This window comes from Pararge aegeria, chromosome 14 (assembly GCF_905163445.1).
Source record: "Pararge aegeria chromosome 14, ilParAegt1.1, whole genome shotgun sequence".
Taxonomy (NCBI): Eukaryota; Metazoa; Arthropoda; class Insecta; order Lepidoptera; family Nymphalidae; genus Pararge; species Pararge aegeria.
In genome coordinates, this window is record NC_053193.1 from 6,103,659 (window position 1) to 6,175,747 (window position 72,089).

Below are 72,089 nucleotides of genomic sequence, written 5' to 3' on the forward strand. Positions count from 1 at the left end.
AAGACCTAGCAAGTTTAGTTTTGACCTGGAAACTAACCTCAAAACCTCGTGATCTTTTGCCGAATACGCCTACTTATTACCTGCCTCGTTAGTATTAAAACATGCCGTAATATCTGTTTATCAATTACGAATAATACTCGTAGACTAGAGAACCAAATTGCAAATTGTAACAGTATTCACAACATGAAATTCTAATTAAACCGCATTCTGTTAATGAGTGCATGTTGAAGCAGCAGAACGCGAACAATAGAGTGAGCTTGTAAAGAACAATATATAAATTTCTACTAGTCAAGGCCTTACATTTATATCCATGAGGTAGTGAAAAAAATGTAACTAGCCAATTTTTGGTGGCGGCCATATTGGATTTAAAATTTGTCATAGTTTGTAGTATTCTACCAGTGAAGCCCTTTCATTGAATATCGTTACCGTCGTTTTTTCGTAGGGGTATAAAAATCACGCAGATCAATGTCGGCAGTAAAAAATATCTTAAAATTATTTTAAAATGTAACATACGCGCGAGATTCTCTTACTTATGGCTAAGAAATGATGAAACGCGTATAAAATGAGAAGACCAGGATAATTGAAAATGGTAACACTCTTCACAACATGAAATCCTAATTAAGCCGCATTCAGATAATGAATGTATCTTTAAGCAATAGAACACGGTCAATAGAGTGAGCTTGTAAAGAAAAAAACGCAGATCAGAGTGTGCAGTAACAATTTACCCTTTAATTTAACCTTCAAATTAATTAATAATATAGACGTACGCGCACGTTTGCCTTGTTACAAAAAAATATGAAACACTTATAATACAAAAAACTAGGGTAATTGCAAATTGCAATACTCTTCACAACATGAAATCCTAACTAAGCCACATTTAGTTAATGAATGCATCTTCAAGCAGTAGAACGCGGACAATAGAGTAAGCTTGTAATGAACAAAATGACGCAGACCATTGTGTGCCGTAATAATTTTAATTAAAAAACTTTCCATTTATTAATTCGAAATGTTCAGGTTGACGTGAGGTTTCCTTCGTTCCTAAGGGCATAAATTACCAGAAAATCATTTTAAACCAGCGGTTTAAATTTTCTTTATTAAAAAAAAAAATGTTAGCTGCCTCTCTGAACAGGCACCAAAGGCATACTAGTTACCACTCTAGCTATTCAGCGTTCCGTTACTATGTCGCATAGAAACCGATAAGGAGTATGTATTAAATATATCTGCAATACCTATTGTTATGGGTATTGCAGTATAGCCCGCTCCCCTCTAAGTCGCAATCGCCGTTCCATCAGGTGAGTCTCCCACAGTGGCGAACACAATGTTTATGAAAATGTCATAAATGGAATAACCAAACGCTTAAACGAGTTTAAAAAAAAAATAGGTTAGGCGGTGCTTTAGTGCATACATTAAGTGCACGCCACTGCGCATTCTCTTATTTATACTGATATCTATATATATATATATAATGAAAATGGTCTTCGTTTGAGGCTCAATCACGCCTAAACCACTGATCGTATCGACATGAAACTACCACCATTCGATGCGAATTTTTTCCTAGATGGTTTATGGCTATCTATTTTTTGAATTCCAACATTCCTTCATTTTTTTATTGCTGTTTTACTTTTATGAACATTTATCCCGCTAATAAAAACAAAAGATAAGCATTTTCTCTTGATTCTTTTGTTTTCATGGATTTCAACAGAGTGTAAACGGATTATGGTTTTTTACATTCAGCTAAGAATCTACTCACGGTAGTGGAGAACGGCTGGACCAATTGGGCTTTTTTTTATCTTCAGAATTGTCAGGAGAAAGTTTTGTATGTAAGAAAATTTTAAAAAAGCCCGATAAAAAGTTAAAAATTTCGATGATAATCGAAGAATTCCCATCTATATAGTCACTCACCACGAAATCTCGGGAACCATAAGACTTAGAAACGTGAAACTGATTAGGAATATTACTTTTGCTATGTAGAGGTCAGCTATGAATAGATTTTAAGAAATTCATTCCCCAAAGGGGATTGCGGGGGCGTTAACAATGAACAATTCCCGTTTTTAAACTATAGCTCCTATAGACTTTGAAATTTGGTAGCAATCTTCTGTAAGAGGTGTAGAAATAGGCTATGAACGAATTTTACGATAGCTCACCCCACAGGGGGTTGCTAGGGTGGGTATTAACAATTAATATTTTTAATTTTCCAGCTAAAGCTCCTACAAGCTCCAAATTTTGTAGGAATTTTCTATAAGTGATGTAAAAATGATTTATGAACAAATTTTACGATATCCCACCCCAAAGAAGATTGCGGGGGCGTTAACAATGAAAATTTTCAATTTCCAAGCTATAGCTCCTATAGACTCCAAATTTAGTGAGAGTGTTCTATATGTAATATAAAAATGATCTTCGAGCGGATTTTACAATGAATCACCTCCAATAAGGTTCGCGGGGGTGGGTGTTAACAATAAAAAAATTCAATTTCGAAATATAGCTTCTAAAAATTCTAAATATGGTAGGAATCTTTTATTATTCACATAAAGAACATCTCAAAATGGATTTCAATAAAGTCTACTTCCGACAGGAATTGCGGGGGTGGGTGTTAAAATCTAAAATTTTTATTTCTAACCTGTAACTTCTACAGACTCCAAATTTGGTGGGGATCTTCGTGTATGTAGGGATATTCGTGTATTTCCTTACAAAATCGTCTTTTTGGCAGCGGAGAAAAAGTAATTGAGAGGTTTCAAAAATTTAACTTTACATGTATCCAATCAACGGACTAAGAATTTTACATTCATTTTACTTTTGCAGACTACATAACCGACGAATTCTTTTATTGCGGGATCGCGGAAATGTAACAGATTAAAATGAATGCATTTTCCAAGCACATGAGATGTGGAAAAGAAATTTAGTTACTTATTCCAATAGAATTCATAAAAAACATGCACAATTAATTTTCTATAAAAAAATTGATGTCACGGAGAAAATTTTAGTTAACAGAAAATTCGGCGCACTTGAACCTAGACAGATTTCAACTTCACATATGAGACTTGCAATGACTTTAACTTAAACTTTCAATGCTCATTTCAAATTTTTTTCTTCATGTCAATTATTATTAATTTTTGGAAGAAAGGCACGGAAATGTTATAATGATTGCACATTGAAAGTTACAATGAATATTAGTGAGAAAAATCACCTGGATGAAAGATACAGGCTAAATCGATGGAATTTGGAATTTGAGTAAGTCTAAACAATATCGATGCTATGATGATGATATGTTCTATCCGCGGGGCCTATTTATGTTCATACAAAAATAAAAAAAAATGAAACATAAAATGTAATTTATTTCCTTTTTCAATTCGCCCAGCGAAGCGGGCTGGAAACGGCTAGTATATTATAAAGAGGTAAAGTTTGTGAGTTTGTGGTACTGTCGGAGGTAATCTCTGGATCTACAGAACCAATTTTGAAAATTCTTTTATAATATAAAGCCACATTATTTGTGATTGCCATAGGCTATATATATTAAGCTGAAAACTGAAAAGAACTTTGCGTAGTAGTCAGATTTGCAAAGTAAGTCGGAGAAAAAACTGTCGAACGAAAACGTTCCTTGCGAACGCCGCCTTAATGATGAGCTGATACGCCTGATAATGGCTACAAAAAATTCCGCGACAGCGTAGGTATAACTTTTATATGTAAGTAACATAGTCGACACAAAAGTCGTTTTTCATATTAAAAAACAATTAAAATCGTTGGGTCATGTTTTGGTATAAATCATATTTGTTAACGATTCAAAGCTGCAACAACTCTTTCTCAACTCTTTTTAAAAGATACATGCAAAATGTTATAGAGTATCAAATAACTCGAGCGCCGATAATACTTGCTAAATCTCTCATCAACCGTCCGATTCTAGTTTAAATTGTGAAGTGGCTTAGCTAAATAGCTTGGTCAAGTGATAATTTTGAAATTCCGGCTCTGTATGTTATTGTAATTAAACACTAATTGGACCATAGACACCACGAGACTTCTATGGTTTAAATGGGCAAATAAATAAATAAATAAAGCCCATCTTTTTGGATTGTCAAAATATCATATTCAAACTTATACTTACACACTTACACACTTACACATATTCAAACCAAACTTCAAAATTACATATTTTTGTGCATGCCGTGTGCATGGACAAAAATGTGTAATTTTGATGTTTTTGTAGTCTAAGAAGGTAGCGGGCTAACCTGTTACAGTCTATTTTTTCTCACTTATTTTTTATTGCAAACAATCTTTTTGTTACTCTTTAGTTTTACTCACAAAAAAATAACAAGTATGAAAAAATTGACATTAGGGTTTGATATAAACCATCTAAATGGTTTCCGCGCGACATCGTGCCGAAACGCTTAATGGCTTAGCGGCACGCCTTTGTCGATAGGGTGACAACTAGCCACGGCCTAAGCCTCCCACCAGACCAGACCAGAGATTCAGATATTATAAATTCCCAAATTGCCTCTGCTGGGGACCGCCACCTTCAGACGTATATATTATAATATGATATGATAACTTTTACTTGATTCCGGAAACAGGATGGCCAGCAGACTACCCAAAAAGATTCGATTTTTCGTCGTTATTCAGAGTCAAAGTCAGAAATATTTTTACTCAAGTAGACCCACAGATGAACTTTTGATGCGTACATTACATGAGAAAAATGTACACGGTAGTGAGATGATGGCGATAACCATATTCATAAACTTAAATATAAAGCTACTACTATTAGGGTTATCACCGAGAACTTAATTCTACGAGTATGTTTTGCTACGATAATAGGCCGCCAATGAGCACTTTAACAGATTGTTACATAGCTTTAAAAAACAAAATTGGTAATTACCAAGCAACTAGTCGAATATCGTTCTAATGACTTACTAGTAATTATTCACTACGACATGATATCATAATTAATTACAAGTCCACAACTCTAATTAGTTCGCGTACATAATTCAAACTATTACATAATAGTTGCGCACATCGAATTAGACATTATTATACCCGTTTTCACTAACGGCGAATAAGGAGATTCTTAGGCATAAATCAACCGTACACCTACAGTTATCACCTAAATCGAATGCCTAATGATATAGGCTGGGTTTAGCTTAGGTTTATTGAAACAGGCATTAGTCATATACCTTTACCTTTATTTGATAGTCGCTCCTACATTTTGACAAGTTGAACTCAAAAGTACCTAAGGTTCTTATAATAAGAATAATATATTGAATCATATAACTATATGCAACAAATTGCAATGTTACTTTTGACTTATAATTCTTCTCTACGTTAATGATAATCACACCACATCATTTACTTTGCCAAAGTCGGGTAGTGGCTATGAATTTTTTATTCAGGAGCCTTTTTGAGATTTTCAGAGTTAGATTCATAGTACAATTGCTTTTTTTTGGCAAAAACAGTCATTACATAGAAGTAACTTAATACATATAAAAACAATCTTATTATAGACTAAACTTTGCGGAAAAAGTACATTAATTTATAAAAGTTGAAATTATATAAGCATTGACCAGAGCAGTAAGGCAGTAAGTGGCAAAAAATAATAAGTAGGTACATAAGTATCAAAAACAGCAAGCAAGAAAAAGAAATTAAGTATAAAGGTATATTATATGTTTTTTAAAAGATGCAGTTTTTTTTAATGAGCTAAAAACAGGCCCACGTCGTATCACGTATTTTTATAGAAAAATGACGATGAAAATCAATTCAGTTTACGATTTGGGCGAATAAAGAGTTTTAATCGGCATTTAATCGAGCGGTAATCCATTGCTTCGGCGCTTATAAAGACTTAAAATAATTATGGTTTTTTGAGGAATTTTCATAGGAGTGATTGTAGTGATTACAACGAAAGTTGTAATAAATGAAATTCTGATAAATGTACGTTGGCCTTTTTCGAATAAAGTACGTGAAAATTGCTTCAAATAACACAACCGAAATATTATATTGAACAAACGAAGGCAAATATATAAAATTTTTAATGTTATTATTTTATTGAATAGTTTGGCGATTAGGTGAATAAATCCTAAATTTCTAAAAGCAAGTTAAAGTTAGTTGATCACCAAGAATTATACCCAAATCACAAACCTGGTTAACACGCTTGCGACTGTTATTACAGAAGTTAAATTTTATGGCATATTTTTTTATAGAAGGGTTTACAGCAACACAAGGTTTTTATATAGGTACACATATACAAAATATAAGGGATTACGTTTTAGTGATAATAACCTGAACCAATAGTTAGACGTGCTTTACGAGGGACGAGAATGACACAATCAATCTAACTCCTGGCTGGTACTGAGAATTTTTGGTAGAAAAAACCAATACTTAGTCATTTTTAGCTCTAACCTGCAATCCAACACGAGACCGCAATCAGTTGTTAAACAAGGCATAGTTGGAGTGTCAAATAACGTTTGGTCCTTATAGAAATGGATAAAATTTACGCTAACATGTATCGTAATTTAAAGAAAAACATTGGCCCGCAGGTTCCCATAACTCGGCTTATACCTCTACATAGATTATCCGATAAACTGAATCCCATGTTAATTTTATAAAGCTTTTTGCATTGGAACTGGTGGATAATAATGTATCCATAGTCGAATCGGGCTTTCGTTAAAATTATGAAAAGCTGTTAATCAATAACCAATAATCCGATGGGATTAATTGAAAACCATTCATGTCCCCTCAACAATTTTAATTGCTTCGCATTCATAATTAAATCACTTAGCTGCGTAGAATTTCCATACTACATAAAGCAGACACGTTCATATACCTATATACCATAGTGAATTATTTATAAGTATATTATATAAGCGGTGATAGCCTAGATGTTAGGACTTCGACTTCACTTTTGGTAGGCCGGGTTCGGATTTCAGAATGCGCCTCTGTTTTTTTTTAGTTTTGTGTTATGCGACTAAATGTCACTTGCTTTAACCACGAAGAATAACATCGTGAGGACACCTGCATGCCTGAGATTTCTATCAATCCGCGCTGGGCCAGCGTACGGTACTACGTCCTTTACCCTTCTCATTATGGCAGGAGACCCGTAACCTGTAGTGGACGATGGTTTGTTAAAATGATTATATATACAAAATATAATAAGTATTCAGGTTTCGTATATCAGTGTTACTTAGGTTGAAATTCTTGCACAACGTTGCATTAGTAATTTTTATATGGGTACCCCACTGAACCTTCCAACAACAACAATCCAAGATCACGCCCAGAAAAACTTTTTTAGTGATTCTTCATTAATTATTATATTTTCATCAACTTTGTTTACATTTGGTAAAATAAATTTCACACACCTAGTTTTATTTTGCATTTAAAAGTAAATTATTGACAGTAAACCAATACAACACTTGCTACATAGCAAAGCTTACTTTGTCAAAGTTTATCATTACCTCTATCATTCTTCAAAACTTTAGATTTATGATTTTTAAATTTATCATTGGTGTGGTAGATCATTTATATACACGAAAAATAGAAAGGGTCTCAAAACTTAACTTAACTTAAACTTAACCCATTGACGAAGATGAGCCCTGCAACTTAATGCCTTTGAATACTGTTAATTTTCTGGAAAACTCAGCAAAGTATGATCCTTTAACATTAACGTAATAAGAGACATAATGGAGTGTGATTCGTATCACTGTACCGAAGCGTGTATGTTGTCAAACTTATATTGTAGACCACACAGCCTTCAGATATAAAAGATTATTCTTGCAAAGAAATAACTAGTTCGCATAAAGTTTTGCACGCATTACGTAAGGGAAGATTGCTTTATGCTGATTTTGTTTTCCTCTTGGTATAGTTTTTGTTATTAAGTTATCCTTCATTCTATATTTCTATACAGATATTTTTTTTTTTGTTGTTTTAGCCAGCGATAAATATGTGGGTTTTTGTAATATTGTTGCAGGAGTTTTACCTATGTTTAAATGATAGTCAAAGTTGATGGAAATATCAGATGACGTATCTGAGTATTCCTACAGAACCTTAAAACAATTGCAAATATTGGTATTTTATATTATAACGTCTCGTCGTCATCTGGCTACTCTTAAATTACTTATATCTCTATAACTATAAATATATTAAATATTAAACCTTATGTCGCTGTAATCTTCATAAGCTAGCTTCTCTATGCTCTTGATTTTCTTATGCTATTATTTTTTTTAAATCATATAGAAGAAAGTAAATTACGATATTTTTAACAAATAAGATATTTTTTTTAAATAGAACGTCATTTTATTTTAAACAAACGGTAAACTACCTAAGAAACTAAAGTTTATGGCAAAAAAACATTACACAGCGCAACCTGCCCGGCAAACTTTTTGCCACTCGATCCCGGGATCTGCCACTTAAATCCATAGCACTATGGTGATCGTCAACAAAAATTCAAAGGGGAAGGTTGTAAGTACCCTTAATTAGCAAAATAAGTCAGTTTAAACCGAGTATCCGCATGAAATCATTGTGAACCCTTTCGGAAACCAACTAACTTACTCACATCTAAGGGTGGCTGGAAGGAATTTTTTTATAGAGATAAGCTTTCCTTTGCTTACCTCATATAATATAAATTGTTGTAATCCAATTTTCTAGTAAATCAATAAAAATTATTAACATAACTATAACTTATAAAGTATATTCTGTAAGTGTACCGATACTGATTTTCCTTAACTAAAACATACATGGTTCGAGAGGATATCAATGCTGGTGATACTGCTGAACTGCGTGACCCTCGGCATGTACCAGCCCTGCGTTGATGACCAGTGTGTCACCAACAGATGTAAGATTTTACAGGTAAGATTATTTATCATCATCCCTATTAATGTCTTACTAATTTTAGGAGGGAGGAGAAAGGTTGGGTTATAAGAATCAGAAAACACAGTACCTAAACAATTGAAAAGGCGTTCCGAAACCTACCTAACTATGTGTTACAGTGAGAATACAAAGAAGCAAATTGCTTGTTGGGAGATTTCGTTGCATAGACTTAGAGATGAAAACCTGTCTGGTATCATGCAACGCGATCGTATAATTCATTACTAAAAAAAGAACAAGATAAAAATATAAACTGGATAGTGTATTAAGTCGCATTTTCCTACACCTATCTCTCTTTAACATTTCAAAGCAGAAATTCAGAAATTTTACCCATAGAAAATGTGAAACAAAAACTAGAAAGAAAGAAAAAAAATATTGAAATCGAGCCAATCCGTTTTTCACACACAACTAACTACGGCTACAATTTTTACGAAAATATTTTAGTACTTTTCACCATTTTCTATATAAAAGTACATTGATAGTTGTCTGAATTCTAACCCCTGGTATGATAAGGTATTGTTTAATAAACTAAGTAACAAATAAGTTAATCTCAAAGAAGTATGATGCTATTTTCGAACTGCAGAAGAAAGAGGGCTGTTCGTGCAATTTACAAAATGGATAAATTTAAAGAAGTTAAACGAAATGACAATGCATAGTCAGTACATATTTGAAAATTTAATTTATGTACATAAAAATATAACACAATTTAAATATAAGTCAAAAAATAAGAAGTCAAAATAAATTTGTTGCGTAGTTTACTAGGCTACATAAAATTTATAATTCTTTCAATGGAAATTGTATATTATTACATAACCAAATACTTAATGAAATATTTGAGATGTCTCTCAACAAGTTTAAAATTTATTATATTTTTTCTATTTATAAAAGCATATCCTCTTATTTGACGATAAATATAGGAATGTATTCTTTAGGGCTTTTAACAGTCATTCACTTCAGAAATTATACCTACAGTGTTTTTCTTTTTTGCTCGAAATTAACATGCAAACCCCTTGAGAGTTCTACCGAAATATTGCCAGGTTTATGAAATTTAATATAAATTTATTTTTTGCGTAGGTATTCGACGACATAATATTTGCATTTTTCACCTTGGAGATGACGATCAAAATGGTCGCCATGGGAATATACGGCCACGGCACCTATCTCGCAGACTCTTGGAATAGACTGGACTTTTTCATTGTCATGGCTGGGTAAGCTTATCTACTTGTTTTGTATATCTTTAAACTTTGAGTTGAACTTAATTTAACCTTTTTAAATTTTTAAGCCAACTTAATACTAATTGACGGAATAAGCTCATTGATTTAATATGTTACTATAACTGAATGAGCTCTTCAGAAGCCCGAAAAAGTGACTTCCCGCCTCTGTTATGCTAAATGAAGATACAGTCTAAGACGGAAGCGTACTACCTTCAAATTTTATGGCAGTTTATAGAACCCTTAACTCTAACCTACGACCATATACTGCTAAACAAGTTCCAACGAACTCCTAACGTTACCTTACAGATTTATGTACCATCATTAAACCTCATAAAATTTTCAGGGCACTAGAATATGCTTTGAACGTGGAAAATATAAATTTATCGGCCATAAGAACGATCCGAGTACTCAGACCCTTGCGGGCTATCAACAGGATACCTAGTAAGTATATTTTATAACGCCTAAAGGTAAATTTAATATTGCATACAATGGACATAAAGCTTCATCGTTCATCAACATCCTATAACAGTCCACTGCCAGTCCGGCAGTGGACTGTTATAGGAGCAGCTGGACTAAAGCCCTCTCCAACGCGATGGTTTACTAATAATCACCACGCTGCTGGGTAGACGGTTTCTTGATCGCAATCGATGGTAGCAGTGGTACAGAGGGTGCAGATACCCGGTGTCCATTATATTCTCTTAATAGCATCGTACGACACCCATGGAAAGAGGAGGGGTGGTAATAACTATATTCGACGGCCGATTCGCGCAGTTTGCAGCGACCCTGCTTTTTGAGTCCAAGGCCGTGGGCTCGATTCCCACAACTGGAAAAGGTTTGTGTGATGACCATGAATGATTTTCAGTGTCTGGGTGTTTATATGTATATTCTAAGTATTTATGTATATTATTCATAAAAAATATTCATCAGTCATCTTAGTACCCATAACACAAGCTACGCTTACTTTTGGGCTAGGTGGCGATGTGTGTATTGTCGTAGTATATTTATTTATTTATAATCTGACCTGCAGTCACCATACGGCAAAAAACATAAAGCTTAATTTACTGTGATCCGCGACATAAAATACCAATGCAAAGGCATAATATTCTAATGCAACACAACACAGATCTTTCGAATTACTCCCTCTACGCACCGTTCTTTTTGATACCGGAGCATTCGCAGAACCTCTTTACTTGACAATGCACAATTATTTTTGTCTTTGCAACGCTTTTGCGGATTATGGCAAATTAAGGACTACGTAATCGATGAAAAACATGGGTGTGAATTAATTCTCTAATCAGGTTGTTCATCAGGCTCTTCGAATAATTTTAAATGACAATGTGAGATGGTGAAACCTAGATGTATGAACAGTCTTAACATATATTTTATATTTATTGATATTAAGGGTGTAAGGGTTTTCTTGGGTGTTATGTTTTGAATGACGATGTTGATGTGGAAATCTGCTTTTACGTGACAAAACTTCTACATTTCTTCGGTATGTTATAACAGTGACAAAAACCCGAATGAAACACGAATGAAGCCTAGATGTATTGACGACTATTTTATAGATACAACTGGCCTTAGCTCAATAGCGTGTAAAGGTTTTGTAGGGTGTCTTTCTGAGAAGGTTATAAATACTAGGGCGAACCTTAATAAATGTTAACAACGTTTAGAAGGATCTCGTTTACAGTGTCAGAATTTCTAACAAAGAGACATTGTTTGTCTTTTATATTAACACCAGGGGTTGTGATCTTACGGGTTGAAGAGTTTATAATCAACTATCGTGATGTTATGGAGTGTCCTTTTTGTACAAAGCAACAAAGTATTTGACAGAAGACATAGGTCAAGCTTTTCTCTATACTTTATATTAAAAGAGGAAATATTTTTTTGTTTATTTGTTTATACCTACTACGTAAGTACTAGACTGATTTTAACCATTTATTCGCCAGAGAAAAGCTAAACTATCACTTAGAAACATGGGCACATTACCACTTAGACTATTAGACTACCTATTTTGTTCTATTTTATTCCAATTTAGAAATAGATTTATGCGATCAAATATGGGCTTGGCCTTAAAAAACGATTATTATTGATACTTATACTGTAACCGTGTACGATTTTTGTACATTTAATATATTTTGAAACTTTATACTGAGTCCAAAACAGATTTTTATTTAATTTTTGTCTGTCTGTCTGCCCGGGCATTACGTGAAAACTACTAAATGGATTTAAATGAAATTCGGTATAGTGGTAGCTGATATTACGGGTCAATATATAGGATACTTTGTATCCCGGTAAACAATAAGTTTCCTATAGGAAATGGAATGAAATTTTTATAATTTGTTTTTCATAGCTCCGTTAAATTTGAACCGATTTTATTAATACATTTTTTATTTGAAAGTATATACTATCAAGCATGTATTGTCTAATTTTTCTGAGGATCTAATAAATATTGTCGGAGGTAAAGGACATAACTCTTCACAGATAACAGCAAGTCGCAAGGCATATGGGACAATGATCAAATGCATGCATACCATCCTACTAATATTATAAATGCGAAAGTTTGTGAGGATGGATGTATGTATGTACGTATCAACTAAAATAATGAAAACTCACTAGCTCAGTTTACCACGTGAAATAATAGTAGGTACAAAGCTAGCCACGATGATTATGATGTTAGCATCAGATCTATTCTAGCTTCTCGATTGACTCATACGCGAACAAAGTCGCGAGGGTCCGCTAGTTATTAAATACTACGAAACAATAAACCAAGCATCGATAAGGTATCGAAAATGATTTTGTTACGAGACTTTTCGTAGCAACACACACCGTTGTCACTGCCAACTAAGAACCGCCACCATTTCGAGGCCCATAAAATGTAATTACCGCTAATCTTCTACTTTGTCTCCGCTATCGGCTCAGTTATTAACTCGACCGTGCCGTGTTTATTAAATTTTAATTCACCAGTATTCTTTCAGTCTCTATATATAACTTAAACATCAATAGCTTCAAGTTTATCAAAAACACATTTATCATTTATCCTATTATAATAATACATTATGCAATAAAATAACTAGTCATTGGAAACGTATTATTGTTAAAATCACATATATTTATCAGTTATTCATCCATTTGAAATAATTCATTTTACTGTTCATATGGCTCTATTCAGATAATCTAAAGGCTTATAACTAACATGATTTATGTTAGTTATACTTAAAATAATAAACATTTATCATTTATCATTTTTCATTTATCGGAAACAATTGAAATTAATGTAACATACATTAATTTCAATTGTTTCCGTATTAGGAATCGTAATTTGAAGAACATATACATAAGTGACATGTATTTAATTTTCTTCATAAAAGTTCAGTTTTGTAGAGATACTTTTTATACTTAATGATATAAAGGATATCCGCACATAATCGCAGATTTTCTGTGGCATTATCTAATAACAAAAGCCATTACTATTCATTCAAAGGCCGAGCGGATCGTCAAACCGCAGCAACGTCACCCAACATCCAATTTCAGCTTTAAAGAAAATCCCCGTCGAAGCACCAACTGAAATTAGCCCTATATTATATCTACTTAGTATGAAATTTACCCTTAGTAGGAATGCACCTGACTATAAAATGTACCCAAACCCTATGATGAGTTAGTGCATAAATCATTACTAAGGGCACTAAACAAAAATCGGGAACAAAGTTTCAATACTCGCAAACATCTCTTCGATTAAGAGAATGCAAATATTTACCAATCGTTTGTCGTAGCCAATCGATTCGCATTATGTGAGTTTAACGTTTAAGAATTAACATTAAGGGCCTCGTAATCCTTGGTCAAACTTGCTATCTAGACCAAAGAGGTACTTAGAAAGAACGTAGAATTTAGAAACGAAAACCAGTAGGTCCAGTTTCCTATATGTACTGGACACCGACCCTACCACCGACCGCCGACACCGACCGACGTTTTGACGGCCGTTTGGCGCAGTGCGCAGCAAGCCTACTTTCTGAGTCCAAGGCTGTGGGTTCTTTTCCGACAGCTGGAAAATGTTTATGTAATAAATATGAATGTTTTTTCACTGACTGGGTATATCTGTATATTATAAGTATTTATGTATATTATTCACACAAGCTACGCTTACTTTGGGGCTAGATTGCGATGTGTGTATTGTCGTAGTAGGTATATTTTAATATTTATTTATTTTATTTTTATTCTATGACGTTATGATGCTTCGATGGTCGCAAACGACTCGTCGATTGCGAGAGTGTAAATCTTTACTAAGGGCACTTGACAAAAATTGTGAGCGTGGGTGGCCGATCGATGAGCAACAAGTGAGCCTCAAACCCTCCACACGGAATATTGGATCGTGGAACCCGTTCTATAGGCGAATTTACATTTTTCCCGTGGGGCACAAAGACGGTAATATTTTTCTTCGGTTAAAATTCTGTTGGTTACGGTATTCTATTACCAAGTTTTAGTGCATCCAACTGGGGACGTATTCTTTTGGAAATTAGATCCAAAATAAATTTGCCGTTGTGGCTACCATGATGATAAGTAATTCCGCTATGAATCATTTTTATTATACCAGCGATATACCAGTACCAGCATTATATATCAGTAGTCTGATCGCAGCGCCACCTACCTAGTCTAATTGTAATCTGAGTCATCGAGGGACCCCAATCAAATACACCGGTTGTTTGTTTAAACCAGCACACGAGAACCCGATCAGCAGGTCCTCTTGCTGGTACCAGGAAGAAGAATAAACGACCAAATCTTCCAGCAGAATAAACGGATTTAATTAAAATTTTGGTATTTAAACGTTTGATCATAAACAATATAGAATAATAGAATTAGGCACTTTTCACACTATCTATTCACAAACATAGTTCACAATATCAGATTAATCGTGCTGCTTTCATTGGCAACACCTTATTTCGAGTTCTTACGAACGAGCAATTGTTTTTTAAAGATAGTAGAAGATAGATGATTTTAATAATACCTGGCTTTAAATAAAACCGACATTTTTACTTCATTGTTGAATTCAGATGGATGTTCCCCTTGATTGCGGAATCCATTTCAAGCAAACAATAGTGCTGTTTAATTAAAAAAAAACATTCGCACAATTACATGAATAAGGTAGAACTTATGGGCGAGATGAGCTGCATTTCTTTTAAATAAGGAAACTCTTGTGATAGTTGGATAGAATGGCAGACAACGTTTTTACAAAAGTGTGTTGATTTATTTTGTTTTGAATTTTGGAATAGATATCACAAAAAGACAACTCTATCTTATTTATATGTGTGTATGATTAATGATGGAAGTCAATGCATCTAAACCTAAAATTTCCGGGTTGCCTGGTAGAGATCGGTTTTACGCGATAAGCCTACCTTTCTAACCTTTTTTTTTTTATTGTTTTTTTTTTATTGTGATTTTTATTTGGTGTACAATAAAGTGTATTTTGATTTGATTTAGATTTAATTTAATAGAGCTATTCTTATCTTAAGGCAAAAGTAAATATAAATAGAACTCCTACTCGTAAATTCAATCCGCGATGGGCATATTTTGGATTAGATTGATTATTAATTTCGAAATGTACTCGGGAATAGAATTAATTATATATCACAAGAGTCAGCACAAAGGTCAGATTCCGCAAAAGGAAAATCAGCGAAATTGTGTAAATCACCACATTTGATATACGTAGGTACTATAGTTTAACTCAAACAAGAGATGCACGCCAAAGTTTCACACGACCCCATCTGGGGCTCACAAACAACGGGGATAGCATGAACTGACCGCAAATTAAATCGTGCCCCCAACTTGGTTAGACATACGTCGGACGTAATTGTTCTAACATTGATTCATTTTCTAGTTTGAGTCTCTGCCACTTATTTATGACCTCTAGCCAACATTGAGGCTTTAAAATAATCTTATGTGGTAATAATCAGCAAGTAAGAAAGCTATTGCGTAATGGTAATGGTAGCGGTGATAGCACAGCGGTTAGACTTCATTTTCTGGAGACCGAGATCGAATCCCAGCACGCAGCTCTAACTTTTCTAAGTTATGTGCGTTTTAAGTAATTAAAATTTCACATGAATGAATGAATGAATACACTTTTATTGTACACCAAAGAAAAAAAAGTAGTTACAAAGATATAAATACATATCAAGAGAGTACAATTTGGTGGCCTTATCGCTACATAGCGATTTCTTCCAGGCAACCAATGGCGTAAAAGGAAAAAACATGAAAAACATGCTTCAATGGTGAAGGAAAACATCGTGAGGAAACCTGCATAACTGAGAGTTCTCGATGTTCTCAAAGGCGTGTGGAGTCCACAAATCTGCAGCGTGGCCAGCGTGGTGGACTATGGCATAAACCCTTCTCATTGTGGGTGCTGGGGATTCCTTAGAACTCGTGCCCTGTAGTAGGCCGGTAATGGGTATGCTGAAGAAAGCTAAAACGCAATACTTATTTTAATTTTAATTAGCTTTTAATAAGAAGAAACCGAGATAACGTAACTCTTTTCAGCCAACCACAACCAAACTAAATTATGGTAATTTTACAATATGTAAATTTTGGGGTTATGTAACCATCTGGCTTCCAAAAGCACAGTACCACCCAAAATGTCAATATATTCTAATTTAATCAGATATATTGCTAACTAATAAATTGTAAATGCAGCAGTGCGGGGTAGTGTAAGGTAAGGAAAGAATACTTACTGACCTCCGTAGTAAGTGTCTAATGCAATTTGATGACACTATACAATGCCGGCATTTAGGCTGAGATCAAAGGTTCTTCTTTATACCGTGGTACTACTTGGGTATTACAATGATTATACATTTAAATTTGCAAAGCCCTGAAATAGGTGAGCATTGTGTCCCTGTAATACTCAAGATTACCAAGTTCCCGTCCAAGTAAGAGCATTACTTGTTCTAATTTTAAGAACGACTTAGTGCTAACGTTGGTCTAACTAGGTCTTTATTTAATTTGAGGTTGGCTAAATTTGCCTCATATGATTTAACTGTAATTTCTTGTGGGACAGAGTCAGAATATCAATACTATATATTTTGAACATGCTCATCAGCCCCGGGTTCCGATCCCGCATATTCTAAAATTAAAAAAAATAAGTATTGTATATTTTCTCTAAGTGTAGGTGAAACTGGTTAAAAAAATATAAAAGCAATGTGCCTCTCATCAAAAGTGATTTATTGAAATATGGACTGAAAGTTATTTGCCTAGAAGAAGATGAAATGTCCAGTAAACTCACCGAGACAATCAAATTGTACAATGACAATGTATTTAAACGTGGCCTGATGGATTTTTGAAACATTTATTGCTTGTTAACTATTATTAAGAACATTACGTTACTAAATTATTTTAATTATAGAAATATATGTATTCTAAATATAAATGGCAGCAGCATCGCTACGTAATTACACTATTTTTTGTAAAGGTACAGGTATATTAAGACAAAGTTTCACGAAGTTCGTCTAAGTTTCACATAACCCCATCGGGCTTGCAAACAACGGGGCAGTACGAAACAACCGCAAATTAGAACAAGCACCATACTGGTTAGACATTTATCTAGTAAGCTGTACTCACCTTGAGGTTTCGCAAACGTTAGATTAAAAAATATATATATAATCTTAGTATAACATATTTTATTAACGAACTAAATTTTAAAATGATTATGAAAAATACTGAAATTATATATATATATATATATATATACCAAACTCTTGACTTTTATGACAAAAGTACCTATATTATATTCTCCGACTACTGTTTGATCTCCCAAAGACCTCAACACAATGCTCAACTAAAACAGATATTCGCAACCGGGGGGCCTAAAATAACCTTCAGCTATTATATTTATGTTTCGCTTCATACAGTGACTGTTAAGGATTCTGCACTCAAAATTATATCTGAGTATTAATATAATAAAACACACTGTAAAGTTATGTAGGTCGAGTTTCCAGAAAGACAAAAGCCACTAAATTTTACTAACATGAGCTAACATGAGTTATTCTCATAATATGTTCCATTTCACCCAGTAAATGTCTAGAAACATGCACTCGAAATTGTAGACGAGTATTTATACCTAGAAAACACAATCGAGCTTGGTAAATCTCCAGAAAGAGTTATCCTTTCGACCTCGAATTCTTTATTTATACAAAAGACTTTATGTTTTAGTGATGACATGTGGCTCGGGTGCATGATGGCTAACTTTGAATCTCATAATAAAGCTTGGAATCACTAAGCGGGTCATAGAAAGAGATGTGCCCGGAAAATCTCAACATGATTAAATCGCAAATGAGGACATCCGTGAAAGAGCAAAAGTTACCGATTTGAAATAGTGTCGAATAAGAAACCAAAGTGGACGGAAATACCTTGCATACATTTTAAAATTTTGGTCTGGTGGGAGGCTTCGGCTGTAGCTATTTACCACCCTACCGACAAAGACGTGACACGATTTAGCGTTCCCGTACGATGTCGTGTAGAAACCGATTAGGAGTATGGTTAAACACAGTCTCTAACAGGTAACCCCACTACCATCTCAAACTGCATCATCATATACCATCAGGTGAGATTGCAGTCAAGGCCTGACTTATAGTGGAATAAAAAAACAAAAGATCTTGTATCTTGAAGTGCTGGAGAGGGAAGTCGTGTCGTGTCTTATTTTATCGCGGAAAACGTTGCCTCGGGATTCAATGAAATAGCTTTTCTTACCTCAATGTCACTGCTAAACCGATCCTGGGGACATTATGCATAGTGAAAGCCTGTATCCAATATGGCTATCATGCCGGCCACAAGACTTCTGTCTCTTCATAATCTTGTCGGTCTCTAAAGAAAAAAATACGAGTAACGGGCACAAATAAATAATTATCACGTGGCGTGCTAGCACCACTGCGGATCGATAAAGGATACTTACTCTTTTTGAGGCAAAACCGCAGAAATTAAAAAAAAACTAAAACTTCTACTAGTACATGTAACAGCTATCAAATATAAGCAAAAATAAAGTAAGAACCCTAAAAGTTTATCAAGACCACGAAGAGTGACATTGCGTGAATAATTCCATATTTATTTATTTATTTAACTCTTTATTGTATACCACAACATTAACATACACAAAAATATTATAAAAACAGAAACATAAAGAAAGAAGTGTATTCTACAAGAGGCGGCCTTATCGCTTAATAGCGATCACTGCCAGGCAATCTCTGAATTAGGAAAAAAGTAGAGGAGAATAGACGGTGGTACCAATTATCCAAAGGCAATGGAATGAAATTATATAAATCACATTACGCTGCCGCACTTGGGCTTGTAAGGATCTAACAAAAGGCGCTCACTAAAGTTTAGCAAAACCTCTCGCAAACAACAAGTCCGTACTACCCATTCACAAATCCTGCCACATGTTGGTTAGACACACGCCCGCTGTAGTTTCTGCAAACACTGATTTATTTATTTGTAATTTAATGTAGGTACGTACGTACATTTTATTGTGATAGTTTGCTGCATTAATATTTAAGAAAGAACTCCGACGACTTTCGACGGCAAACCGATTGTCTGAGGGATTTCGGCCACGATAGTCAATCTCCAGAGGGATATTCAAACTACACGGGAGATATTATAGTGCACAAATGTGTGCGCAAACACACTCTCATAGTCCGATGGAACACAGCTCCGACACGATATACGAGCCGATATCTTAACGTGCTCATCAAGACACGGGTGTAAGTCACCTTCGATTTCAAAACTCCGAGCTTGTACTAAGACTTTCTTGATAGAAAAACCCGTACTGATTGGCCCGACTCGGGTATCAAGCCTCGTGATCTGCATGATCATGATCAACATTCATTGCGATGACGTCACACCAACACCCTCATTTAAAAAAAGAATTAGATGAGGTTTTATCCTACATTCACAGACGTTTATAATTTTCGAAACGATTATTCTGCTATAACGTAAATTATGAAAGTTCCATTATAGTATGAAATCTATTTACATACTTCACGTAACAGCGATCCCTTCTCACGCTTAACTGGGAACAAATTAATTGAACATAATTAGTTTAGTTGAGCTCGATACTAAAACTCGCCCGCAAATACCTAGATCTAATTATAAAACAACAGTGTACCTCGTCAAGTATATAAAAAACCAAGTAAAGGTTTTTAATATTTTTATGCAAAAAAAGTAAAATTGTATAATTGGTGTGCGTATACGGCAGTCTAACCTTGTACCTAGACGTTCGAAGATTTAAATTCAACCATTAAACGTTAAAGGTGGATAAAGAACTCCTCAATCAAAAACCCTCTGATTTATATAACATCATAAACTGAGTGCCTAGTGTAGGATTTTCTACTTATTCGATCAGCTGTAAAATAGTTATTATATTGAAACGAAACAATGCCATCATAATAATAATATATCATCAACTTTGTTTTACTAAGTTAGCTTTGGCAACTAGTTAAGGATGATTGAACTGTTTCCTTGTTTGGTTCAATACTAAATATCTGCGCGTAAGTTTTTGGCCCTTTAAAGTTCTTATATTATTTCTGAACCGTGCCTGCGGTGTGTCATATGTTCATAACACCAACGAATTGCGTGAGGGCTATAGCTTGTAGGCTCATAATAGAAGCCCCTTAAGGTCTTATATTTGCTTCTACTCGTGCCGTGAGATCAAATATCTGCCCTTAGAGCAGGGCTAAGTTTAAGGTATCATAAAACGGTACTACCAAAAAGTAAAATATCTGTACAAGCCTTCAAAATTACATAACCATGAAATTAGACCATTTAACCTTGGACCTACGCAGTAACAACTTTTGCAGACAACAAAACTATACACTATTTCACTTAATCCACGTTCCTACTATGTCGTGAAGATTAATTTATCGTTGGACGAATGTCGTCAGTTCCTTTTCCGTTAAAAAAATTTGGGCGACGCAATGACGACAGTCGTTTTGGTAGTCGTCATTACATCGTCCAATTTTTTGTACCATTGTATCACTATTGTATCTAGCTGTTCCGATTCGTTTTCGATTCGTTGGCACATCAGTTACCTCTATGTTCTTTTAGGTCAGTAGTATGTGTTTGCTCTCCAGTATACTGGATGAAAATGAAATGTTATTTTTGTATTCTTTATAGAGAATTCGCAAAAATTACACCCTATTTGTTTCAAGATTTGGCACTGATGTTCTTGGTATCGTTTACGAGTGTATGTTGCCAATGGCTCACAGCAAAAACTACTAAAACCACTGCCTGTCTACACGACAAAGTAGGAACGTAGCATAAGTCATACACATACAACACTTTAGGTTTGTGGTCTGTAACCTTTGTTAACCGTAGTTTTGAGGTTACGGCGTAGCGGTTAAAAGGTCTAATTTAATGGTAATGTAAAGTTGTAGTATCTATTACACGATTGCAGTAATGTTTGCTAACATAATAATGTTTCGTTCACAGGCATGCGTATCCTCGTGATGCTTCTCCTGGACACTTTACCTATGTTAGGGAACGTCCTGCTGCTGTGTTTCTTTGTCTTCTTCATATTCGGCATCGTTGGAGTTCAGCTTTGGGAAGGTATACTGAGGCAGCGGTGTGAATTGGTCCTACCACCAAACGTTTTACGGCCCAAGTGAGTTAAAGAAACTTTTTGCACGATTTCTTGTTTACTGTTACTAAGCTTCGATGTTAAATTATATCAAAGTTTGTATTAGCTTAAGTTTAGATGAATGATGTCAAGCGTTTGCTTTTGCATTAATGTTGATCAAATATTAATGCGGGAATGTAATACCCCCCATAGTACTACACACCATACGTGTTGCGTCACAAAAAATCATAGTTTGTATCACAAATACTGTACTATTAACGCATTTTGCCTTAGAAAGGCTATATCAAACAGATCTTTTACCAGTCTTGCTCGTGTAGATTAGGTACACTATACTATATTGAAGAGTTATATCTCTTCATTAAAGTATAGGGTAGCATACAGAGCAGAACACATTGCTACTTTTTCACACTGGTAGGTATACCTAAAATAATCCCGAGACATCTATAAAACCATCTGAACTTAGGCTTGCAACCAAATTTTTTATATGAATGTTTAATTGGTTCGATGGAAGATTGCAGGTTAATATTTTTAGTTAGAAATTTATTTCATTTAATAAAAATAAAAAAGAATATTTATTTAATACGGAATAGCAGTATAATATTACAGGTATAGAACATGAATTCCCACAGCCCTTTCGATAAAATAGCAGTCAAATGACTATTTTATTTTGTACCATTTGCTCCGGAACGCTCGTCTTAGAAGCACGTCCCATTGCTAACTTTGACTGCATGCAATATTTAACGCTTACGTCACAAAGAGCACACAGGGCTGCCACGTTATTTAATATTATTTATTGATGAAGCAAAACCTCGCTCACTAACATTATAAATGCGCATGCTCGATACAAGCTTTACTATACACGTTAATATTGCATTCCGTCATACATAAATCGGTCAAACAGTTCGAAAGCATGAAAATTTGATTAAAACTGTACAAAAATTAGATTGATCATGATACATGTAGTTCTAACATCAATTCAAATCGTACATTACATAGTCCACTAACAAATTATATTGATACATAGAACCGAATAAGTTAATTCCTTTATCAGTGATGTGGAGCAACCACAGAACATCATTAAAAGTAGGGTTTCGTATGTGTACTCTGAACTACATTAATAGCGCTTCGTTGCACAAACTACACATTTTTAGGGGGTCTGAAATACGTACCACAAATTAATAATTTATTACGTACCATTTGTATTTAAGTGGACTTTCGAACCCAGCTCTAACAACGCCGTGTCAGTGATGCTTTGTTGACCTTGAGAATTAAATAATCTTTTTAATGTTTCCTGTGGATTTCAATTTTTTATGGATAAGTTGATTAAAATTTTTATTTGATCTTTCATTTCTCTTAATATGATAAGTCCAAGTGATATTTCAAAGTGCAGTGCTTAAGTCAAAGTTATTCATATTATTTTCATCTTCCTCATCATTTTATGCAAATAGCACTTTCATTAAATTCGCACAGAGATAAAGCCAAAAAACTAGTGGTCTGGTACACCGCGTCACTGATGATACGACAGTTCTGTCGGATAACGTTCCCTACATTGGCAAAGTACATTAATCAGCTTCCTTGACGCGGCGCCGTCAAGCTACTTTGAAACGCTTCCTTTGAAAGTCCACCTCTATACTAATTCTCACCTTCCAATATTTTAGTAGGAAGTTGAAGCACCAAGAATATCACATACTCGTAGCATACTTAGGGTACATAACACCCATCAACCTCCTTAATTTATTTTACAGAGACCTGTCCGAATGGTACCGAGTGCGCGTCAGAGTGAACTCGTAAGAATTTGGGATCACAATAAGTGTTATTGAAAATATTGAAATCTGTTGTAACGTGTACCTCTACACATCTGCCGTCCAGATGTGTTTTATCTGCTTTCCTTTACGAACTGGCAGTTTTATAATCAATACTAGGATTTGACTCATTTTCAAACACAATCACTGACTTCATCAACATATCACTAACATACAGAACTGCCAGTTTGTTCGAGCGACTACATATGTGAATAGATCTATAGGTTTTCTCTCAATTTTTTTACGCTATATTTTAGGTCTATATTGTTTTCCTGTTTTTTTTTTGTTTATTTCTTTCTTACATTTAAAGTGCACTGTATATAACACTACATGTATTATATAAAATAATTTCACCACCTATTTACCCACACATTTTTATATATTTTTGACATTTGTTATACCTATCTACTATCTACGTTTTCATATGATTTTTTATTGATACAATTATTACCTATATTGCAATAACTCGGTATCCGTAACACTTTACAGTTGTAATAATATTATACTTCAGTAGCGTTTAAATACAGATATTCAATGGAATTTCGCACAAAAGCTAAAACCACAATAACAGACCTTATGACTGTCATCAAGGGGACAAGTATCGTAACCTAAATGGTTCGGGTTCCCGAAACCGTTGTACCGCTCATGCCGTTAACGGATAATGGCCAAAAGGCTATTGGCATTAATCTTCTCGATCCACTAATGTTCACCTGACTCTCTCAGTATCCCTTTATAGGCTCTTATTCCAACGCTATAGCTAATTATTTTCACCACCTTAACCCCTTCGCTTTCATTGTCTGCATGCGATCTTAAATGTGCCATTAAATGTTTAGTATAATCGCATGAATTATAATAATGACCCAGCATCATTAACTGTCTTGAGTAGAGCTTTACGTAGAACTCATTTATAAAAAAAATACGGTTTAGCTCCATGTAATGACATTTATTAACACAGAATATAAATATGTTTTTCTATTTTCCGATATTTTAATTAGATCAACCACTAAGTATAATTTACTAACCATATTAAATTACAGAGCTCAAATAATGTTTTGCATCATTAGCGGAATCACCGCGAATAAGTTTTATTATACATGAAACTTTATGCAACAGTTATTACACTTTTCAATAATTTAACGGTTGCGATTATTTATAGCCGACTCCATCAAATACTGCAAACATTTTAGCGATTAGAACTGCAACAAACATTTTAGTATTTTTTCATTGCATACAGCATCTCGTTTCACTACGAGTTTTCGAAAGAGCTGGACTACATTTGCACGACGCCTGAAGACAGTGGAATGCACTTGTGTGGAAACTTCCCACCATATCGCTACGGACCTCTGGTGTGCAATGAGACCGCCAAGCCATTTTCATACAACCATCCAACTAACAGTTCATGCGTCAACTGGAATCAGTATTACACGAATTGCACGCAACGGGGTTCCAATCCATTCCAAGGGACGATATCTTTCGATAACATCGGTCTTGCATGGGTTGCAATATTCTTGGTAAGTTTCATATTAAAACAATAACCGTTAAAATCGGAAAGTATTGCCGAGCATTTCTGAAGCTGTATTTTTTTCCAGGTAATATCTTTGGAAGGTTGGACAGACATAATGTATTATGTACAAGATGCGCACAGTTTTTGGGACTGGGTCTACTTTGTTCTTCTCATTGTGGTAACTATTTTTAATTTATCCGATTAAATTCATACGCTCTCAACTTTGCGCTATGTAAGATAACGAAAACTATTAAGATTATCTTATACTGCATCAACTTACCACAAGGTGAGATTGCAGTGAAGGTCTAACTTGTAGTGGAATAAAAAAAAATATTTTCAGCGAAATAAATTTATTATAGTAAGTTTTTGCTACTTCTACACACTATACTAATACGAAGTTAATTAGCTAGCTATTCATACGTCAAAGTACACAACCACTTTTAGACCAACATTTAATAGCAAAATTCGAGTAAGTTTAGAGCGCTGCTTTGTATACAAATCAAATCTTCGCCATATTAAGTGTTTTCTCCTCAGCACAGCTAGCATGGGCAGCAGACAATTATATCCCCAGGGAAAGAATATAAATTTATCTTCTCCCATAGCTTTATCGACACTCAGAGCAATGGCGCACAAGTTCAAAAAATAACCAAATAATATATGTGCAATAATAAACTTCTCCTACTCCATATACGCTTGCTTTAGCAGGTGGACACGTTAATTGTATCCCCTGTCAGGTGATATAATCTGGGGATTTTGTCTCTTGCCCGTGCTAGCCCTGCAGAGGATATTATTATTTATGTTAACTAGAAATAATTTACTTATAGTCTTCCTTTTACCATTCATAAAAGTTCCTATAAGTGTCCGTTTGTCTATAGATTGGATCGTTCTTTATGATCAACCTTTGCCTAGTCGTCATAGCGACTCAATTCAGCGAAACAAAGAAACGCGAAATGGAAAGAATGCGGGTTGAAAGGGCTAGATTTACGTCGACTTCGACACTCGCCTCGTCTACAAACAATAGCGAACCAGCTACCTGTTACGCTGAAATTGTCAAGTATGTCGCACATTTATGGAGAAGATTTAAAAGACGTATGGCTAAGAAAATCAGGTAATTTGTTTTTTATTTTTATTTTTAATAATAAGTGTTTGCTTTTACTTCTATTAATTACATGTGCACACTTTATTTAAAATAGTTCGATTTAGTTGGTAAGCTATTTTAGGAATAAATATGTGAGTATAAGAAGTGGGGTATAAAATTTATTTTTACTTTTATCCTGTGTTAATAAAGATTACTAAAACCATTGCCTTTGGATTTTTTTTTTATTTTTTTAAAATATCACAGTGTACAATTATGAAATCAATATGCTTACAATAAATATCCGATGCCTAGATAAAAACATCACATGCGTGAAACCAACTTGCAAAAAATATATATTTCCAATTGACCTTAGTCAACAGTCTAAATAAGTTACGATATGAACAAGTCAAACTAATGCCCACTTTCACTAAACCTAGGAATAGCCTTAATCGGATGCCTAGTGATTTTGGTGAATCGGAAAAAAAATTTTTACAAACTCTTATGTGATGACTAATGCTAGGCATCTTGTAAAGTTACGACACCCATTCTGCGGATCTTAACTTTAGATGATGCCTAAAGTAATTAGAAGAACAATGAAATATATGATAATACAAACACAAAATACCACACCTTGTGGCAAGAACCATAGACAAGTTAGGTTATATGAGTTTATCATCATCATCAACCCATTACCAGCCACGTTGTCTATTGAAAATTCCTAGATACATTTACCTTTCACCAATCAGTGAAAGGTAAATACCTCGGAATCTGCTTTGATTAGGTTTACTTACTTAGACATTGCCTTGTCCGTCGTTAGTGAAAACGGGCATCAGTGCTCATTGGAGTGTCATCTTGCCATACAAAACTGTCTAACCGAGGCACTGACCTTCATAACTAATAATAAAGGTCAGTGGCAGGAAAATAATGGCATTAAAGTGACTAAGAATTAATTACCTTAATCTAGTTAACGTCCGTGCAACTATTTTTGTAAAATTTTGTTTTATAAGCCACTGCTACTTATTTACTTACAACTTTATGACAATACATATGAAACTGTAAAACAAAATCTTTTTTATAATTCATTAATAAAAAAGATTTTGTTTTACAAAGAGAAATCTTTTTTTATCATATATTTATGATAGAGTTTACAAATATCAACGGGCGGAACTACAATGGCGGACTAGCAGAGAAACTCTTCAACTACCCGCAAATCGCCCAAAACAGCATCACCCTTGTTGTCCCCGAGTTCATCCGCAGGTAACCATATTTATTTCATTAAACATTTTACGTGTATCAAATCATTTGCAACCTAGTAGACTGAGTGAAATCGCTTTTTTACAATATTATATAAACCTTTTCATTTTTCGACAAAAAAACGCTTTGCCATCAATTCGTGACGATGCAGTATACTGCGTCGTCACGAATAGTTAAGCCTGGAAAATTTATGTAAGGCAGCCTGCCTTACATAAAAAATAAAAACAGTTATTAGATGGCTTTCCATGCATACATTGGATTTAATAGTTCAATAATGATCAGAAATACAGAATACAAAATACTGACGTTTTAAATTTAATTTAAACAGGGCAACGGAAAAAGTTTGACAGAGGAAGTGGGGGACGAACCCCTCACTAGGCCGAGCCTAATGCGCGTGCCATCGCTTTCGGCTGCTGATCTCGAGGTAACTATTTATAAGAAACCTCAAATAAGATCATGTAGAAGCACCTATACAGTATTAAAATAATTTTAAAGTCCCATAATAGGTACTCTACTTTTGGATATATCTAACGAACATTGTATTGTAACTTACAACTAATCTTGTGCAACGGTAAGTAGCAACAGCTACGAGTACTTAGTGTTTAAAAATCATTATTATAAACCCTTTAACCTCTTCTCTCCCCTCAGAATGAGTGGTTTACTGCCGTTCTCCAACACGCTTTCCAATGTTATGGAGAACTCTCAGGCATGCAGGTTTCCTCACGATGTTTTCCTTCACCATCAGCGTTATTTTAATTGCTTAAATTAAAAACATAGCATAGCTTATCACAATTAAATTTTGTTGGTTTCTTGTTTATTACTTTATACTATATGGTAACAAGCTCCATATTTCCCAGAACGCATCAAACCTGTCGCTCTTATCACCGCCATCTCTCACCCGGAGACGATCTTCAGTCATGTTCAGCGATACTGTTCTTCTACATGTACCGAATGCACAGCACTTAGCACATCCTCACAACGTGTGCTCTTCTGAGAAGATGACACAAACCGGTATGTTTAAATTTAAATTAATTATTTAATTCGATCATTAAATATATTTACTAGTCATCATGAAATTTTCATTATTTACGCAAAAGTATTTCACGCTTTGCAATCAACCCTTGTGTTAACTATTACGAGGAATTCTTCAAATACTCTATCACTCTACTTCTTAAAGATTAATTGTTTTATAACACATTCAAACTTTATAATAACTAAACAATATTTATAGATTCATTGTGTCAACGTGACTGGCTTAAGTGCCAAAGTGGTGAGTCTAAAGACGTAGGTCTAGACACGCTGTTAGACAGGCATGTGATACCTAAACTACACTTCCCCTTCTATTTTTAGCATTGTTAGGAAAGTGATACTTAGCTGAATTAGACTTAGAAAATAATATTATAACTGATTCAAAATGAATCTGTATAAATCTGCAAACAACCTGCAAGTGTTCCTGAGATATTCGGATACTATTGACAAAAACACTATAGATACTCTTAGCTAACAGACAATGAGCATAATCCTAAATATTGTTGTTGCTTCTCCTTTCATCTGTATATAATATTTCACGCTTTTCTTAACTCTTAAATACATGTTTATGATTTGGCGTGTTTTCTTTAATTTACAGCAAAAGTAGCTTCATTAAATGTATCATTAGAATAATCTATTAACACTTAATGTTTTGTACATGATTTAAATCTAATGATACATTTTGATAATCTTAGAATAAAGATAAACTTTTTCAAATTGCAAATTACTGACACTTATTTGGTCGCATAGAGTTCGACCTGCCTACAGGGGAGACCGCCGAGGAAAGAGCGGCAGCCGGTGGAACCATGTCATGTCAAGAACTCCTGGCTTTATCTGGAGCCTTGTCAGCCGCTTTACCAACTGGCCAAGTTGCTTTGGACTCTTTTTTCGAGGAACTAACTAAGGGAATAAGTAAAAGAGCGGGCGATGAAAAAATGGATACCAAGGTACTTAATAGAAAATTAATATTGGAAAATTCAATTAGGAAGTATACAAATTTTAACGACAGCTTTTAAGATATCTGTTTAATTACAGATTATTGAAATAGATGACTTTTCCTGTTGTGCTGAGTTAATAGCAGCAGAAGCAGCGGCGGCTGAAAAGAAAAAAAGTCGATTTTCAAGTGCTTGCATATTCTTTTGGAGGGAGACATCCAAACTATTTTCACTAATGCGGAAGCACATAAAAATCATTGTTAATCATAAGTACTTTCAACAAGGTACAGTTGGTAAATGGTTTCATCATTATATGTTACTAACGTTTCTTATAAGTTTAACTTTTTTAATTTTTTTTTTTAGGTATTTTACTCGCAATATTGATAAACACTTTATCAATGGGCATTGAATATCATAATCAACCTGAAGAATTAACAGTGATTGTTGAGATAAGCAATGTTGTGTTTTCTGCTATATTTGCTGTGGAAATGATTCTTAAAATAATTTCTGAAGGACCTTTTAAATATATTTCCAATGGATTCAACGTGTTTGACGGCGTGATAGTGATTTTAAGGTATTTATGTTCAAATATTGTTTCTTCAATCAATCAATTTTGATGCAGGCAGCTTATTATTATATAGGAAATAGGTAATTTTTTATTTAATATTATTATATTTCAGTCTGTTAGAGCCTGAATTGGATGCTTGAATTAATAATAATCTTACTCATCATCATGTTATGTATGATGAGCATCGTTTAAAAAACCGTGAACAATAGATTGCAATTCTAATTTAAAATTTATTATTACAGTGCATTTGAATTAACACAAAGTATGGGTAATGAACACGATCTAGCTGGAAGTTCAGGTTTATCGGTTCTGCGGACGTTTCGACTCCTGCGCATTTTGAAACTTGTGCGCTTCATGCCTAATTTGAGACGACAACTCTTTGTTATGTTGAGAACTATGGACAACGTTGCAGTATTTTTTTCTCTTCTTGTACTTTTCATTTTCATATTCAGGTAAATATTCATTTATTTGAAATTTTATACAAGCACTGATACATATCAGGATCAATCATTAAAAGGGTGTTACGATAGAGTAAAAATAGGTATAAAACTATATATTAATGTCATAAAATAAAATGCATGTTATAAAAAATGGGATTTAATTAAATTGCTAAATATTTTATGCGAATAAAGTATGACCTTGTTTAACTGTTTTTATTTAATTTTTTGTTTTCTTTTTATTTGAGACGTTATACTACTTATAAACTGCATATAGTTTTTTTACGGGTTTCTTTTATGTATTAATTAATATCTTAACCCACTTGAATAGGTTTCTATCAGATCATTATATGCGATTCTTACAATATTTCCGCTAAAAAACTATTTCTTGACTACTTCTCTTACTGGACCTTAAATTTTAATTTAATTTATGGATATAATACGATCAAACTTTGTCTACAATCTATGCAAGCTATTTTCGTAAACAGTAAAAGTTTATATTTAACACCTCATACTAAATGAAATATAATCTATTTTCACACCCGCATTCCTTAAACCCAAGCACTATCTAACTGTGAGTGATTTATCCTATTTTCATTTTAGTCTAACCCTTCTTATCTGTTTAATCACTTCTACCTGTAACATTATACCTACACACACTACCACTGTCCACACTATCTACAACTTTTCTCTTCTACTTGATCTTGTTTATAGATTTTCACGCTTCCTGCTTTTTGTTCACTAAGTTAATTGACACATGCACTTTATCACGTTTCATTTTAGATTTAATTTACACCTATGTATTTTATACAGTATATTAATCTATCCTCCTGATATATCGAAAGGACTGTAGTAACCGCACTTTAATCTAATCGTATATTGCGTGGTAACGTTCAGCATCCTCGGTATGAACATCTTCGGGTGCAAATTCTGCAAGAACGATGAAGAGGGCGATCTAGAGTGCGACAGAAAAAACTTTGATACGCTCTTGTGGGCCTTTGTCACGGTGTTTCAGGTATTGAACATTTTAAATTAAAGTTCCTAACAAAAAATCCAAAACAGACAAAACTTGCAACATTACTAAACGCTTACCTACGGGTCCGTTCGCAGTAAACACTCATGACAGAATGACAATTCGTTTAACAAAAGATTGTCCTTATGACGGCTTTACGACTAACCACGCGAGTACACAACTGACTTTTCACTCTGCTGCAAGATATTTATATTTCGATTTGACATTACTTATGTATTGTTCAGCAATTATTTGGACACACTTGCAGTTTAGTGCGTTGTCAATAGGCGTTCAGACGCGTAACCGCTACCCTAGAACCCGCGTAGAAAAGAATAGTACCATTCGTAACAGATTGCTCCAGTGTCATCTAGATTCACGATTCACCTTTGTTGTGTCGTACAGTATTTCATTAAAAATTATCGAAAGCACTTTAGTCTGAGAGCTTGGATAAACTTTAGGGTAGATTGAGGTTGATCGAGCAGAGTCGCGGATTACCCTTTGTTAGTTCCTCTAAGTTCACTGTTACAGCTATATCTACTCAGTAAAACAATTCTCTATCACTTTGCATGCTGCTTCTATTATTTAGGTCTGTATGAAACAAGTCATTTTAATGAATTTTTAGTTGTACTAATTTAGGTTTTCTTCGCTAAAACTTTTTCAGAAATTTTACTTGTTTCGTCAGGTAATCCTGCACTTTTCCTAATTTCAATAATAACCTTGTTTCCAATTCTTCCTTTAATTTAATTTATAAAATATGAAATTCTTAAAGACATAATAACTTTATTCTTATATTTTCTGCATCAAAGCATTTTATGCATCTAAATGAATGAGTTAAAATATTTTTTTATATATTCAATAAAATCCTAAAATATTTGAATGAAATTTTCATTATATTTTAATGCACTTTCGTTCGCCTATTTTTCTCTTTTATTTTATGTTTAATTGCATTTTAATATTCAAAAATAATGAGGCAGTATATAAAGATGAATGCTAACTAAGATAATATTTTTTGGGGAACTTGCACTAAATAACAATTTAAATACAATATTTAATTTCATAATCATAATCCGTTGGTAATGGCGTACCAATGGCGATAACACTGCTTAACTAATTTACTACTTTACGATTTGTTTAATCGTATAATAATGTATAGTAGGAAGTTCAATTTACGTAGATATTTCTTATATTTATATTAAAAAGAGCAACAAACGTAAATTAAACTTCTGTTCGAGGAGTCCGGCTGGATGCAGTGTTAACGTCGCATACGCAACGTTATTTCATCATAACAACTCGGTCGCAGCGTTTGCGCATAGCATTTTGTTTTTCTTTCATTTTCTCATCGGGCCCACAACGTGCAGTATTCTGGGCATGTATCTATTCGGTGGTAAGTTTTGCAAGTTCGTCGAAGATAACGGAACTGAGCGGGACTGCACCTGCCCGGAAATCGTTTCTCACCATCCCAAGTGTGAATGTGACAGGAAACATTTTAATAATATTCTCTGGGCCACGGTTACTGTCTTTCAGGTAAGTCTTCAGACTAATAAAGTATTTCATTGTCGATTTATTTGCGATCCCGTTCGAATTTGCTTTTAGAAGATCGTAGGTGCGTTTCTCGTAATAAGCAACTTAATTCAAAACTGAATATTTCCTTCTGGAGTTGTAAGCCATATTGAAATCTATAATTGGATCGTTAAGCCTGCAAGCGAGAAACTCACTAAGGTAGATTTTATTTATCGAGTGTTAGTTATACGTTATGCACTTATAACGAGCGATCAGTAGCTAGTGCATCTTGCTTATAGTTTAGTGGTAGATAATGCTGGACCCTTTTGCTTGTGTACTCCAACCGCCGTCTGTGTTACTTTGTATTACGATGTTAATAATTGTTGTGTACACTAACACAAAAGCATAAAACTTCTTAACACTAACACTTAATTAACTAAAAATGTTTTGGTTTGGTTTTGTTTCTTAACATTTAACTTACAACTTTTCACAACGTTGAGGCACGACTTCTACACAAAACGACAGCACACCTTGCTTATTATGATTTATTACGGAAATTAATGATACTTCAAAATACATGTTGTGGTAGCAATTATCCGGTGTGTTCAATGCGATCATTTCATAAAACTGATTTGAAATTTTTAGGTTTTAACTCAGGAAGACTGGAATGTTGTACTTTTTAATGGTATGGAGAAAACTAGCCATTGGGCTGCCTTATATTTTGTCGCATTGATGACTTTCGGCAACTATGTATTATTCAACTTACTTGTGGCTATTTTAGTTGAAGGATTCAGTTCAGAGGTTTGTATTTTGCAACAAAATTACTAAAACATTATATTATGAAAAGTCAATATTCAAACACTGCAGACTCTTACTGCAATAGAATTAACCTGTGCTTCTTCTATGTTAAGAAGATATAGATCTAACCTATTTTGTATGCTATAGAGAAATGAAAGAAGGGAGCGAGAGCAACGCGAATTAGCCAAATCAAAACTGTCGAGTGAATGTTTTTCTGACAATAACGAAATGCAATACGATGATTCTAATTCGGGATCACACTCCAGCGACAGTATTTCACAGGTGATTTTTCTTAAATATATTAAACCAATACAACAGTTTAACCATACAGGCAATTTTATTGTTGCGGCATTTAAATCTTAATACTGTTTCCTGTTGTATTTTTTAATTACACAGACAGACAGGCATAGTTTCATAACCAAGACATATCTTACTATCACATAATTACTCCTGTGGTTTATAGCAAAAATCAACTTTTTTTCTAGAACGAAATCAAAAACTTCTGGAAATCAGCGGATGATGTTAGAAAAGCTAAAGATGATGTCAACGGTCAAAAAGATAAAGTTTCACGGTCACGTCGTAAGACAAAGAACTCTTCTCACCATCCTTCACTCTGCAAAGACTGTGCACAATCAAATAAGTGCAATATACAGAAAGTAAGGAACAGTTCCAATTAAATGCTAAACATTATTAACTATATTGTAGTTTTGGTTTTGATTTGTTTCAAGATCCAGCCACTTCTATTTTCAGAATTGTGTAACGACACTTTCTACATAAGTCTTCTACGTACAAACGAAAGAACTATTTGGACTATGAAACTGAAATATACCCATGTTTCATAAAAAATATTAGGTGGAATAAAAATGACCATTAAATTTTATTATTTATATTATTGTAGGAATCAAAAATGCTTGCTGCGGGAACATCGGATAATAATAGTACCATTGTACCGATGATAACACACACAGCAGCTACACCGCAAGACTCACCATCGACAACTTTAGAACCTGGTGCAACATTCAGGGACTTTAATGTAGCATTAACTTTAGAAAGAGCTACAATGCTTTCAAGCTTAGATTCTATCGACCGAACATCTGTATGTATAAAAAGTTAATTATTTTTATTATTTGAAACTTGTCTGAATTGACTAAAATTTTCCTGACTATTTTCAGTGTCCCAATATACCAGGGTTACTTAAACCGCCAAACAGCTACACACTAACACTTCATTCTGCAGCTGCTCAATTAGGTGCTGAAAAAGCACGACTTCCTCCATTGACCCTCGCTCCCCCACCCCTGACCTTGGCTCCACCTCCATCTAGGTCTACAACCCCTGGGTCTACTACACCAACAACTCCTAGGTCACTACCGTCACCAATGTTTCCAGAAAAAAATCTTCAGGTGACGATTGCTAAAGATGAGAACTGTCTTAATGTCAGCGACAAGTCTAGTTTGCTCAGTTCGCTAAAGTAAGTTAATAATTTTGTTAAAATGCATAATTCGTGTAAGTTATTCATAAAATGAATTTATAACACAGCTTTTATACATCATATTAAATTATCATAAATAAATTATTTTTAGAAGTATAACAATTACTACACCGATTATAAGTGGAGAAGATAAATGCAAAGTTCAACGTGGTTATAGTTGGAAACCCAGCTTAGTACGTAAAAAGCAACGAACCGGCTCCGACTCTGATGCGGTAGTGCTGAACAATGGACGGGATCACATTGCGTGCAATGGTAAGTTAATCAAATATAGAACATTCTATCAATAAAGTAATAAGGAAATAAGTTGAATTACGGCACGGGATTATTAATAATCATTAAAAGTTCGTCAATAATGCATAATGTAACTTAACTGTGTTTAGGTTCTAGCTTCAGAAAAAATGAATTACTTCTGTCATCATCGATGGTGATAAAAAACGATACACAATCCGAATTACCAAATAATAGATCAAAAGTAGAGAAACGAAGAGTTTCTGCTCACACTGCTCCTGTACTGCCAGACGTAAGAATGCCAAACATATATTTTTGATCATTTCTTTCTAGCACATTTTATTTATGATACTGTGATTTTTAAGGTGTCATGGAAAGCTCCAGAAGCTGGATTTTCTTCGGACTCCACAGTCAGGCTAGATACGGTTAAAGCTCCTTCTCACAGACTTTCCCTCACTAACGAGTACATAACAGGTGAATAAATTTTATTATTACTGAATAATGAGCGACTTTCAAGCCATTTCTTGTAATCATTTCCATCATTTCAAAATAGAGATTTCCCTAACCTTCTTAGTGTTGATCGAGTGGTTAGCAAGTTCGACCACACATCACAAGGTATATAATAAACATTCACTGAGTTGGACCGAGAATCGTGAAAGTAAAAGGACTTACAGTACCTACCTGGAGTTAGGAAAGTATCGCTGTCCACCCGCATGTCTCGAAGAAAACGTTAAAATGTTATCTTTTCAAGTAATCGTATGTGATAATAATAGTTATAGCCCGCTTGAAGAAACTTAGCCTTTAATCTCCCTTTACTATTAGATAAGAAGCCTCTGCCCAGCACAAGGACATGACTAAGCTAAAGGGGTTGATAAAAACGCCATGGTGCTTTGTTTCAGTGACATCAATATCAGAAGTTAAAACTAGTAATTTGACTCCTGTAACTCCACAAGTTGCACAGGTACCACCACGATTATCCAGACAGGAATCCTTGAAGCCTAACAACCAAGGCTTGCCGTTGATGAAACAAATCAATGAGGAGGTAAAAATAAAACTTTCTCTATTAGTTTTAAATAATTAGGTAAGCATCTAACAATTGATTCATATTTCTTAAAAAAATGGATTATCTATATTCAACGAGCAAACTCTAAAATAATATTTTGTCTCCATTACATTTACTATGCAACTTTTCTAAATAGATTAAGTTGACAAATAGTCCGTACTTTACGTACATTGTAACAAGGATAAACTTATGAGATTAGTACTTATATTTATATCTCTTACGTATAACAATTATAATTAGAGATAATAACCTAGATTGCACCACAGTTTCGCATAAAGGGGTAATCACTCGGACGTGAACCAACCTATCTACTTGTTGTTTTACTAACGTTGCGTTTTACGATTAAATAAGCGGGAGCAACCGAGCTACATCGCCCTCTACTTTATAAATTTTCGAAGATAAACATATTTTACTTAATTTAATACAAGCTTTTTTTTAGGTGGCAATAAACAACAATGTCTGTATATTCTCATCGAGATTCGATAGGAGGCGGTTTAGGTTTAAAGACCTTTTTCGATTTATGGAGCCGACGGGGTGCCTTAAGGAAAAAGAAGATTATTCTCTTTACATATTTGCACCAGATAACAAGTAAGGGATAAAACACCAAAATGTTTGTTCGCGAACTTTATTTATTTGCTCTCAATGTTCACACGGCAAGATACTAAGAAGTAAAATAAATATAGGGCGGGATATATTGAATGTGTATAGCTTTCGTGGGAATTAATTTCTCAGAGGGTTCTAATAGGTATTTCAATTAACTTATAGGCGAATTCTCGAGAGATACCTATATCGTTATCGTCCTTGCAAAATGCACCACGATTATAAATTTATTGGCTTTAGTGCATACCCATGGTCTTTTATTAAAGTACAGTCGATATAAATAGTTATTTTTTTATCTACTAGTAGAGCTATTTTTACATACGTTTTGCTAAAATTGTATAAATTAAAAAACTTAATTTTTTTAACAGGATAAGAAGATTATGCACATGGATGGTAACCAGGAGCTGGTTTGACAACATAGTTTTATTGTTCATAGCTTTAAATTGTATAACTTTGGCCATGGAGCGGCCAAACATTCCGCCTGACTCAAAAGAAAGATCTTTTTTGTCTAGCGCAAATTACGTTTTCACTGTGGTATTTGCTGTGGAAATGTTTATAAAGGTAAAGAACTACAATTTCATAACGGTTTAAAACGGCTATATATCAAATTTAAATGAGAAAATTCGTTAACGAACTGTACGAATGAATGTTATGTAGTATTTTAATTACTTACATTTGGAATGCATATTTTTAATGTGGTATATTACTTTTTGATTTAATTTTATAGGTTGTAGCATCTGGAATGTTTTACGGTGCTGATGCCTACTTTACTTCAGGATGGAACATAATGGATGGATCACTCGTCATTATATCAATTATTGATCTACTTATGTCATTAGTTTCTGAGTCTAGCCCTCGGATATTTGGTATTTTAAGGGTAATAATTATTTAATAAATATTTTGAATTAGTTACTTGCTATTTCGTGGCTTGATTAGATTTTAATATTGTTATTTTTACTAATATGAATATCTTTCAGGTATTTAGATTGCTACGATCTCTGAGACCTCTGAGAGTAATAAATCGAGCTCCAGGGTTAAAGTTAGTAGTACAAACGTTGTTATCATCATTGAGACCTATTGGAAATATTGTCCTAATATGTTGTACATTTTTTATAATTTTTGGTATTTTGGGAGTGCAGGTTTGTTAACTTTTGTTTAATTCGTTTTAAGTATTTTAGCAACAGAATAAAGTTCCTTACATTTTCATTGACTTTGTGTTTTTTGTAAAATTTCATTAATATAATTGGTGTGTTAATATGGCATTGAAAGTTATTTATACTTTTCTAGTTATTCAAGGGGGCATTCTTCTACTGTGAAGGTGCAAATATTAAGAGTGTCAAAAACAAATCTGATTGCCTAGCCATAGATGGTAATGTTTGGGTTAATAGAAAGTACAATTTTGATGACTTGGGCAAAGCCCTGATGTCACTGTTTGTATTAAGCTCTAGAGACGGCTGGGTAAATATTATGTATACGGGACTGGATGCGGTTGGAGTTGATCAACAGGTACGCTTGTGTTGAAATAAAAATTAAAAATCTTAGATTCTAGTTTTTTATCCAAACTTCTTTTCTCTTCTAGCCAATCATCAACTATTCAGAATGGCGTCTACTTTATTTTATTGCATTCATCCTTTTGGTGGGATTCTTCGTGCTGAACATGTTTGTCGGTGTGGTGGTAGAAAACTTCCATCGTTGTCGAGAAGAACAAGAGAAAGAAGAAAGAGTTCGACGAGCTGCTAAAAGAGCACTTCAGATGGAAAAGAAAAGACGAAGTAAGTTAAAAACTAGCAAACAAGAAATTAATACGGATAACAAAAGTTTCGTTTTAGCTGACGTTGCTGTTTATTTTGCTCTGAATAATGATTTTCTTTTTTCAGAAATGCATCAAAGACCTTACTACGCCGATTATTCTCAAACGCGTCTTTTTGTACATAACGTGGTAACGTCTAAATACTTTGATTTAGCTATAGCAGGGGTAATTGGACTAAATGTTGTAACTATGGCAATTGAGTATTACAGAATGCCTCCAGCATTGCAGTACGCCTTGAAAATTTTCAATTATTTTTTCACCGCCGTCTTTATACTTGAAGCAGTTATGAAACTTGTAGCGCTAGGATTTAAAATCTACCTAAAAGACAAATGGAATCAACTTGATGTAATAATTGTTATACTATCAATAGTAGGAATAGTACTAGAAGAACTGGAGACTAATATAATCCCAATAAATCCTACTATAATGCGGGTGATGAGAGTTCTAAGAATTGCAAGAGTACTGAAGTTGTTGAAGATGGCGAAAGGCATAAGAGCATTGTTGGATACTGTAATGCAAGCTCTACCGCAAGTGGGAAACTTGGGTCTGCTGTTTTTTCTATTGTTCTTTATTTTTGCTGCTCTAGGTGTCGAATTGTTTGGACGACTAGAATGCTCTGATGAAATTCCATGTCAAGGTTAGTACTATGTTACTTCTTATCTCAATTCGTATAAATAACTTACTATTTTTAAATAACTTTTCTCCGCAGTGTTTATCTCATCTTAAAACGACTGCAGGGATTTTCATTAGTTACCATTTTTTAAGTGATAAAGGTTGAGTTATATTGGTTATTAAATATTTAAGAAAATTCCTGATTAACCTGTTAGTGAAGTTTAAATCCTATCTCAACTTTTGAGATTAGTACGAACTTGACGTAGAAAATAGGCATTACAAATGCTATAACCGTTAGTGTTATAAAACTCAAGTATAGAACTTCATGTTTCATAATACTATGATCTCACTAGCTAATAATGCCTTTTACCCATAGGTCTTGGTGAGCACGCTCATTTTGCTAACTTTGGAATGGCATTCCTGACATTATTCCGAGTTGCAACTGGCGATAATTGGAATGGCATAATGAAAGACACATTGAGGGAAGACTGTGATAGCTCTGTAGATTGCGTGAGAAACTGTTGCGTGTCCACAATCATTGCACCAATATTTTTTGTTGTATTCGTACTTATGGCGCAATTTGTACTAGTCAACGTTGTAGTTGCAGTAAGTATCTTTACTTAAAATAAGTTATAATTGTTGTATAAAAGTTAATGATGATTTATTGCTATGTGATACAATCGTCTGTATACCAATATAAATCAGCAAAAAAAAAATAGAACAGAAAAGACATTAGACGCACATGTCATAATGAACTTTAGTTCAGAGGTAGATAATTTGATAAACGATAGTTTGTTATTATACTTGCATGAGTTAAATTTGATGACTTTAATCATATAAATTTAATTTGGTGCATAGGTCTTGATGAAACATCTAGAGGAATCACATAAACAAATGGAAGATGAAATGGACATGGACGTTGAATTAGAACGTGAGTTAGAACGAGAAGCAGACGACGAAGAAGACCGAGCTCTCTGTCGGGCGTTAGAGGAATGTGTTTCCCCTCCACGCTCTTTGAACAAGGTACCGTCGCTGCCAGCAAATTTCACTTATAGTGAGCCGAAGCACCAGCAGTTTTCACCCGCACGCAGACGACGCACATTACACTCACATCACGCTTTGTTACCGGCTGCTTTACCACAAAGGAGAGCTTCCTTATCCCCTCATGCATTTGGACGCCGTCGACAGGATTCATCAACATCGGAAGTTCCTGCAGCTTTGTACGAAGAGGATGCCCGCTTCATCGATGCAGATGACGTTGATGAATTAGAACCCGGAAGTCCTCCACGGCGAGACTCCTTCGCTCAAAATAGAAGACAACGGGTGGATAAAAGAAACTCTCTACGCGGAGAGGAAGCCAGGTTATTACGACCTGCACCAGTCTTACTTACAGTTCCTTCAAATAGGCAGAGCTTTAGACGTAGTGGAACTAAAAGGAGATCATCAACAGAGTCAGCTGCAACAAGTGACGCATCATTTCGGTCCCAGTTGACACCAGAAATAAGTGATCAACCAATAACCGAAGAAGAAAAAATAAGAATAGTAATCGCAGAAAGGCGAAAAATTGATACGACAAGGCCGGAGTCCGAGGACGTGGAATTATCAGAGCGCGGCTCCTAGTCCAGGCAGGGCCGGCCGCAGCAACACCATGAAGTCTACATCTAAATTTCCTAAACAAGGAATGTAGATGTGCCCCTTTCCATGCAATTCCCTATCTCTTCCAAGGTGTGTTTATGGGAAAGCTCAAAGATTGGACTCGGTTCTTAAACAGTGACACAGTGAACATTTACTTTGAATTAACTTTTGTGATATGTGTCTTTGGAGTGTTTAAACTTTAATTACTCATTTCAAACCGATTGAATGACTGTGTTTGGTGTAACGTTTGAGATTATTATTCCTTTTGCCACATGTAAAAACCCTTTATTTTCCCTTCGCGGCCGGTTCAGCTAACTTTACAAAGAGACTTCAATAAATTTAAGATTTTTTTTTTTTTTAAATTAGTTAGGTAGTTGTTAGAACTAGTCAATTTGTGGTGGTGGGATGTTTTCTACGAGTGCTAAAGTTTACTTCATGACTTATTTAAGTAATTTATTCGGTGCTTGCTGTTAATATTTGATCTGTTATTTATAAAATTATGTTAAGTGTACTTGCGAACCTCAACGAAGATTCAATTTGTGTGTGTGATAATAAATGTAATTTCTGTTGATGTAAGTATTTACTCTATTGTTAGGTTTAGTTTAGTTTATGTTCTTAGGAGGGGTTTCGAATCATTGAAATTAGTGTTTTATAAATCAACGATTTTAAAAGCCTACCTTTCTATTGTGAAATTGTTTTAGCATGAATGTTTAGTTTTTATCATACCCACTTCTAGTAAATGACTGTTTAGACTCGTAGTGAACTGTTTCTAGTTAGAACTATGTCAATCTATTAGTATTAAAAACAGAACCAAAAGTTCGCGAATTGAGTGTTACTCTCTTTTAAGACGAAAAATATTTTCTGAATATAAATGAATCCTATTTTCATACCAAATCATGTACTTATTTAGACGTTTACTGGCAATACGCACATGTATTAGAAAGTAGAATATGTTCGACTGAACATTACAAAATGGAAAAAAACTACTCCGATATAAAAAACAATGTGAACGATAGTGATCTGAATAACCTAAGATTCGAATAATATTAGTGTTGCTATATAGTAATATCTAATTTTTACTACTAGCGGTGCCAAATTTACATTGTAAATTGAAATTATTTAATCTATTATTTAGATGTAAATACATTTCTTATTTCCGAACTCATTACCAAAGTTAAACGTATGTAGCAAATTATTCGAAAGACACTTTCTGTGTTGGTCTCTTTTATATTTTATTTAAATCGTCGTTCTTGTTATAGTAAAACGTAATAATTAGTTAGTGAAGTCAGCAATAAATTTTATACTTCAACTGTGCCTTTCCTATTTCTAATATAATATTATTAGCTTGTGAAATCGATGGAAGATAGACTCCAAACTTGATGTATTTTGTAGAGGTGACATTATAGATGATTATTCGATGTTACCGTACCTGTTAACTTTCTTAATTTTTTAAAATTGTACGAAATTATAAAGAGATGACTTCTAAAAATCCGACTTTAGCATTCCGAATTTTACCGTCACTTCGATATCTTCAACAATAATAGATATCTAGTATTCTAAATATTAGTCGTTGCCACGATAAGATGTACTCATAAGTTGTTGCGTTTAGTAACAGTCTTACAATGTAAGCGGTAAGATTTTTTTTCCTTTTTTGATCAAAGAATATTAAAAATTGATATAAAATTAGATATAAATAATAAAAACTGTAAAAAAATCGCAAATTTCATGTCCCTAAATCGATTAATGATTAAAAAATTCTTAAAACTTTTTGTTGTTGTATTTGGGTTTTTTCTGTGACGTAGTTTTTGAGAGAATTTACAGCATTAAGTGTACTTTTTATCGTGTCAACGAGGCATTAAAAATTAGTACAAAAAATAACTAGGTAATTTTTTCCACTTAAAACCTAATGTCTTCCACCATCACCTGGTTTTTAAATTTTTCTATCTCATCACAAATTTAATAGACACATTATGTGGAAAATAGCTCTTGATTTAATCGAAATTACCAGAATATGTAAAATTCATTGTCAAGCAAAAAGAATTGATTAAATGGAATTTAGTAAAACTAAGAATAGTATTTTCGTGATAAAAGCACGTGATAAAATGTTTAATTGTTTTTCGGAACTGACTATATGTTAATTTTAAGTGGTATGAACAATGTTCATTATTTGAGTACACCTGTTAAAATTTAGCTGGTGATCTGTCAAGTTAAGAGAATTACGAAATGTTAGGTTGAAAATAAATATAAAAATGCATCTTTGTTTTATTACTATTACCTTACCATAAATTATCCAAAATTACAAAAGGTACAAACATGGTCGCTAACTATATAGGCCTCAGATGATATCACACACAGGAGTAAAGGGTACGTAAGGAGGGAGAAGAACTAAAAAAGTTGCGAAACTAAATAGTTGGCAATGGGGAAATACTGACCGAATTGTCGGATAAATGTTTAATGACCGAATTATTTATACCTTGGTTAAAATAGGGTAGGGTAAGAAAGTAGTTGTAAAGCTGAAGTGGCAATGGACGGGTCACATAGCTCGGAGAAAGAATGGAATTCAAGCACATCGGGACTTGGGGTCCCGAGGTGCTGGAATGAAAGCCCCGCACTGGTAAGCGCAGCGTTGGTCGACCCCCAACGAGGTGGACAGACGCCATTAAACGCGTCGCAGATAACCGCTGGCAGCCGTGAAACCGTGGAATTTGGAATTCCCTACAAAAGACCTATGTCCAACAGTGGGCGTCTATCGGTTGATATTATGTAGATGATGATGATAACCTTAGTATACATATTTAAAATACTAAAACATTACATACCATACATAATTATCAATATAATTCTTGCATAACAGACCATCATCTGCCCTTTATCTGAGAGCAACATATTGTACGTTGTCTCAACAATACTCAAAAAAACATACATTTTATAAAATTAAAAAAAAATTCAAAATTGAAAATTCATTTGTTTCATGTAGGCCTAATATAAGAACTTTTGAACTGTCAAGTCTGTCTGTGTGTTGTGACTCTACCACCGGTTCGGAAGGCAGATTCTACCGAGAAGAAGCCTGCAAGAAACTCAGCAGTTGCTCTTTTCCAATATCAAATTTATATTTTACATTTTAAAATTCATTTTTGTATCTTGTGAAAGATGAAAGCGGAGCCGGATGCTTCCAAGAAACCTTGTCATTAAGAAATTCATCAGTTGTATAATAACCGCGCTGTAATAAATGTGTTTTAACACATTCTTTAAACTTATGCATTGGTAGGTCCAATATACTACTGTTTGACGGACAAGCAGATGCCCACGGTAAGTGGAAAGCCATCGTCTATGGATAGAGCAACACTTCGAAGGGTTACCCAGGTACCCGTCCTATAAAGTGCCGTCCTGTGTCCATCAAGCTAAGGCGTTGGTGTTTAGCTCCATATACCTAGAATTTCACTGGCAACCACGCCCCTAAGACCGATCACAGCAATCCTGCAGAAATAGGTGTGGTGGTAGTACTTACCCGGACGCTGAGAGAGAAAGCTACTACTAATAATAATAATTATAATAATAAATCTAAAAGCTTCGACCAACATCTTAAGAAGCTTTCGCTTAGTTGTTTAATAAATAAATAAATAAATAAATATACTATGACAATACACACATCGCCATCTAGCCCCAAAGTAAGCGTAGCTTGTGTTATGGGTACTAAGATAGCTGATGAATATTTTTATGAATATAATACACATAAATACTTATAATATACAGATACAGATAAACACCCAGACACTGAAAAACATTCATGTTCATCACTCAAGCATATTCCAGTAGTGGGAATCGAACCCACGGCCTTGGACTCAGAAAGCAGGTTCGCTGCCCACTACGCCAATCGGCTGTCAAAATCGGCTGTCGGCTGTTGGATCAAGGGTCGGATACAGAAGGCAGTATAATTGCACATATAATGAGTTGACGAACTGGCTATCCTAGCTAGATTTTATGTGTTAAGGATAACCAGCCCTCGCCCCTGGAATATACATAGACAGATTGAAATTAGGACATTACTATTATGTTGCTTTTAATGAAACTTAAAAAAAAAGGAAATAATAAAAATAGTTAGTAAACTGTGTTTATGTGTGTGTGTGTGTGTGTGTCTGAGTGTGTGAGGCAAATTTAAATTAAAGTTTGTAAGAAATCTTCTGTTTCTTCGTAAGATTTACTAAGCAAAAAAGATGTTACTTTATTTTTACACTGAATGACTGGTAAGTTATGAATAAACACTTCTGCGTTAAGCTTATTATGCAAGTAGGGGCCCAGAAAGTAGGGTACACAAGCTACAAATTTTACTTTTTGCGACGACTTTCGATATTTGTATAAGGTATCCTTTTATGCTGATATGAAATGTTATTAAAACAAACAGCTGTCTCACACCACACTCTTTTTATAATAAGGTAGTTGGAAAAGTAATGGGCCACACAAGATGCCACCTTCAGAATAACCCGCTATGCAATTTCCAGTGGTTTTAAAGTTGTTTTGGCAATACCACCCCAACAACTGATACAGTACAGAATATAGGCATAAGGAATAGTAAACATTCCAGCTTACTATTCCTTATGCCTATATTCTGTCTAGTGAATTAGCCAAAAGATCGATTCGATCTATTTCGAAGATTTTTAAAGGAGAAAATTAATTTGCGAACCCTCGTTGTGAGCAAACTAACATGTTCCTTAAAATTAAGATGTTTGTCTAGAATAATAATACCTAGGGTATTTGATTTTGTCAGTAGAAACTATCGATGCGCAGTTGAAATTAGCATTGCACTTATGTACCCTATGTAAAACTTAGCCTTAAAATTGGTTAAATATAGTTAACGACTAGCAAAAAAGTTAATTCAAGACGTAAGAGATTTGTAGTGTATTTGAAGTGAATGTAGAGAAAAATAATAACGATTGCCGTAACAAGGTCTGAATTTTTATATCTCTTAAATTAATTATTAAATCCTCTAAAACAGTTTTACGCGGTCGTAAAAATTTAACCGTTTGTTTGGTATTCATTAAGAAAGGGCGGTTATTTAGGGCAATGGGAGCTCGTTTACTGAAACAAAGCAATTCAACTTTTCATTAAAACATTTGTATTCATGTTAATACAAATTTTCGGATATGCTTTCCAGTATTTACTAATATTTTAATAATTCAATAGTCAACCTTTGCCACAAGCCCAAATTTGTGATTACTCAACTGTGTTTAAGAATACGCTGAACTTTGCGTCAATCTGCTATACGAAATTCATTTACCCTAACTCCTACTTTTCTAAATTTATCTGTCTGGACTGACCTCTTACAGTATTGAGATCTTAAACATTGAATAATATTACATTAAACCTAAACTTTACTTTTTTGACTCTAAGGTTTAACTTTAGAGTCAGAAAAGTAAAGTAAAGTGCTGGCAAAAAAACTTGGCATATGGCAAGGTTAAGCGGTACTTTACGGTACTTTTAACAGCTTTTAACCGTGTTCTAAGCTCTTATGGCTCTGCCAAGTAGCAGCTTGATGCTTTCTATTCGATGTATAGTGCTAAGAGACTTATCAATAGACAATGGACAGTATACTTTAAAGTTTGGAAAACCGTTGCAAAACTGTCTATCTTTTGTATTCTATGCTCTTGAGAACGTTATGTAGACCATGGCATGCAGTTCAAGATGATTTCGTTAACCGTGAAAGTAATATTTTAGGTGCTTATATTAAAAATGTACATAACTCAGAAAAGTTAGATGTGCATGCCTGGGATTGAACTCGGTCCCCCCGTTAGAAAGGCCGAGGTCCTAACCACTTGGCTATTGGGGATATACGTATACATCTAAGCGCTTAAATATTAATAGTAGCGGTGTTTTAATAAAGTTCATTTGTTATTTTTCCAAATAATGCATACAAATTGGAATTCGGTTTCGGGTCGCAATGACCTCGCATGGCTCCGGGGGTGTGACATCGGCGAACAAATTACGGTTATGAAAATAGTTATTTCCGCGGATGGCACGGGATGAAAACTGTTTGTTTTCATGCACCACGGTCGTTATGCTTCTCCCGTTTGTGGTTATATGAACGACCTTCACAAATATTGTATGAAGCACAGAAGTTTTTTAAACTTTTTTATCTGTGTATGTTTTCATGCAAACTGACGTCATATTCATGCAAACGTAAATCTGTCATGTTACATAGAGAGCATAAGCGCAGATAACCTAAAGATATCTCTTATCTGAGGCTCTCAGTTAAGTTTAATTGCTCAATAAGTAATACTAGTGATGTAAATGGGATTGTCTAATTCTTTTAGCAATAATAAACGAACACGCAAGCATGCATTTTTCAACATTGTTTGTTTTTTATCCACGTTTCTGCTACGTACCGTTAGGATGTGGAACGCCCTTCCGGCAACTGTGTTTCCTGCCAGGTATAACTTGACTATTTTCAAGGCAAGAGTGAATTGGCTTTTTTTAGGCAAGCGGGTTCCAACCTAGACCTCATCATTGCTTTCTAACGGGGATTATTGTCGTCAAGCGCGGCCTATTGTTAATAACTAGTTCATAGGTGGATAAGGGCACTACGCAGTGCATGCATGGAACACGACATTCAACGTACAGCCCTGTCTGCATCTGTTTTCATTTTCTTAATTTTACGTCAAATGTAGCAGTCTTAACCTTACCGCACTAGATGGCGCCACAAAAATCCTGCATCGCGCTAGCGTTCACAAAAATTGACTATTTACACAACTTCCAAAGATGAAGGTTCGGGGCCTCCCCCCGGTGGATACTCCCCCCGATGTCGTCGCTCCCCCGATGTTGTCGAGCGATGAATGTTCGGACCTCGGTCACCCGCTCGGAGGAAGATCTTTCTATTGTTACGGTCGAACGTATCACCATAGCTCCCGTCCAAGAAAAAATAGAAATAACAATATTGTAGGAGAGTGCTAGTGAAACACTGATGGTGGCGATGATGACTTCTATAAGACTATACGAACTCCCTTTTCATACTCGTGAACAAGTAAATTAACACTTTGTTGTCACTATGGGAAATAATCATCATCCACTTAATTATTTTTTTAGTAGTTGTGGAGCTTTTTGTGACAGAGGCTCGTACGGGGAAGTACCACCACCGTGCTGCCGCTAAGCAGCATTGTCGCAATGCAGTGCTCAAGTCTAAAGAGCGTGGTTGCCGGTGTAATTACAGGCACATGAGGCTAAACAGGCTCGGAGTTACTCAGCAATGGGCTATCTGCTTTGTCCATCAATTATGAATTATAAAAAAAATATTACCATTCTGTGTATGGGCTAGAAATATTAAACAGGAAAATGCGCTTAAACTTCTAATGTGGGTTGGTGGGTTTAGATCACGTATTTATTTATCAGATGCTAGCGATAACGACCAGGAACCTTCTTCTAGAACTTTTGAGCCACAGACGGTACAGGCCAAATCCAAACCTCAAATGTCGTACATCCATCCAGCTACAAACTTCAATCAACTTTCTGTATAATTTGGAAATAGACTTTACAGTAGTGTTTACACTAAAGAGTAAGAAAGAGATTGTTTGCATAATGAAACAGGTAAGAAAAATAGACGAATAGAAGCTATAAGCCATTTCATCCTTAATAAAGATAGTCTATATTACAAAATTGACACGTCTAACACGTTTTTTTAACCTCATTCTTCAATGTGAATCCTAATAAACGACGCGATGTCATATATGCATAATAAAAGGAGCTCTTTGGGACAAATTTGGAATGAAATATGGTAATATATTTGGCCTCCAAAGCTGTAATTTTGCAAAACGTCTTTTATTTGTGTTTTCCTCTACAAACTTATTCCTAAAGTTGAATGATCCCTTATTATTTTTGAAGAAAAACTTCTTTAGGAGCTGAAATATGATGCGGATGTGACGGCAGATAAAAAGTGTCAGCTGGAACACCTGGGCCAGATCCTTTGTTCGTACAGAGCAAAACAGTTTGAGCGATTTTTTAAGTCTATGGCATTCTTATCTGAGTCCGAAATCGTATGTTACATTATAAAGAAGTTAAACACCTGTATTCCATATAACGATCACGATCGTAAAGAATTAACCATATAGGAACCTCATTAGGAGGTATTACCTCGGACCTTTTCTCTGCGAGTAAGTACGTAATACGATCGTTAATGGAAAAGGGACAGCTGTAATGGTGAATAAGAAGTTGGTTTAGGATGCAGACGGTATAAACTACCGTAATAACAAGTTGCTACGTTTTTAGGGCTTACTTTAGTTCAGTTAGAACTTTCTATCATGAAAGAAACCGGGGACAAAACTGTTCACAAAAGATTCATATTTTTAGGGCTAATGTATGTATGTGAGGTTCTTTGTTCTACCAGAACAGATTTGCATGTGTGAAGTTTTGATGACCTCCCTGGCGTGAATGTTGTGGTTTCATAGACGGAACCACCACTCACCTGCAGCTGATCCTGGTTCTTGTACCAAGGAGTGACCACCGCCTCCTTTTACCGCTCGGGTCGAAGGTGAACACTTCCCCAGAAGTCAGCAGGGGGTTCCCCATATCAATCGCATCCTAAGAACCGTCCTGAAGACAACGTTCAATACATTGGATAGAAGAAGGCGTTCATCGTCATCACATCAACCCATCACCGGCCCACTACAGGGCACGGCAGCCTTTCGACAGAGGCAATTTAGGAATTCATAATTTCTGAATTTTCTGCGGTTTGATTGGAGGCTTTGGCCGTGACTAGTTATGAGAACCCATTGGGTGTATGTCTTTAATATAATTTCCTTGCACCTAACAGGTGAGCCCGTTGGCATTTTAGACTACATCATAACTTACTATTAGGTGGGCTAGCAGTAAAGGGCCAACTTGTAGAGAATTTAAAAAAAAATAAAAAAAGGTATCGTTAGACTTATTATACCACTAGCTGTTGCCAACGTTCTTAGCGTTTATGACGGGTTTTCAGAAACCCCGTGAGAGCCGATTGTTTTCCGATAAAAAGGATGTATACTATAATATTTAAGTATGTATATATCTAGGTCAAGTAACCAGTTGATTGGTTTCTTAGCTAACTAAGGCGCGAACAATCATAATAGTCATAATCATAATCATTTATTTGCAAAAAACATGTGTAATTATAGATGTTACAAAAATTATACATAAGAATGTTTTAGCCCATTTAAAGGCATGCAAATCTTAACTTAAAAATAATTAAAAACATTCAGAATTAGATTACGTCAATTATATAAATTCATTATTTTATAATGTCAATTTTATGTCCGATGCTATACAATTACAATTAATTTACAAACAATTAAACATTATAACAAGTGTAAAGAAAAAGTTGGTGTATGGTGTTGGTGTAATATGGTGGTTGTATGCCATATTATATATGTATGTAAAAATTCGTAGTGTTCTACAGTCACGGTTTTTCTTTAAATTACTTACCTCCTTGTTATACTAATTTTCTATGATAGAGCTTGCTCGTTAAATGTAATCTAAATTTTGTTTGAAACTGATTATTTTCAAGAGTTTCATAATATAAATTCATTTCAGCATGAATACCGAATTTAAAACAACTTTTAACTCCTGTACCCTTAAGACATCCATCCAACTGTACTCGTGTTATTTTAAATTTTTATTCAGACTGCAAATATCTACTATCAAGAAAATATTATTAAATCTAATTACTTTGAATGATGAAAACGCAATCGAAATTTAACACTACTAGCTGTAGCCTTCCGTGTTTATCTTCGATTTTCGAAAATCCGGAAGCCGCAATTTATTTTGCCGGAATGAAAAATGTATCACATGGCCGTCTCCAGGATACATAATACTTCTTACATCCTAAAGATGGGCAAAGGACATTATTTATTCCGGTAAAGCTGAAAATTAATTAAGTTATCTTTACCCACAAATTTCCTATGATTTGTTTAAAGTCCTCTGTTCGTCCAGTTAAGAGTTCTACCAACGCTACGCTTTCCGCTTTCAGCACCTTGTATTAAGAAATGTCAAATGAATGTCAGATTTAAAAGAAATTAATAAATAAATATGACGGCCGATTGGCGCAGTGGGCAGCGACCCTGCTATCTGAGTCCAAGGCCGTGGGTTTAATTCCCACGACTGGAAAATGTTTGTGTGATAAACATTAATGTTTTTCAGTGTCTGGGTGTTTATATGTATATTATAAGTATTTATCTATATTATTCATACAAATATTCATCACTCATCTTAGTACCCATAACACAAGCTGCGCTTACTTTAGGGCTAGATGGCGGTTTGTGTATTGTCGTAGTATATTTATATTATATTTATTTATTTACTTTACAAAAAAAAACAAGAAAAGTGTTCCTGTAATTTAGTATGTTGGATTTGCCTGACTGGATGTGCTGATACCTTTATTTTACCGAAATGAAAAATGTATCACATGGCCGTCTCCAAGAGATATAATACTTCTTACATCCTAAAGATGGGCACAGGACATTATTTATTCCGGTAAAGCTGCTGGTAAAAGAACCCACGGGATTTATAAAAATAGCATTTGTTATCTATACATGGCTTGACTGCTTGATCTTTAATTAATTATGAATGTCTGTGCATAATTTAATAAAGATTAAGCATCCTGTGCCCATCTCCAGGATGTAAGAAACATGTACGTTAAATTCCATTAAGATCAGTGCAACAGTTGAGCCGAACATAGGAAACAAACTAACAAAAAGACACTTTCGCATTTATAATATTGGTACGAATACTTTCGACGATTGGAAATGGGGTGACCTTAGAAATTTTGACTAATACAAAATTTTACTCAACCACTGCACAGAACTTCTCGAAACCGACATAACTTGGACGGACTTAGAATACTTTATATCCCGGAAAAGGATCCGGGGACTGTTCCCGTGTGATTTCAAAACGTTACCTACGTTCGGCTCATTTAATCTTGCAAAAAATGACCATAGATCAATTCTGCAAAAACACAAGAAAATACTTTTTAGTCCAAAAAAAAGCCGAAAAATTAAAAAAAAAAAAATTAATAAACATAGACGGTTTTAAAACAAATATAACGTAGCATTAAATGAAGACCAAGCTAGATAGCCCATCTTTTGTTAAGTGGAAACTATGGCCTATAAACAGGGCGAGACTTCGCAGAGCATGCAAAGAAAAAGTCACACACAGTTCTTCCCTGTATTCATCAACCTGAGACGTAGGTTTTTAGCCTCATGTGCCTATAATAACATCGGCACCCACGCTGCTCAGACCGGAATATGGCATTGCAATAATGAGCACAGTTGTAAGTTTTCCTCGGACTCACCCTCTCACGAAATGATAACTACCCAAAATATTGGATAGAAACGGGCGTTCCTTTGCGGAAATCCATGATATGTTATAAAAAATTAAGCTTAATTTGCTATACTTAACAATTATACTTTATTATACTTATTCATTTTAAAGTCAACATCTCCTGAGGATGCTCCCGTTTTCGGAGCGAAACGTGCGTAGTGCGTCCACACCAAACAGATCTTCGGCAATGTAGGGCATCTGTTCGGTGTGTAGTATAAGGAATGAAGAAATTATTAATTACACCATACAGATTCTCCTGCTTTTCGCGGAGTATAGCAAATTAAGCTTAATTTTCATAACTACTCAAAATATAGTTAACAAGGTTTCATTCTAATACATTACTGCTGCCTCTTACATCGTAGCGTTTTCAGTAAAATATTAACTAAAACAAACAAAATAAATGGAATGGCTGCAGTCTACGCCACTGTTTAAAAATACTCCTTTGTGTATGAAGTTTGTTTGAGTCCATTCCATCTATTTTTCCTGCGTGTTCCAGTATGCAGTACAAACGAACCGCGGTTGCTGTTGACTGTATACCGTATTTGAAGAGTTTGTAGTTTTTTTTCGTCACGTTGATGGAATTCTCAAATACACTCCTCCATTCAGCGCACCTCAATTCAGTTGAAAAAGTGTGTATTGTTCAGTAGAAGAGTATTTTTTCTGTTTGGTCATTATATTGAGAACAATAATTAATTAAGTTATTTAACCACCCACGAATTTCCTACGAATTGTTTAAAGTCCTCTGTTCGTCCAGTGAAGAGTTCTACCAACGCTACGCTTTCGGCTTTCAGCACCTTGTATTAAGAAATGTCAAATGAATGTCAGACTTAAAAGAAATTAATAAATAAATATGACGGCCGATTAGCGCAGTGGGCAGCGAACCTGCTATCTGAGTCCAAGGCCGTGGGTTTGATTCTCACGACTGGAAAATGTTTGTGTGATGAACATTAATGTTTTTCAGTGTCAGGGTGTTTATATATATATATATTATAAGTATTTATCTATATTATTCATACAAATATTCATCACTCATCTTAGTACCCATAACACAAGCTACGCTTACTTTAGGGCTAGATGGCGATTTGTATATTGTCGTAGTATATTTATATTATATTTATTTATTTACTTTAAAAAAAAAATAGAAAAGTGTTCCTGTAATTTAGTATGTTGGATTTGCCTGACTGGATGTGCTGATACCTACTTCCTATTTTGGTTAGACCTTACTATCGGATATCCCTACAAATAAGAGAATTCATTTCATATGAATTTCCTAAAATATATCTAATTCTTGTCACTTTCATAATTACTATTTCACCCTACAAAGACCTAGTATCAGGCAAAATCGAACCCTAGGCCCTCTTGGTAAATGAATTAATGTAGGTATACCTTTACATAGGAGATAACACATAAACATGATAGAATAATTTAATACGCAAACGACAAAGTTTATAACTATATCAAATTACTAATGCAATATAGAAGCGCCAAACGAAAGTTTATCAATTCAATCAAATATAAAGCAGTAATTAAATACCTATTGTTATCTTGCTTGTGTTTCTCAGGTGTATGAGTCTCATAAAATTTACATAGGTGCTAATAACTCCACTCTCGTTTGAATGAATATCTTAGATGAATTCAGACTTATTCTGAGACGTGACCAATTTCACATGAATTTCACCCTTTGTTGTATTTATGACTTGCGTCATGAATCTTGAATGAAACTACAAATACGAACTCTGAATACAGCGCAGGGTATTACAGTTGCCTAGTTGCTGCAAGAACCTAAGTTTGATTTCCAATTTATACAGTCTAAGAATGGTAAGCAATTTATTTAGTCTTTCAATTAATTTATTGCAGAACCACGCTGCGCTATGTGTCATATTTACTTTATTTTATGTGTGCAAACAACAAACAAGCCCATTCGCACTGCATCGACACTTCGTGCGGGTATGCCGGATATAAAAAAAAATTATGATGTTTGCGAATCATGACAGTACTATATGTAGAAAGTGATCAAGTTGTGCCGCAAAAAGTGTCGATGCAAGTTATCAAATTGGTTCAAATGAGTGGGTAAAGTGTGGGCAGTCTAATGGCATGTTCGGCGTTTGATGTGTGTCAAAAAACCAACAACTCTACGGATACGCGTACCTACTCGCTATTCGCGTAATGCGTTTATGGATAAAATAAATAAATATAGGTACTTTTCAAACAAATATAGATACAGCACACAATGTTTATTTCCAATGATACAATATACCAATATACGAGTACAATATAAAAAATAAACTTTGAAAAGGGCACTATTATTTCCCAGCTTTCGATTATCTAATTATGTTTCGAAAAAAAAATAATACATTCCAAATTATCATTAATACTGGGCCAACTTATTTTTTGAGGCAAAAAAATCAACCCTCCTTCGTGAGTTGAAGAACGTAAATAGATTTTCTTGTACAAGTAAACTCCAGAAAGATTTATTAGTTTGCGAAAGTTTCCTTAATTTTCTCTGTGAACTTTTAGGAGAATCATTCGGTTCTTATTAAAAATCTTTTTAAACTATTCTTTGGCTTTATTGACTTTGTGATAACATTATATGCTCTTAGCACTGGATATTACCCTCGGGTATGTCCATATACAACTCGTTCCGACTCTTCACCTATGATGTCTAGAAAAATGTGCCAAAAGCATGTAAAAAATGCAAAAGTTATAAACAGTTAAAGATAAAAAAAAATGATATTTCGTTTTTTGCCAATATTTTAAACTATTAATATTTAAGAAATTTTTTCAAATTAAAAAAAAAAATTTCAATACCTTAAATAAATTAATTAATGTGCCGTACTCGCTTTTGACGCCACGAGCGCATCCTAAAAATGTCACGCGTTGACCTATTTTCAGCGTTAAATTAAAAGTATAAATAATGGAGATAGAGTTCCGGGAGTTAGGAGTTTTTTATTGTAAATTTCCTCTTCTTTCAGAATTTTTGAAATTTCTTAAATATTAATAGTTTATTAAATATTGGCAAAAAACAAAATGCCATTTTCTTTTCATCTTTAATTGTTTATAACTTTTGCAATTTTTTATGTGCTAATACACGCTTTTGGCACATTTTTCTAGATGTCATTCCGGATTCAATAAGCTATCGCACATTATTTTAAGAGCAGTATCTCTATTTTGTACCATTTTCAACTTGTCGACTAGACCTGTGGGGACTATGGTTCGTAGCATAATGTTAAAAATTGTATAATGATAAAAGTTTATGAACAGCTTATTTATTCATAGACGTAAACTTCCCACTCGACCCCAGTGATGCCTACTGCATACTCCGCGATCCAGAATCATATATTTAATCATCATTATCATTAATAACCAATTACCGACCCAACCGGGTCTTCTCTAACAATGACAAAGTACTTTACTCGCCTCGTTGGCTGAGTGCGGATTGGTAGACTTGATATTATGCCTATGAGAAAGTTAGGGAAACATACTGGTTTCCTCCCGATCTTTCACCGCTAAGCCAAATTATATTTAATTGCCTTAAATACATATAATTAAAATGTTAGAAGTTTATTAAATATTGGCAAAAAACAAAATGCCATTTTCTTTTCATCTTTAATTGTTTATAACTTTTGCAATTTTTTATGTGCTAATACACGCTTTTGGCACATTTTTCTAGATGTCATTCCGGATTCAATAAGCTATCGCACATTATTTTAAGAGCAGTATCTCTATTTTGTACCATTTTCAACTTGTCGACTAGACCTGTGGGGACTATGGTTCGTAGCATAATGTTAAAAATTGTATAATGATAAAAGTTTATGAACAGCTTATTTATTCATAGACGTAAACTTCCCACTCGACCCCAGTGATGCCTACTGCATACTCCGCGATCCAGAATCATATATTTAATCATCATTATCATTAATAACCAATTACCGACCCGACCGGGTCTTCTCTAACAATGACAAAGTACTTTACTCGCCTCGTTGGCTGAGTGCGGATTGGTAGACTTGATATTATGCCTATGAGAAAGTTAGGGAAACATACTGGTTTCCTCCCGATCTTTCACCGCTAAGCCAAATTATATTTAATTGCCTTAAATACATATAATTAAAATGTTAGAAGGGCATGCCGGAGACGAACTCGGTTCCACCGAAAGCAAGGTAGTGTATGTGTGTACGTTTAACGTGCCTGTGTGCAGACGTACGTATATGTACCTATGTGTGCCTTAAACATTAAGTTAAGTATACAGTAAATTATAACATATGCCAAAAATATCTCTAAAAGTCTGATCGAGTTAAGAGCTATAATTTCCGGATCAGAGGTGCAACCGATGCGGGGTCGGTAATCGATTCCGCCCCGAACATCTGATACGCGCCTCCAATTTGGGATTTGCTTCCTTGATGAGATTTTCGTTACTGCCTCTGAATCGTTTAACTCCTAATTAAATAAAGGCAATACTTTCCTTTATTGTGAACGTATAAAAGTACTTTTAATGCATTAAAAACAAATTTGTTCCATTTACTATTTCATTTAACTAATTCCGACCACGGAAGTCGAGGAGGCTGTCTTTGTATAGTTCAGTACCAAATTACCTTTTTCCAGTTTTAAAAATTATCATCATCATCATATCAACTCATTAGCGGCCCACTACAGGGCACGGGTCTCCCACAATGAGGAAGGGTTAGGGCCATAATCCACCTCGTTGGCCCAGTGACATATCTATACTTATACATACTAATATTATAAAGAGGAAAGATTTTTTTATTTGTTTATTTGTTTTACCCGAAAGTCCTGGACCGATTTTAACCATTTTTTGTTGATAAAGTTATTTTAAAAACAATACCCGACTTTAAAAATAAGATTTTAAAAATATCTTTAGAACTAAGCCTTTATCGAATGAAACACATCTGACATCACCAAAACAAACTGTTCCTAAGGGATACTTTTAAAGCAATAAGTCACACGGACGAAGTCGCGGGTAACCGCTAGTAATAGATTAAATTTAAAAAAATGTGGCTAATGCAGAAATAATAAAGCTTGTCTATGAATCACTCTGCCAATCACTACTTAACTACTGTTTACCAGCGTGGGGTTCAGCTGGTAAAACCTACTTATTTAAAATTGAACGTACTCAAAGAGCCTTCTTAAAAACTGCGTACAAATAACCTTTTCGGTCACGATATGAATGTAAACAAACACTTGATAAATGGTTAATTGAATCAAGCTACGGAGAAACAAAAAGGTGGTCACAATATTAGAATAAATATAAAATACAATAAACACACAGAGAGACACACGGATGCACACACAAACACAGTCATACACACACATCAACACAATCATACACACGCACACACATTACACACACTAAAGAACATTTTTTTGGCATTATTGCTCCAACAGAATTTGTATGCTGAGCTGTTTTTTTATGTTTTTGTTTAAACAAAAAATGTTTTAGTATTAAGTTACCTTTATTTATTTTTATTGTATTCAACCTGGAAGTGATTTTTACGACACAGGGAATCCTAGTGTGGAAATCACAGACTTACCTGTATTCTTTGGCTTACTTTTTATGTGTTTGTTTGAAATAAATAAATAAAATAAATGAAAATTGATTGATTAAACTAATTATGCACCTAAAGTCAACATACACACATACGCACAGATACAGGAAATGAAGGAGCGACAGGAAGATATAACACTTACGTACTTTCCTCAACAAATAAACTACTGTTTCCCCGTTTTTGCACAGTAGTTTATTGCTGTCGTTGACATATCAACTCGCCGCCTACGTAGGCAGACGTGACTCATAATTTCCGTTTGACTTATCTTATTGACACTTCAATATCAGAAATGAGAAAACCAATAAAATATCAGATTACCGGGAAGAATAAAACTATATATCGAACTTATTGGTTTATGGATCAGATATTTTTACAAATGCAGCATTGCCTACTGCACGCCATCAACGCTTTATGCAAGCATGTGTTTTTTTTTAAGTTATTTAGTCTACACAAATATCAGATACTTATTATTACAATACATTTCAAAATTACAGAACCCAGTGGTCTGAAACTTTAAAATGTAAATATATAACCGGATCACTCTTCGTCTTCTTTACATAACACAAAGTAACTCCCATCCTTACTACGCTGAGAACCTATAAACTACGTAACGAATTTTAATGCAATTTTCAGCAATAGATTGAGTGATTCGAGATGAAGGTTTATATGAATACATGCATATTAAAGAAGAAAAAAGCCAAGAAATTTTAAGATCTGTAATGTGATGTCGTAACAAACCTAATTTTGTGCGCTTACATTGCAAGGGCTGGCTGATACTTACGATTTAGATGAAATCAATATACAAAGGAATTGTATATCTTAAAAAAGATCAATTAAAAAGTCCACAATGATATATGTTTCCCTCCAAGGGATAGTCGACAATAATCATCTTTTACATTTAACGAAAAAATATGGATCATTGGCAAGCAATTTTAATTAATACATTATTATCCCTTATCCAATTAAATACATTAGGTACGTTGTGCATTTCATGTGGATTGATTGACCCTTACAGCATATCATTAAAATGAATACCTTAGAGGATATGAGAGCCAAACATCCGTCCCAGGTTTGAAGCGCTGTGGTTGGCGGGCAAAGGGCGCCTATGAAAAGCGCGAGTCTAATCGTAATCAAATTATTAAACTTCCTGCAATTGCACTCCAAATTGCCTCACAACATGTAGTATTACACCCGTGCGAAGATGGGGTGAGTCGCTAGTAGATAATGTAGTAGAAGTTCTCAATATACTTGAGTATTAAAACATATTTCTTTTAATAAAATAAAATAGAAACTAATGTTTGCTCTCACAAAATCTGCCTTTCCGTAAGAAGAAATAATCAGTCATTATAAGTTGTAAGCTCACGGTAAAGGTTTCACTTTTAAGCCTATTCAAATATTAACTAAACCTCAATCCGGATAATGGTAAATATTCTAAAACCTCGTTCACAGACGTCTAAAGCAATTATGACGTAGCAATGAATTATGTATTGAAGTTTAGAATAAAATAAATTTCGAAACTTTAATGACTGACTTTTTGTGCTTTGGATCACTGAATTCTATTATTACCACTTGTAAGGATCTGGTCATCTTATTTTCGTTCGACGCCATTTTGGCGCTGTAAGATGTTTACCTTAGTTAAATACGAGTATTCAAGGAGCTTATTTTTACTGATTATAAAAGATAAAATAAAAGTTGATATCGTCGTACCTAAATAGAAGTCTTTTGGGTGAGATAAACTTTCCAACAAAAGTTTAAGAGGCCGTTGAAAGTCTACCCTAAGTATGTTTAAATGTATATATGACTACATTACGATTGAATTCTGAATTGAAAATAACTTCGAACTGCCCTTAAGACATCCACTAACTTTTGAACAAGAAAATCGCTTTACTCAAATCGCAAACTACAGTGATTTTGCAGCTTAGACATTTTAATATCCAACTTATAAAACTTTACTGGTATTGTTTTATGATTTGGTGTTGTTTTGTTTTTATTATTTCTTTGTGTTAATTTTTTTCTTTCTTAAAATATATATGAATGTTTAAGATTATGCTAATTAAATGCACTTAGGATTAGAATAAAGCCTTAGTTTCTTTTTTCATCTGATGGCTTTGTTAAAATCAACTTTTCTCTTTATATACGTATACTAGCTGTTGCCCGCGACTTCATCTGCGTTTGTTTATGATTTTAAAACATTTTTTAAGGTATGTATTCTTGTTAGATGTAGTTTTTAAAAACTTAAGCTTACATTTTCAAACTCTCGATATCGTTTATGTTAAATTCCCGATTGGAATATATATACATTTTTTAATTTGTATATCAGATTTTGGTATATTATCTGAGTGTTCGTTATAAAACAGAGATCAAATAAAAAAGAGAAAAGCATGATAAATCTTAAATCTTAACCGTAATCTAGCAAAGTACTCGATTTATTGTTATCAGTTTGATTCTGTAGAACACAAGTCTCTAAATATATTAAATTTACAGGTCTTATAGGAGTGCCATCTTTTTCCCTATATTCTTTGCGGAAAAGAATAGCACTACTTTGATCTGTCAAAGTAGTTCAAAAAAGTGACAGTGGTGTACAACAGAATTGGCCCACTTATATGATTATTGCAAGCGTAAACAACGGCACCTATTGTTAGATTAGTTTCTTCATTGCCGTTTTAATAGAACTACGTGTATTGTATTATAAAGAAAAGAGGAAAAAATACCGTAGACAGTGACATGGGTAACGTAACTTTCTCCAAAAAATACCATTTATAGACTATAATGTGCTGAAAAAACTGCCATTGTTATTATCTGTCTACCTTATTATAAAAGTTTTCCAGATAACGTAGGTGCCTACTTGTGGCATTGTAATGAAAAATATCTAGAATATATATATATATATATATATATATATATAATATATTTTATATTATATGAAAACTAGTAATTTTATTGTTTTCATTCCATGAAATTTCAAATGAGTCGTTTCCAAAAAGTCGTTGATTTTGAAAGAAACTGAACTTAAATACTGCAGTTAACCCAACAGAACATTTTTGAAATGAAAATTTCAATTTCTTTATTAAAGTTTTCTGAAGATGTTTTTTTTCGAACAAACAATACAGACATCGATTTCTTCGGCTGAAATAAGTTAGAACAACTGTCAATTTAACTCTTAAAAGGTAATATAGCTTTCCAGTAGTTTCGTAGTGGAATTAAGATAAATAAATAATAAAAATTGGAATAAATAAATTAAAAATAAAAATAGTAATAGTTTAATGATATAGGTTAACGATATAGCATCTCTTCTTCACATCTCACTAAGTAAAATATATTGATGCAGATACAGATACACTATGAAGTATATGTAGTGAAAACGATGTCATAAAACTAGCCGATTTGTCCCCTCAAATAACGAGTGAAATGCTATGGACGAGATACGAACCGTAGCGAGGGTCGCGTCCATTTGTTCGGAGGCAGCGGCTTATGTCGCGCACAAAGGCTTTGGGGTTTCGGATCCCCAGCTACACGTTATTCAATATAAAATGGAACAGAAATGTATGGAGTGCCGTGCAAGTTGTCTGTATTTTCCTTTTTCAATTTTGAGGTTTTGTTCGAGTGCAATATGCGCTAGATCAGAACCGCAAGTATGCTTTTACACCTGTTCCTTAGTGGAAGATCGAATAAGGACTAATAAAAAATTATTACATTTTAAATATGAACGGAGTAAAACTGTTCAAAATTTCTAAAAACTCCTTTCTGATATTATAATTGTGAAAATTTGTTTATTTGTCCTTTTTTACGGCATAGCCAAGCAACCAATCATCTTGATTTTTGGCCAATACGCCGCTCAAAGTACTTAGCCTATATAACTCTCCGTTCTTTCAAGTATAAGGATAAGAACCAACAAACAAACACAGTTTCGTATTTATAATACTGTTGCCCGCGTTCTTCGTCTGCGTTGATTATGATCTTAGAAATCCCGTGGGGACCATTAGTTATTCTGGGATAAAAAGTAGTCTATGTTACTCTCCTTTTTTTCAACTCACTCTGAGTCAAAAAGCAAGTTGATTGTTTGCTCAGTTAGGTCGTAAAGTAACGACAAACAAACAAACATATTACTGTTGATAGCAATCATGCCACAGGTAGCTGCTAAGACGCGGCGCGGCGTTGCTAACATCTATAAAGCAACGTTCGTATTTTCGCAAAGTACGAATATCCCGTGGCCAGCACGTAAATGATAAGGCTGCCTTTTTACTCTTATGGCGCTAATAATTATATTTAAATGATTTGTTGCAAAAAAGTTATACAATATATGTAAAACATAATATTTTATTCCTTTTTTACATAATACTAGCGGACCCCAGCGCCATCTGTCGGTCTGATTTGTGAATCTAAACCATCCAGGGTTCCACCCAAACGCATACCGAAAAATTCATTCAAATCGGTCCAGCCGTTTAGGAGGAGTTCAGTGACATACACACGCACACAAGAAATATATATATAAAGATTTTAACATAATATTTAACATAATATTTTATTAGATATGTTTCCAATATCAAATTTTACTGCCCGAATATTATATTTGTAACCTTCACCCGAGTTGCTTGAACAAAGAAAGTAACTTCTCACCAAGACGAGTGTCTCAAGACGGCGGGAAGAGGAGCAAACACCTTTAAAGTGCCCACGTACATTTTATACATCAAAAGTCGAATCTACTTGAGAAGGAGTATTAATTCTCACCCTTCGACTACAAAAGAATATATCGCTGAGGTTTTTTTATTTTCATTTTCGAATAACAAGGTGAAACTTATCCCTAAAAGTTCCATCTTATGAAATTCCAAGAAAGCCTTTATTTAAATAGGCTTTATATCACAATTTATGTTTTACGTCTAGAGTTGATGCGAGTGTGAAACTAAAGAAAAATTTAACACGAAATCAACGTCTTAAATAAATGTCCAAAAATTTTAAACCATAGACCGACTATGCTGGTCTAATATGGGTTGGTGGGCTCTTACTAGTTAACCTCTTCTTACCAGTTTAATTGATTGTCTAGTCAGGCTTTTGTTCAACGGTCAAATGGTCAACGCTGTGATCTTATGAGCAAGAGGTCTCGGGTTCAATCCTTGAAATGAGGAATATTTCATTTCTGAATTTTCTCTGGTGTGTTCTGGTGGGAGGTTTCTGCCGTTTTAATCCAATAGGATGCCGCTTAGAAACTGATTAGGGTTATATGTGTTGAATATAACTGGCATAACCCTAACAGGTTAGCCCGCTACCATCTTAGACTTCATTATGAAGAACTCTCAGGCATGCAAGTTGCCTCACGATGTTTTTTCTACCCTATACCAAGTAATTTTGAATAACTCGCCGGTCGCACTTTCTGTTAAATGTTTTTTAACGCACCGCATTATTTGTACTCCCACCGAATAACTATTCTCCTGCTTTTATGAATGTTCTCGAACTTATTTGCTCTATCTACATTAAATAAAGTAGTATAGAACAGTGTAACTTTGCGTAGCGCAATAAAGCGAAACGTAGTACCTACGGCGTAGCATTATGTTAGCACAGCGCATCGTAGCATACAAACCGTAATTAGACAACTCGGCATGTACCGTACAACGTAGCAGAGTAACACGGTTAAACGTTATTTTAGCGGACAACAAACAGGGTAATCAATTCTACACGTTTGTCTATACTCATATTATAAAGAGGAAAAATTCTGGATAAAGTACTTCGTACATTTAAGTACAAAAAATATCTTTTGCTATTAGAAAGCTGTATTTTCGGAGGGTAAACATAGGTTATATATTATTTCATTAATAATAAGATTGAAACCTGAAATAATCAATTTGTACAACAATACAAAAGAAAATTCGTCTACTAGTTTCGCACGCGTAGGCATGATAATTATATTTTTAGCCCAACGACTAAGTCTAGGGGCAATAACGCCAATACAAAGGGGCAAGAGCGTCAGCATTTCGGGTACCATGCCCATAAGTGAACAGTTAGACAGCTTATATTTTTTGTAAATATTAATATTAGTTTGTAATTATTATTATGTGTTTACTAATTGGAATTATACTTCTTCTTTAAAACAATATTGGAATTTTGTCAATTTAAAATCTGGGATATATCAAAGATATGCTAAGAGCATCTTTAAAAATTTTTAATTTACATTTAAACTTTCAAAGATGCTCTGCTCTTATTAAACTTAAAAGAAGAAAGAAGTAATATTGAATGTAAAATTAGATTTTCCAATCAATGAAGAAAGTGGAGTACCATCACAATACTGAATTATACTTTTTCATAATAAAATAATAATTACAGAATACATATAATTTTAATGAGTAAAAAAATACCAAGCGTACCTACGTATGAGAGCGTTATGCCATTTGGCCTGATAGCATACAGGTCAATTTTACAGCCGGGGCGAGGCATAAGATGTTTCACAACGTAAAACTAGAGCGAAAGAGAAAAGAAATATAAGAGCGTTCTGTACGTTTCCAGGGGATACCAACATTTTGCGACCTCCCTGGCGTAACGGTGAACGCTACTAATTTAAGCAGGAGGGCCCGTGTTCGACTCCCGGCAGGGAATTTTTAATTTCTGAATTTTCTCTGGTGTGGTCTGGTGGGAGTGGGTGGGCTTTAGCCGTGGCTAGTTACCATACTACCGACAAAGATGTGCCGCTAAGCTATTATATGTTCCGTTGCGATGTCTCATGGAAATGCCGATTAGGGGTAAAAAAATCAAATAACTTTAGCTCTCTTCTTCAAAAAATTTCAAATTCCAAATTCATTTATTTCAAGTAGGCCCAGTTTATAAGCATTTTTGAAACGTCAAGTCAGTCTGTTTGCAGTGACTCTACAACCGGTTCGGAAGGAAGATTCAACCGAGAAGGGCCGGCAAGAAACTCAGCAGATTGCTCTTTTCCAACATCATTTTAAAGTTTGCAATCTTTTAAATTATCTATCTTGCGAGAGATAAGAGCGGAGATTTTGCTTCCAAGCATGCTTGTCGTTCAGAAATTCATCGATTCGATTTAATGTGTTTTAACACATTGTTCAAACTTTTGCATTGGCAGGTTCAAAATTGCCTTGGGAATCAGATTATAAAAGCATATACTCAATCCCACAAATGACTTCTGCCCCTTGCGCAAATGAAATGCAGATGTCACTAACTTATATATTGGTGTAGGCTTCCTTTAACATATTCCCCTTCTCGCGACATTGAGCTGTGTGGATTCTATTCGCTGGTTATAAGGTAGTACAGCTATCTTTGAGTCAGCCAATTGGTTCCACTACGTACGGTTAGCTACCGCATAAAACGTGTAGGTACAACCTCAATATAATTACTCTGTAGCGCTTCGACGAAACCTGTTGCTTATCGATTCCGCCGCTTTGGCAGACAGCGTGCACTCGAGTGACTGCTTTGTTACAAACCCCCGGTATCGAGGCAATCTAGTTGATTGACGTGATTGCCTATTTTCAAACCCTCGATAAAAGTATAAGGCTTTATCTTCGATCAATCTTCTTCTATCTTTATATATTGAATATAGAAGGTACAAGAATAAAGTTGCGGGGAACCACTAGTTTGCTATAATGAACAGCAATCAGACAGGGTACAGATATCAACGCACAGATCTTTTCTGTCTGGTCGGACTGTCGGGGATTATAATAAAATAACTGTTTCCCACGTTTTTCGTCCATATTATTATGGTTTTTTTTTAATCCTATGTTAACCGTTTGTTTTCGCGGGATAATAAAATACCATACGTTACTTTCTGTCTTTTCAACTTCAGCTAACTCTATGCTAAAAATCGAGGCGATTGTTTACTTAGTTAGAGTGCAAAATCAGGACAAACAAACACACTGTCGCATTCATAATATTATTATTATAAATGCGAAGTTTATTAATAAGATTACGCTTGGTGTTCTTAAATTTTTTTCTCTTTTAACTTTTAAATCGCACAACGAGTTTATATCGGATTTTATAAATCCCGCGGGATCCGTCAGTTTTTTATGTACTTCCTCAGGGTGCATCTATCTCCTTATTGAATTTTATCGAAATCTGATCATGAGGATGGGGATTATAGTATTATCAGTGTCTCACTTTTCAGCTCGAAAATGTAGCAGCTTGTAGTAATTGTGCAGGTAAGGTTTACTTAAACTTAGTTGTATTGTAATAAAATAAAAATGAATTGCTATAGTGAAAACATATCGATTCAAAGAATGTTTTAACTCATACATGTGGATACATGTTTGTAAATAAAAAGGTATACAATTAAAATAAGGCATATTTTGCTATACTCCGCGAGTAATAACTCCGCTGTAATGTGTATCAGAATACAGTAGAAGTTTCTTAAACACATTGTTAACAATTATTTATTGTTAAGTCAACATCTTTGGTAGAGATCACTTTTAAGCGATAAGGCCGCCTATTGTACCTTTTCTCCTTAATTTTAATAGTGTTGTTTTTTAATTTGGTGTACAATAAAGTGTATTTCATTCATTCATTCATCTCTTGAAGATGCTCCGGTGACGGAGTGAAACGTGCGTCGAGAGTATATTACCGAAGATCTGTTTAGTGGGGAGTATAGTGCCGTGTGGTGAGGGCATATCAGAAAACAGTTGAAATGAAATAAAATTTATTGTTGAAAGAATAGTTAGTATAGTTGTCACCACCCTTTTTCCCGCGGGTGTCGTACGAGGCGACTAAGGGAATATAACGGAAGGCGGGCAGCAGCATCCTCGGTGCTACTACTACCATATGTTGCAATCACCAACCCGTCTGCCTAGCGTGGTCATTATGGGCAAATCCTCCACTTGGATAAGGCCTTTAGACCAGCAGTGGACTGTAATAGGCTGTTGATGATGACGATAAAGATTTAAGGAATTATAAATAACACAGTACAGATTCTCCGGCATTTGCGGAGAGAAAATAACCTTAGTTTTCATTTAATATCATGGAATTCCGGAAAGTAAAGCCTGCTTCCATCCAATATTAAATAAAAAGGTAACTGTTAAAAGAATTTGAGATTTTCTAAATACCTTTATGTCATCGGACAATGGATATCCCTGATAGAACGAAAAGTTTTGGGATACCAGAGCTCTGTCCATACTATGGAATTTGTATCGACAATATTAAATTGCTACATTGTTATATTTGCTCAATACCAATAAACTGAAATAGAATACCGACCTATCTAAAAATATAACTATAATTGTGCACTTTTATAGTTAAATAAAACATAGTAGTAGGTACTTTCATTAATAATATGTAATATAACTGTCATCATCATCAACATTGCCAGTTCACTGGTCATATCTCAGAATGTTATTAAGCCGTAGATCACCACGCAGAGAAATCTTAGTCATGTAAGTTTCCTCAAATGCTCTTATTTCACCGACAAAAGTGTAATATTTCATTGCTAATATAACTTTATTTGTTTATTTTATTGATACTCTTTGTTTGTACACCACTCAGAAAAATGAAATAGAACAAACATATGAAGAATGAAGCAGGATACAAAAGGCGGCCTTATTGCTAAGTAGCGATCTCTGCCAGGATTAGGAAAACTAAAAAGAAAAACGAATAGGTGGGGTACACTATTTAGTACATAAATACGAATATCTACATACTTATATATAAACCAGACTACACATATACGACAATACTATTGATAAATATAAAAAAAAATATATACTAATACATATTTTAACATACCATAAACACTTAAATATGAGTTGGAGTAGATAAATAAAACTTTATTTATTTTATGATTAAATCATTACATATAAGGGTAACTACATCGAATGTTCTTATGTACACTAGTTCTATGTACCTATATAGAAAATTATCCGAATTATCATTACTCGATATCAGTTCGAAGTCATCAAGAATATATTGTTTGAGCGAACACGTTAAGTCCAATATATAAAAAACGTTATTAACTTAGTAAATTCATATAAAATGTTATTTCTATCATCGTAGCAATCATAGACTCAACAACACGTTCTCGATTGAAGTAGGAATCCTTGGTTTCCCATTACTGAGTACTACGTGCTTCAATAGAAAAGCTTATGACTATACCATAAAAGGCCTTTTTTAATGACAAAGACTGTATATTTAAATCTCTATTTTTAATTAAGAATGTGTTTTCTTTTCTATAGGTCACATTAAATGAACAACAGAAAGAAAGAATAGAAAATACAAGAAAATAATCTTATGTACAACTTTTTATTTTTCATTACTATCCTTTTTTTTTTCAAACTAATTAAACTTTGTAGTTTAATTAAATTGTCACATAGTTAAATAATAACCTAACAAACATTTGTGCAAGCGGGTCTATTATTTATTTTAAAAAAAACTCCTGATGGTATCCACGATATAGGTTAGCAAACGTAAGCATTGTCCATCATCATCACCATCGGCGGCTTCATCGTTCTTCTCTTCATAACTAAAATCTATTTCTACGCAGGTGTTTTAATTTATTAATATTTTAAATGCAAATGTGCGTCAAAAAGAGCGTATATAGGATAGGAAGTAGGCACAATAAAGCCTTGTTGCGTTGCGCTGCACTACGCTACAATTACCTTAAATAATTAAAATTGCTTAAAGTTACGAACCGTCCGCTTTGTAACTTTTATTTTCGGCTTAAACGTAAACTGAGTAATTAAATTCCATCCTCATTAAAATGTCTTGAGGGGAAAGAAGAAAATCCCTGTTGTAATCAAATTAATGAAGGTAAAGGAGTTCCTTAAAAACATTTTAACCTTTAACGGTAAATTTCAGTTTAGCTTCTGATTCAATCAAGTCTGGCGAGGATTTTCAGCTCAAATCGCGGTTAACTGATTGTGTCAGAGAAATTTTACAGATTTGTATGTAAATTGTAGCTACTCTATAATGTGTAAAATTTTATTAAAATATAGTTATTTACAAAAATCCTGGGCTAAAATATATCTCTTGGCTGTCACCAGGATGCAAGCTATCTTTCTGCAAAATTTGTTCAAAACCTGTTAACCTGTGTAAAGGCTATTTTTTCAAACCTTAATTTTTCGGTACAAAAGAATCCATTGGTCATCATTTAAGCTATGTTGTTGCAAACTTTATCAAAATCGGTTTACTTACTTGAGCCCAATATATGAAACAAACATAAATAAACAAACAAAAAGACACACTTTTACATTTTAGATTACATTCCTGAGCCCCGAGTGGTTTTGGGATCTTTGCTAAATTTGGAATTTAAGATTTCTGAATTTTCACCAGTCTGGCCTGGTGGCTTCGGCCGTGGCCAGTTTACACATTAGACTGCATCACCACTCACAATCAGGTGAGATTGGAGTCAAGGGCTTACATGTAGTGGAATAACATAAATCTTAATATATATAAATCTCCCGTCACGATGTTTGTCCGCGATGGACTCCTAAAATACTTAACCGATTTTAAATTAAATTGGCACACCGTGAGCAGTCTGGTCCAACTTAAGAGATAGGATAGCTTATATCTTTAATTATAGTCGCAATTTTATTTTATTGCAATTTATTTGTCTATAATTAATTGACAGTCACATGTTATATATATTTATATATACTACTATACTCATTTAAGGCTTAGCGATACTGAATACTTTAAAAACAAAATCAAACGCAGACGAAGTCGCGGGCAACAGCTAGTAACATAATATAAGTGTTGAATCCTTGCTATATACATTGCTCTTGATTAACTCAAAATAAAAGTTAGCGGAAAAGTGTGCAATAATAATAATAATAATAATAAATAAATAAATAATAATAAAATCTTTTATTTGGAATAAAAACAACACATAGCAATTAACATATAAAGTACGAGTTACACAAAAAAAAAAAAAAAGTTATCATTAACAACTTAAACTTTTTAAAAATAAAAGAAAGGATCTTAAAATTAGGTTACAAAATAAATATGCTAAAAACAAACAAATATAGTTCCCTGGCAATAAACTTAGGAGTCTTTTATCGATCAAGTTCGTGAGCTTACCCAAAGCACTTAGGTTCTTGTTCAAGTCACTTGTGGTTTAAACAAAGGCTGGGGATCAGCGATTAGCTGTGACGGCAGCAAACGTAAGCTTCTTAAACCTTAATCCTAGCTTAATCCTCTGAGACTTGAAAGAAAATTTGCCTGAAATTGTTATTGAAAAGATAAGTAGTGTGGAACGAATTTCTGATAAATATCCAGTTAAATTTACGTGTTCTTTACCTAATTTACGGTGCTGACCAGATTAGCCCTCTACTGGGTACAGACTTTCTCTCTTAAGGGTTACTCAAATGGCTTCTAATAGCTAAAGTCGGGTCTATTGTTTCCATCGAGCGAGGCAGTTGGTTTTTTAAAAGTTATTTTTTATTTTCGATTTAATTTTGTTTTGGTTTTCCCAAATAAAAAACATTCCATTCCATTCCAACACCTCTCAATTTTTATTTCTGTTTTGAGTACAGTTGGGACCATCAAAGATTTTTTTAAAGCTTAACGTGTCCGATAAAAATTTAAGACATGCCAGATAAATGGAAAATGCGGAGAAAACTGAATGTTCTAGTACATTTATATGTACTTATTATTTCATTGAGATTACGGTCACATTTACATTAACACGGACGAATTTTACAGCTAGTAAATAATAAATTAAAGTTCTACTCCTACCTAGCATAAATACAAATTGCGGTGGAAAGAGCCCACGCAATTTAGTATTCCATCTTTCTCTTTAGGTAGGTACAAATACTACATTAAAACTGTTATTTCACTGTTGAAAAGCAAAGAATAGGTAACAACCGGTTTTATTTCCGGCTCTTTCTTCGTAGAATTAACAATCCAACAGACAAAATTTATAGTACAAAAAGATCTTGCTAATATTATGTGCTATACTAGAACTACGCTTTGTGTTATTCTAAATTGTTTGAAAAGGTAACCTGAATAATTTTCACCTAACGATTATGAAGCCTTCATACGCGTATTTATTTAAATTATGTTGGGATAGTGGTTAAATTGTCAACATATCAGTCATAAGTTCAATTCCCTGATCGGGCATAAAAAAATCTAAGTCTGTCTGTAAATTAATTCTCAGTACCACCCCGTAGTTAGGTAATTGGCGGTATCTCCTGTGCCGCTAAGAGCACGTCTAGCTAGCAAAGGGCTCATAGTCCTTTTATAACTCGTACTCTTTTTATATCTCGTATTAGAGATTTCTTCCAATTTTATATAGTATGTATGCACGTCACTGCTGACTACTATCGATTACCACTGATTAAAACAGTATTACTTTAATGATTGTTGACATCAAACTACTCAATGGCAGATTTTTTTTCCAACTTTTAAAGTTGTTTCAAAATTCGTTGCGAAGTAGTGAAGCGAAGAAGAATAACAAGTATCTAGGCATCCATCCAAACTTCCGCATTTTTATTATTATAAGTAGGATACTTTCAAATGAAAATCTAAGCCGGCATAATGAATGACTTTGCAACCGATGTTGCTGAGCACCCCGTTAAACCCACAAACATTATTATCAAAATGCGGAACACAAAAAAAAATAATTTAGCTAAAGAGACTTAAGTTAACAAATCAGTTAACATTCTTCTTCTCTAAAATTTATAAATACTTAAATTCTTGTTAATACTCAAATTGTAAAACAACGTATTTCGTTTTCCAAACTAAGTTAACAAACGCTACAAATTCATTGGGTCTATGTCTTTAATATCTCAAACTTTAAAAACCTAGGTCGTGCTCAAAGAAGAGAGAAGTAAGAGCTTTTGGTGACTTTTCGTCCGGCATTGTGACGGGCGTGGTTGCCGGTGTAATTATAGACACATAAGGCGTAACGCGGTCGATGGACACAGGGCGACATTTTGAAGGACGTGTGTTCCTTGCAAGGGCTGCACAATGTTGCTCTGTTTATACACTTAATTTTTTTTTAGAAAAATATACATAAATATTTATGTATATTGTTATTTATTTATTATTTATTGATCACTAATATATCGTGATAGTACCTGTTCTATTCCGTCAACTCGCGTTGCAGCAGCGTAAAATATAGCTCTTAACTCCTATCTTTCCACAATTAGGAATTTCCACAATTCACGGTCCTGGGCCGGTTGTCTCCAGCGGCTCCCAGCTACTCGCCTGATGTCGTCTTTCCAACTCGTTGGGGGCCGACCCTACGTATTCCA

At 34.3% G+C, this 72,089-nt stretch overlaps 1 protein-coding gene across 1 annotated transcript; it reads left to right on the top strand.

Annotated features, from left to right (window-relative positions):
- Positions 1 to 8,714: 8,714 nt before the first annotated feature.
- LOC120629166 (voltage-dependent T-type calcium channel subunit alpha-1G-like) lies at positions 8,715 to 43,229 on the top strand. The gene is made up of 35 exons (XM_039897990.1): positions 8,715 to 8,820; positions 9,913 to 10,046; positions 10,396 to 10,493; positions 21,510 to 21,681; positions 24,694 to 24,970; positions 25,049 to 25,141; positions 25,839 to 26,071; positions 27,184 to 27,298; positions 27,624 to 27,719; positions 28,153 to 28,306; positions 28,527 to 28,565; positions 29,075 to 29,271; positions 29,360 to 29,543; positions 29,623 to 29,833; positions 30,070 to 30,279; positions 31,162 to 31,279; positions 32,675 to 32,800; positions 33,422 to 33,577; positions 33,722 to 33,856; positions 34,060 to 34,230; positions 34,473 to 34,670; positions 34,747 to 35,042; positions 35,155 to 35,315; positions 35,444 to 35,583; positions 35,657 to 35,765; positions 36,191 to 36,333; positions 36,794 to 36,942; positions 37,323 to 37,515; positions 37,682 to 37,831; positions 37,932 to 38,093; positions 38,242 to 38,460; positions 38,534 to 38,726; positions 38,832 to 39,401; positions 39,753 to 39,982; positions 40,235 to 43,229. The coding sequence occupies exons 1-35, from the start codon at positions 8,728 to 8,730 to the stop codon at positions 40,994 to 40,996; spliced, it is 6,687 nt and encodes a 2,228-aa protein (XP_039753924.1). The 5' UTR covers positions 8,715 to 8,727; the 3' UTR covers positions 40,997 to 43,229.
- Positions 43,230 to 72,089: the final 28,860 nt, after the last annotated feature.

Bases quoted from the DNA above. Each gene is read 5' to 3' on its own strand.
- LOC120629166 (XM_039897990.1), top strand. From the start codon at position 8,728: ATGCTGGTGATACTGCTGAACTGCGTGACCCTCGGCATGTACCAGCCC. The intron at 29,544-29,622 runs GTACAGTTGGTA...TTTTTTTTTTAG, and splicing joins TCATAAGTACTTTCAACAAG to GTATTTTACTCGCAATATTG. The intron at 35,043-35,154 runs GTAAGTTAATAA...AATTATTTTTAG, and splicing joins AGTTTGCTCAGTTCGCTAAA to AAGTATAACAATTACTACAC.